At 39.1% G+C, this 72,089-nt stretch overlaps 1 protein-coding gene across 1 annotated transcript; it reads right to left on the reverse strand.

Moving 5' to 3' along the window:
- Positions 1–20,617: 20,617 nt before the first annotated feature.
- Positions 20,618–45,799, reverse strand: LOC125921222 (vomeronasal type-2 receptor 1-like). The gene is given in 11 exon segments (XM_049628659.1): positions 20,618–22,484; positions 24,574–24,697; positions 31,721–31,866; positions 31,869–31,944; positions 36,394–36,982; positions 36,984–37,055; positions 37,087–37,267; positions 37,270–37,297; positions 39,811–40,102; positions 45,066–45,223; positions 45,225–45,799. Coding segments are annotated over 11 exon segments (2,769 nt in total). The 5' UTR covers positions 45,309–45,799; the 3' UTR covers positions 20,618–21,465.
- Positions 45,800–72,089: the final 26,290 nt, after the last annotated feature.

Raw genomic sequence — 72,089 nt, forward strand, 5'->3', positions numbered from 1 at the left:
ATAAAAGCAATATATGATCATTATGAAAGATTTAAAAAAGTAAGGAAGACAGTAACAACCATCATAATGCCACTCTCCTAAAATAACCCCCCAATGTCACATTTCATCCAATCTTGTCTTTGTTATAGAAAATATTATATAGTGTTGAGATTATACCATAGACCCATCTCTTGCTTCTTCTTTCCTATATTATACAACAAAGTCATTAAAAACCCTAGAAATATTTTAATGGCTACATAAGATTCCTGCAAATGAATGTTTCATAATTTATGAACTATTATCCCACCAACAATTTTCATTTTTCTTTTGCATCCACCCTTTTTTTTTTTTTTTTTTCTAAATTCCTAGAAGTGGAACCAAAGGGTCTGAATTTCAATTTGCTACCAAAAAGGTCCTGGTCTCAGTTTGGTACCAGATTAAAAAAAAAAAAAAAGCCATATGAATTTTCACACCTTTTAGCAATATGAGGATGCACTGATTGGAATACACTAACCAGAACTAAGTATGCTTGGTTTTAATGTGTATCCTTTTAATTTCCATATATTTGATATGTGATTTTATTAGTCACTAATACCTCCTCTTACTTCTATGCTCTGCTCATTTATTTTTATGGTGTCTCAGTGTTTTAATTGATATGTATGAATTCTTTATATATAAAGGTTATTCATCACTTATCTCTAACATTTGGGTAAAGAACATTCCAGACTATTTTTTTTTTCCTTTAGTATTGCATGCTTTTTTTGATGTCGTACTTTTAATCTTGATGTGATCCAAACCACTAGCATTTTTCTTGTAATTTCTTCTGTTACTTTTAAGTTTAGGAAAAAATTTATTTTTATCCTGAGACCAAACATTTATATTTATCTATATGATCTTTAGTGTCATTCTTTTTATAATTACCTAAAATTCACATTGGCTTATTGCACCAGAGAGGGAGGGGGGAACTCCAAAACAAACAAGCAAAATGATAAATACATACATACATATACACACACACGTATTTACATAAAATATTTTTAATATATTTGAATACATATATATACATATATGTGTGTGTGTATATGTATATATATATACATATATATATGTGTGTATATATATGTGTGTGTGTATATATATATACATATATATATATATACATATACATATACATATACATATACATATATATATATATATACACACACACATATATATGTACATATATTCAAATTCTTGGCTTTGAGTATAAAAATAGGCTTTTCAAATCCAAAGTAGAAAAAGCATTCTTGAAGACAAAGTCCTTTTGATCTTTCAAGAGCTTCTCATTTCAAGAGGTAAAAAAAAAAAAAACCCTGGAAGATCAGAAGCACAGATTTTAAACTAGTAAGCAGAGGGTACAGAAGCACGAGTGAGACCTATAAGAACGGAAGTAAGAATCCCTTCTGGACTGGGAGGAGCTAGGAGCCAAACACAAGAGCCCCAGGATGGAAACCCAGATGAGTTTGTGAAGGACAAACACTCCAAGGATTCAGCATTCAGGTGCCCAGAGCCACTTGGAGCAGCCACATTAGAGTAAAAATGGCAGCACCGTGGGTTTAAGAACAGAGCTCCCCACGAGGGCCCGAGAGAGTGATAGATCTGGGTGCTTTCCGTAGCTGCCCCCCCCACCCCCCCCAAAAAAAAAGACCTGCGGAAAGTAACAGAAAATGGAAGGTGGGCCTGGCCGGGGCAAGGGCAGATTGGGGCAGGGATGTGGCGTGAGCAGCGGAGCCCGAGAGGCGGCAGTGAGGCTGCCCCGAGTCAGGAGGGAGAGAGCTCCTCAGCCAGGGACATTCGGAGTAGACACAGTGGACAGAGAAGCCAACCACCTGACAAGCCTCGCCTTGGTAGGGCTAGCAGAAGGATTCACTTCTGAGACTGAATTCCCACGCTAAGGCCATGCCTGACCCCGTGGAGGAACTAGGTGGGCCCGGTGTGCAGGGAAGACAGAGGAAAGAAAAGCCCTGAGAGACTGAGTTCTTGGAGAAGTGACTGAGTTACCGAGAATTAGCCAGATTAAGTTTAACACTCTCAGAGAAAACAGGGGCTCATAGGCCATATTAATATTATAATGTGAATATTATAATCCTAGAAACATAGAGAATATAAATATACATATAAATATATAATAAATATTAATATATTTTAAGTATATATAATATGTAACTCATATATATATATACCTCCTTTCCCACTGATTGGGATACCACCTTCATCATGTTAAATACATATACATGTATTACATATACTGACATATGTTTGTGGACAGTTTGGCTCCATTTAGCTGCCCACTATTCTAAGGTGGTATTTAACAGATTTAGGCACAGCAACTCATGCTTGCTTAGTCTTCAGCTTTCGTTTCAACTGTATTCAGGTCCTGTATTTTCCTGCAGCCCTCTCTTAAAAGCTGCTTACTGGGGCGCCTGGGTGGCGCAGTCGGTTAAGCGTCCGACTTCAGCCAGGTCACGATCTCGCGGTCTGTGAGTTCGAGCCCCGCGTCAGGCTCTGGGCTGATGGCTCGGAGCCTGGAGCCTGTTTCCGATTCTGTGTCTCCCTCTCTCTCTGCCCCTCCCCCGTTCATGCTCTGTCTCTCTCTGTCCCAAAAATAAATAAAAAATGTTAAAAAAAAAAAAAAAAGCTGCTTACTGCTTAAATCGAATCAGTCCCTTAGATGTCCCCCATTAATAAATCACATCATCTCCACATTCCTCAGCATACCTATCAATTGAGAATATTCAGGAATGTCTCTAAAGGCCCCTTAGGCTCAGGACTCTTCAATATCACTAACTATAATACAACAAATAGATTGAAAGTCTAGAATGAATGAAACCATTATCTGGACACTGGTTTTACTGCATCAACACCTCAATAAACATGTGATTTGAAAATGTGTAACCTAAGGCATTTTTTCTATAGCCCTTTTTTTTCTCTTTCTGTCCTTGTTGGATAGGATTCTTGGAGGTTACTAAGATAGAAATTATCTGCGTTCAAATCAGGTGGAAAAGAAAGACACAACTTTGACCTAGAAGAATGTGACACTTTGGATTGTGAAAGGAGAATAAATAACATTTTCTCATATCAGCCTCTGTCCCAAGAGGTCTTAGGTTATTAAATATAACTGCTCGAACAAATAGTATTTCTCCTCCTGGGAGAACTGGCTCTTGTTCTGCTACTCCCAGGACAAGCTGTGCAAAGCCAATTAGTCAAACAGCCTGTACCAGATTAAAACCCTCTCCTGACTCCTCTGGAAAAGCCTAGTTAGGCCTCCGTTAAAATCACCCGGGACAGCCTTACCTATCTGGAACGTGATGCCAGCCAAAGGAAGCCGTGTGCCATGGCCTATCTGCTGGAAGCACATGGCTGTAGGGGGCTGTCTATTCAGTTTCAAGTGTTCCTTATTCATAAGAGCCCTCTGTTGAATCAAGTTCTTCAACTAGCCTCCCTTCGTCCAGTCTCCTTTGGACTACAACTGTTTCCAAAATTCAGTTCTAAAGTCATATATTAGTAGACCCAGAAAGGGTCTCAGGCATAGTTTTCGTCCAATCTTCCTTTCACAGGCGAGGTCCTGAGAAACATGGTCACTTGCCCGAAGTAACAACAAAGCCCTGACCAAGGTGGAACTAGAACTCAGGTCTGCCGAGTCCCAGTCCAGGGCTCTTTGTACTGACATTCTGCCCTCCTCTCTTTCACTGTTTCCCCTGTAGGTGGGAGAGAGAAATGGCACCTTTGGGGGAAAGGAGACAGCATCTTTATTTACCCATACACTACCGTGCTCACAGTTTCCAGAGATCCCTAAATCCATGAGAATGTCAAGGGCCCCCCGCCCCACATACTCAACTAATGGACAGAGATTTCACTGATTTTAATTTGTGATGCAACTATTCTTTTTAATTGATTGAGTCATTTTTTTAATGTTTTATTTATTTTCAAGAGAGTGCAAGCGGGAGTGCCTGGGTGGATCAGTCAGTTGGGCATCCGACTTCGGCTCTGGTCATGATCTCATGGCTCATGAGTTCGGGCCCCACGTGGGGCTCTGTGCTGACAGCTCAGAGCCTGGAGCCTGTTTCAGATTCTGTCTCCCTCTCTCTCTGCTCCTCCCCTGCTTGTGCTCTGTCTCTGTCTCTCAAAAATAAATAAACATTAAAAAGAGAGAGAGAGGAGACAAACCTGACGTGGGGGCCTGAACCTACGAACCATGAGATCATGACCTGAGCCGAAGTTGAACGCTCAACGGACTGAGCCACCCAGGTGCCTCAGATTGAGTCATTTTTAAAAACCTTTTGATGGATCCCCCAAATAATAACTGAGTTACAAAGCCACAAAGAGGAGGGAATTTATTCAAAATATTTGAGTGCCTCCTTTTAGAAATAATTCAAGGACAAATAAACAAAAAGCCTTACTTCATTCACCTAACTGAATAAACTTCTCAGTAGATCCTTCCATGATGCCAGTAACAGAAAACAGAATCTTCCATTCAATTTTTCAATGTGAAAAATAGACAGTTTCTAAGCAATACAGACCTTAAGAAATCATTTTAGCCTCAATCTAGCTTTTAAAAAAATGTTACATTACTTAATGTTTTTGCGAATTCCTTTTAGAGCAGAGTCAGAAATTTTAAGAATAGATTTTCTGAGTGGCAACACAAACATTTTAAAGGAAGAACAGTGGGTCTAAGTTTTTATTTATTTATAACCTGACGTGCAGTTGGAGGGTTCCCATTGCCTACACGGGATAAGCTCCTTCATTTGTATATCACGGAGAGAATTACCAAGTTAGAAGGGTAAGCAGTATATGCATCAGAAGTCCTAGAGACCGGCTCCCTCACCTTGCAGATGAGAGAAGTGAGACACAAGGAGGTCCTCAGACACACCCAAGGTCAAAGAGCTAATCAGCCTCAGAGCCAGAAATAGAACCCACATCTCCTGACTCCCCAGAATGTATGCTGTGACTCATTCTCACACTTTATAAAGCCTCTTTTATTACCAATTTCCATGAGTTTTCATTAGATACATGAAAATTATAATAGTGTTATTCCTAACAAATGTTTCTCCCCATTGTTACATATACAATGTGTATATGTGTAACAGCAGAATATATATAATTTGTCAATGATTCTCCCCATGGGTCCTTAAAATATCACAATTATTATAGCGGATGGGGGAAGAGCCCAGGTTTAGGACTCAGATGGGATGCAGTGTTTGAGCCCCAATTCTGTTGTGTATAAGATAGTAGAGCTGGTTATTTGATCTACTTAAGCCTTTGAACCTCAATTTCCTCATCTAAAAATGGAGCAATGAATGCCTACTCTAGTAAGATTAATGCAAAGCCCCTATGACAGTGTCTGGATTTAGAGGAGCTGAGGAGAGAATTTTTTTGACATTTGAAATCTACCATATTTCTGGTCTGTCTAAATTTATTCATTCATTCATAAAATATTTATTAGGCACTTTCTGTAACTGAGCATTGTTCTAGAGGCTGGAGATACAATAGCGAACAGGATGGACAATACCCTGGGGGCATCAGCCAGGATCTCTGAGGGGACACACGATGAAGATGGTTTTACACGTGTTAGAGTAAGTACAAAATGGACTCAGCTGCCACTAAGGGAATAACTGCCGCTGCCAGTGTAAAGAAACTGCTGGGATGGTGCTCTCAGAATCAGAAGGCAAGCCTAAAGTCCTTCTCCCGCCTGCACCGTCCAGGCTCCCTCTAGTGCCCCCTACCGACAGAATCTAGCGGAGAGCGACTAGCAAAGCGGAAACGCGGTTTGCGGTCCCAGCCCCAACATCACAAAGCAAAGTATCAAGGGTAGGTTTGGATCGTAAGGACAATATTTTAATAACTGACACAGATACATCCTGAAGAATCTAATCCTGAGGAATCTAAAGGTCTTTGCAAATTTGAAAAGAACGCTTGCCAACTACTGCAAAGAATTCTAAACCTCATGCTGTGAAATCAGTTACTCAAAACAGTGCACACCTGTGTGATTTCTTTTCTTTCTTTCAAGGAAACATCTCACTGTGAGTTTGTTTATCCTGAAGTATGTTAATATTGCAGTAAACTTAACCAAATGACACGTGGGAATGAAGGATTCAGAAGGCAAGAGAGACTTATAGGGGAAGAACTGGAAAAAATTTTGTAAAATAACAACTGAGATGAACTTTGGTAGGAAAACTGAGGTCTCTATGCAGAATTTTTCCTAAGTTTTACCAAGAGGTATGCAAACACTAGTCTGATCCACCTCCCTACAAAATCTACAATACAATTTGCATCCCTCACAAGGTTTGTGAACTTGGATTTTAGCAGTGGTAGGAATGCATACATTGGTACAAAAGGCAAAAACGACAAAGAACATTATTATAATTAGGTCTTCCTTGCACCCTACCTCCCAAATGATAAAAGAATAAATGTGATGGCAGTTGTATTGTGTCAGGACTCATTTCAGAAAACAAAATCCATCCAATTAGCACAAGGAGAATCATTCTAGATCTTAAGTGCCGTACCAGATCCACTGGGAAGGTGAACAAAACAGAACCTAGGCTGAATTTCCAGGGACACCTCCCAAGGGCTCAATACAGAATTAGGCCACCAATGGAGCAGCTGCCTCACAGAGTCATAAAGTTGCTAACTGCGTAATGCCCCCCATTCGACACAATCTACACCAGACCGTGGGAGCTAGAGAATGGCACCACTGTTATAATCACTGTAGAAAAACCAAATGTGTCTCCCTCTGTGCTCACCAGCACAGATGGTAAAGAACAGCCTCCAAAATACTGTATTCCGCTTTTGCCTTCTAAATAGTAAACTTCAGGGGTGCTTGGTGGCTCGATCAGTTAAGCATCCGACTCTTGATTTCGGCTCAGGTCATGATCTCACAGTTCATGGGTTCTAGCCCCATGATGGGCTCTGTACCGACAGTGTGGAGCCTGCTTGGGATTCTGTGTCTCCCTCTGTCTCTCTGCCCCTCCCCTACTCACTCTCTGTGTCTCTCAAAAGTAAACAAACACTTTTAAAAAATAAAGTAAAAACTAAATTTCAAACAGAACTGCAACTGCAAGAAAACCTAGGCAATGTGACCTTTAGCCAATACTTTTGGAAAAGATCGGAATGGAAGTTGAGTCAAGCCTCTCCACAGGACTGCCACAGAATTCCTCTATGAGATGGCAAAACATAGGAAATTCTCTAGAAGTAAAAATCATATGGTACTAGGGGCACCTGGGTGGAGCAGCTGGTTAAGCATCCAACTTCCGCGCACGTCATGATCTCACGGTTGGTGGGCTCGAGCCCCACTTCAGGCTCCAGAGACTCTCTTTCCCTCTCTCCATCCCTCTCTCTCTCTGCCCCTTGCTCACTTATGCTCTCTCTCAAAAATCAACCAAACAATAAATCATATGGTACTAGCAAAAATGTAGAAAAATAGGGCAAAGGGACAAAAATCCAAATCCAGAAAGACACTCATTAATATATGAACTTCGTTGATATGAACATACTTAGTAAAAGATAAATATGGAGGAGTGCCTCAGTGGCTCAGTCGGTAAAGCGTCCAAATTTGGCTCAGGTCATGATCTAATGGTTCATAGGTTCAGGCCCCACGTCAGGCTCTGTGCTGACGGCTCAGAGCCAGGAGCCTGCTTCAGATTCTATGTCTCCCTCTTTCTCTGCCCCTCTCCCGCTCCTGCTCTCTCTCTCTCAAAAATTATTAAACATTGAGGCCCCTGGGTGGCTCAGTCGGTTAAGCATCTGACTTCGGCTCAGGTCATGATCTCATGGTTGGTGAATTTGAGCCCCACGTCAGGCCCTGTGCTGACAGTTCAGAGCCTGGAGTCTGCTTTGGACTCTGTGTCTCCCTCTCTCTGCTTCTCTCTCTCTCTCTCTCTCAAAATTAAATAAACATTAAAGATTTTTTTAATAAATAAATAAATATTTAAAAAAATTTTTAAGATAAATGTGGCATTTCAAGGTGGTGGAGAAAATATAAGATATTCAATTGAATGAGAGTTGAGACAACTGGTTAATCATTTACACAACTATAAAGCTACATCCTTCTGACACCACACAGAAAGAAAAAAATCCAGATGGACTATAAAGAGCTAAATGTTAAAAAGTAAAACTATATTGCACTACTAGGCCTTTATCAAAGGGATATAGGTGTGCTGTTTCGAAGGGAGACATGCACCCCCATGTTTATAGCAGCTCTATCAACAATAGCCGAAGTATGGAAAGAGCCCAAATGTCCATCGATGGATGAATGGATAAAGAAGATGTGGTAAATATAGACAATGGAATACTACTCAGCAATGAAAAAGAATGAAATCTTGCCATTTGCAACTACGTGGATGGAACTGGAGGGTATTATGATAAGTGAAATTAGTCAGAGAAAGACAAAAATCATATGACTTCACTTATATGAGGACTTGAAGAGACAAAACAGATGAACATAATGGAAGGGAAACAAAAATAATATAAAAACAGGGAGGGGGACAAAACAGAAGAGACTCATAAATATGGAGAACAAACTGAGGGTTACTGGAGGGGTTGTGGGAGGGGGGATGGGCTAAATGGGTAAGGGGCACTAAGGAATCCACTCCTGAAATCATTGTTGCACTATATGCTAACTAATTAGGATGTAAATTTTTTAAAAATTAAAAATTAAATTAAAAAAAAAGAAAAAACATAAAACTATAAAAGTGTCAGAATAAATTATAAAATAATATTTGTATTGTCTTGGAATGGAAAAGCCCTTGTGAGCAAGCTACAAACTCAGAAATCATAAAAGGATAAGAAGCCTGACACTTCTGACTCCATACCATTTAAAACTTCTACATCCCAAAGCTGACCATATTAAATTGAGCAACATCTTAATAGTTGCAATGTGCACAAGACTAATAACCAGAATGCATCAGAAGTATGTACAAATCAAATAAGAGAAGCTAAACAAGTGAAGGGAAATTTTACAAAGGATATATGGAGGCAATTCTAAAAAAAAAAAAAATTGAAGTCAATAAATATATTAAAAGACATTCAACTTCACTAGTAGTAAGGAAATGAAAATTTTAAAAATGACACACCATATCCATCTGTAAACTGACAATAATTCAAAAGATTGAAAATATTCATATCAAGGATGTCTACTTTTACTACTCTATTAAATATTTTACTGGAGGGGCGCCTGGGTGGCTCAGTCGGTTAAGCGGCCAACTTCAGCTCAGGTCACGATCTCGCAGTCCGTGAGTTCGAGCCCCGCGTCGGGCTCTGGGCTGATGGCTCAGAGCCTGGAGCCTGCTTCCGATTCTGTGTCTCCCTCTCTCTCTGCCCCTCCCCCGTTCATGCTCTGTCTCTCTCTGTCTCAAAAATAAATAAAACGGGGGCGCCTGGGTGGCGCAGTCGGTTAAGCGTCCAACTTCAGCCAGGTCACGATCTCGCGGTCCGTGAGTTCGAGCCCCGCGTCGGGCTCTGGGCTGATGGCTCGGAGCCTGGAGCCTGTTTCTGATTCTGTGTCTCCCTCTCTCTCTGCCCCTCCCCCGTTCATGCTCTGTCTCTCTCTGTCCCAAAAATAAATAAAAAACGTTGAAAAAAAAAATTTAAAAAAAAAAAATAAATAAATAAATAAAACGTTAAAAAAATTTTTTTAAAAAAATATTTTACTGGAGGGTTTGGCCTGTGTGAAACAGCAAAAACAATGTAACATAAGAAAACTGGAAATAAAGAAATAAAACTCTCTACAAGGCAAGTCTCAAAAATTTACAAAAATGCTAATAGAATATAAGCGGGTTTACCAAAGCTTCAAAATACAAGGCCAATATAAAGAAGTCAATTTCATCTCTATAAATTAGCAGTGAAAAAATTGAAAACTGAAATCTTAAATAAAAAGTTTCCATTTAAAATAGCATCAAAAATCATAAAATATTTACGGATAGATCTAACAACACATGTGCCCAATCTGTATGCTAAAACTATAAAACGATGAGATAGATCAAAAAAAGACCTAAATGAATAAACATATGTACGGTTTTCATAGATGGGAAGACTCCATTTTGCTAAACTATTAATTCTTCCCAATATGATCTATCAATTAAATGCAATCCCAATAAAAATTCCAGCCTACTTCTTTTTGTAGAAATTGACTAGCCGGATATTTATCTTTACACAGAAAAGCAAAGGACTTAGAATAGCCAAAATAATTTTGGAGAAACAAAGCTGGAGAATTTACACTACTTTATTTCAAGACATCCTATAAAACTACAAATCAAGAGAGTATGGTGTTGGCATAATGAAAGACATATAGATTAACAGAACAGAATAAAGTCCAGAAGTAAGCTTATACGTATATGGTCAAATGATTTCTGACAAAGGTATCAAGGTAATACAATGAAGAAAGGATAGTCTTTTCAATTAATGGTGCTGGAACGTTTGGTTCTCCATATGTAAAAGTATAAACCTTAACATACACCATGTACAAGAAATTTACTCAAAATGTATCATACACCTAAACGTAAAACCTAAAACCATAAAACTTCTATAAGAAAACACAGAAAAAATTATTTGCAATCTTGGGTTACACAAAGATTTCTTAGGTATTACACAAAAAACACGAGCTGTATAAGGGAAAAATCAATAAACTGGACCTCAACAAAATTAAGAACTAGTGTTCGTTGAAAGACATTACTAAGTAAATGAAAACACAAACCACAAACTGGAAGAAAATATTCACAAAACACATATGTGATAAAAGTCTTGTACTCAAAATATATAAAGAACGCTTTCAATTCAATAATGAAAAAAAAAAACAATTTTTTTAAAGTGGGCAAATTGTTTAAATAGGTGCTTCACCAAAGAAGAGATACCAGTGTTAGATAAATACCCAAAATAATGCTAAACATCATTAAAAATTAGGGAACCACAAACTGAGGCCACAGTGAGATTCTACTACATACCTACTAGAAAAGCTAAGATTTAAAAAAAAGAAAAAGAAAGAAAAACACCTGACAATACCAAGTATTATTACAGATGTGGAGTAATTGGAACTCTCAAACTTTGCTGGTGATAATGCAAAATGGCATAGTCACTTTGGAAAACATTCTCACATTTCTTTTAAAGTTAACCATATATGCATACTACCCAGCAACCCCACTTCTAGTTATTTAATGAAGGGAAACGAAAATATATGTCCACAGAAAGAACTTTTTGTGAATGTTTATATAGTAGCTTTGTCCATAATTGTCAAAAAACTAGAAACAACTTAAATGATCAGTTGATAAATGGATAAACAAATTATTCTATATCCATACAATGTAATGCTACCTTGCAATAAAAGATTGAACTACTCATGTACAACACTGATGAATCTCAAAAGCATTATGCTAAGTGAAAGAAGCCATTACCTACTGTAATTTATATCACATTATAGAAAAGGCAAAACTATAAATCACATCAATGGCTGCCAGAGGCTGAGGTTGGGGGAAGAAGTTGACTACAAAGGGACATGAAGAAACTGTTGGGAGTGATGAAAACGTTCCACATCTTGGTTGTGGTCTTGGTTACACTATTTTGTATGACTTTGACAAAGACCATTGATTGCACACCTAAAAAGGGTGAATTTACTACCTGTAAATCTGACCTAAAAAAATCTATCTGTACAATACAACCTTTTTTAATTCTATGCTTTAGAAGGAAAAATTTTTTAAATATGTTTCTGTGCTCTTTTTCCCCCCTTCCTTGTATGTGAATTTCTTCCAATTCAACAAGAGACTGAGGATTGTTTCAGCAAAAATACAAAATGAAAAAAATGATTCAGTGTTAGGCAGGGGATTTATAAATGAGAAAGTTTTTGTCCATAGCAGAAAGAGAGGAAAGAAGGGAGTGAGGGAAGAGAAGGAAAGGACAAAGTCTTGAAAGCCAAAATATATTGAGAATGAATATCATTCCAAAGATTCCCTTATAAACCAAGGCTTGGCCAGCTGAGCCTAAAAATTTCAAAATCCAAACATACAGAAAATTCAACAGTTAATACCCACCTAAGGAGGAAGTGAGAACATTTTTGATTGAGAGAAGAGGAGGAGGAAGAAAGAAGAAAAGGACACAATATCAGATGCCCTTGGGGTCAGAAGAGTGGAAGGGAGGGTCATAAGGAATTCCCAGGGAGATCTTATTTCCTTGGCTCAGCCAGGGGACTGCAAAAGCCTCAGAGGAGCCTCACATTCATCCGAACACTGCATCCAGAAGAGCCCAGAAAAAAATGGCTGAAAGCAGCCACTCCGGCTTGCAATCTGTAGAAGGGTGTAGAGAATGCAGTGTGGTGTTCCTGAACCCCCCAGAAAGGGTTATGAAGAGATTCCCCAAAAATGTAACTAGTAAGCGTCAATCGGTATTTGTGGCACTTGGAGGTAACACAATGAAAAACAAACTTCCCACTTTTTACTCTATACTTCTACATTGTTTGAATGCTTTATTACAGAGAATATATGTGTGTTATCACTTGTATAATTAAAACTAAATTTTAATTTTTCTTAATTTTACATTTTAAAAGAAAATCAGTAAATACGGGAAAACATAAATGATGAGATTAAAATCATACATGATCTGGGGCGCCTGGGTGGCTCAGTCGGTTGAGTGGCCGACTTCGGCTCAGGTCATGATTTCGCGGTCCGTGAGTTCGAGCCCCACGTCGGGCTCTGTGCTGACAGCTCAGAGCCTGGAGCCTGTTTCAGATTCTGTGTCTCCCTCTCTCTGACCCTCCCCCATTCATGCTCTGTCTCTCTCTGTCTCAAAAATAAATAAACGTTAAAAAAAAAAATCATACATGATCTCAGCTTCCAGAAATAATCATTGTTCACATCTGATTTTTAGTGTTCCAATGTCATCTAGAAATAAACATTTAAAAAAATTTTTTTATGTTTATTTTTATTTTTGAGAGAGAGAGACACACACAGAGTGCAAGTGGGGGAGTGGCAGAGAGAAAGAGGGAGACACAGAATCTGAAGCAGGCTCCAGGCTCTGAGCTGTCAGCACAGAGCCCAACACGGGGCTCAAACTCAGGGACTGTGAGATCGTGACCTGAGCCAGTGTTGGAGGTTTAACTGACTGAGCAACCCAGACGCCCCTAGAAATATATTTTTATATAAAATTAGAATTGTACCATAATATTGTTTTGTAACCTATTTTCCTTAACTACATAATATATCATGAACCACATAACTGGAATCATGATAATTATGAATGTCATTTTTTAGTACAAACTTTCAATAAAATCTTGAACACCCTGTACTTTTTTCATACAATGCTACAATATGAAAGCGTTTCCCCATTAAATAGCCCTTGAAATAGCTGTATTTCATATTTCACTGTATTTCTATATCATAATTTATTTAACTAACTTCCTGTTATTGTAGTTTAAGGATGTTTTTTGGGAGAATACAGCAAATAAGAGCAATGCTGAAGATAAATCCTCTCATATACCCATAACTATTTCCTATGGATAAATTTCTGTAAGTGGAATTATTCAGTTAGAATAGAACCAGGAAAAATCTTAAGACGATTTGATACATGTCCTCGAGTTCCTTTCCAGAAAGTTGGAACCAATTTCCACCTACATTAGTATGAAAAACCTCACTTTGCATTTTACACTGAGAATATGAACTCAATAAACTTCTCCTGCAGGAACCCGAGAAAACACGATCCAGGCACAATGCTTTACAATATTTTAATGGATATTAGACAGGTGGCCACCTAGCCACCAGTCTAGCATGTAGTGTTTTAAAGCTGACATCGCAAGCACCTGATAAGCATCATCTCATATAATCTTCTCAATTCTAAGAGATAGGTACTATTAGGACACCCTTACGACAGATGAAGGAATTTAGACACAGAAAGGATAAAAGTCTCAGGGATAGCAAGTGATGTGACCAAAGTATTTTACGGGCCCTTAAATTGTCTCTTTCAAATGACCAAACTTCTGGCACTCTTCAAATGACTGTGTACACCTGCTTGTTTCCCTGGCTGGAATGTAAGTCCCGAAGGCAATGCTCGCGTGTTCATTCTTCCACAGCTCATCTCTCCACCTTCCTTTCCCTTCACTGGCCAATGGACTTCCCTGCTGGGACCACCACAAGAAATGAGCAAAACCTTGGTGAGTTTTCAAGGTGACCAACGGAATCCTAACTCTTGTCATTAACTACTATAAAAAAAAAAAAATTAGAAGTCACCTACTGCAACCCAGATCCTATAGCCCACTCTACCAGCAAAATGGCGGCTGACCATCAATGGGCAATTAGAGGCATACCACTTCTTTTTCACCACCCCTTTCTGTGGGCATCCTGGGTGGAGAAACCTGCCAGTTGGCACAGTTTTATATCATAGGTCCTAAGACTTTCTAAAGGGTCAGCTAGCCTCACCAGTTCCCTCTGTATCTTGGTTACACTCACCCCAAACACCAGCCTCCAGGTCAGCAGGCACTTGATACTGCCCAGTGATAGGGACAATGATATTATTAAGTGATCGGACTTCTAAATCTGAGAAACATCACCTGGCCCTATATTACCCTGCTTTTAAAATGCAACATTAATGTGTTAAGGTCAATGCTAGGTATCCATTTACTGGCCTTTAAATTGGAAGTCTGAAAGGAAGTTACAGTTTGAAAATAAATTGAGTTGTTTTTATGGATATTTTACTCCCTTTGAGTAGAAAACAATGCAAAAAGATCATTAAAAAAAGGCCATTATTTTTTTTCTCAAGCTTTAAGGTTTAGAAACATTTTCAGTCTGAGCTTAATTACTAGGATTAAAATACAGGCACGATATATGGCATACATTTTATGTGAGCACCATTTGAGTTCATGGTAGGCCACCTATAAATGCTTTATCCCATCATCTCTGCAAAATTACTATGTATTGATCCATACATCATCCAGTACAGCAGGCAAACACAGAACTAAAAGGAAAAAATACTGAGGTGGAGTAATAGCACCTAATATATGTTTTTACTGATTAAACCACAAAAGTTATTTGAGCCCCTATCTCCGCTGGTGTTGAATGGGAACACTTCTTCCCTACTCCTGACTCCTGCTGCATTGAGGAAGTTCAACTAGTTTATCACCCTTGGCATCTCTCCACAGCTCACTCACCCTTGAGGGGAAGTGGAGTGACACAGCTGAGCTCAAACACCTTATCTATCATTTTCTTTGGGAATGAAATGCCCACAGGGTGTGGGAATATATCCTTGTTTTCTACGACCCAAGTCTTCCCTAGAAAGTTTCTCATGGCGGGGGGGGGGGGGGGGGGGGGGCTCAGTCCTGCATTGCCAGTGACTAGAGGGGTCAGTCACCTTAATTCTTTTTTTTTCTATTTTTTTTAGTGTTTATTGATTTTTTGAGAGAAAGACAGAGCGTGAGTGGGGGAAGAGCAGAGAAAGAGGGAGACACAGAATCCAAAGCAGGCTCCAGGCTCCGAGCTGTCAGCACAGAGCCCAATACGGGGCTTGAACTCATGGACCATGAGATCATAACCTGAGCTGAATTCAGACACTTAACTGACTGAGCCAACCAGACACCCCCAGTCACCTTATTTCTTGGGATCAAATTTAGGAAATCCATTTGACTCTTAAGAAAGTCATCCTCAACCCAGTGTTTATCCTAAAAAAAGATGGCATTTGACCTCTCATTTGCTACTGTTTAACTTTTATCTTAATTTGTTATAAACCCAGAAAGGAGGCTATACTTTGGTGCATTGTCAATGACCGCAACATTTCATGGGCTGGGAAATGAAAATTCCCACACTAAAAATTAAGCAAAAGTATGGAGTTGGGGAAGACAAATACTCATGCAGAGAGGCTTTTGGTAGGGCCAGGAAATATAGTTGTGAGCCTTGAACTTCAGTGGGTAGGCAAGGCATTTTTATCTTCGTGGTTTAATGCAGTTTATATTAAACCAGCTTTAGCTGCTGTGGCCCAGGCCAGTGGATGGAAGGCTCTAAGCTGGAAGCATGCTTTGTTGACCTTGATGGGTGACTATTGCTTGTAGTGGCTTTGTCCACAGGCTAAAGACTGTTTCTCCAGAGGCAAATCATCTCAGATTCTGTAATGGTGTTTTAAGTACCCTTTAGCATGGCATTTCTTACAGAGCAGGGCCACGTTTGAGAAAGGTTTCATGCAGCCACAACCATGAACTAACATAAAATACGACTTGATGCCAGTAATGCCTAGGGACTTTAAAAATGAACAAAAACATATGTATAGTTCCATTTGTATCTTGATTACACTGATGCAAAATGCCAGTCTCCCAGTATAGCAGCCGCCAAGGATATTCAGAATGCATTCATTAAGCACCTATCATGAATCAGGCCCTCTACAAGGACCAAGGAATAAAGAGATGAGCAGTACAGAGCTCCCTGAGCTCATGGTGCAAGGTCTCTTCCAAAAGTCATTACAACACAAGATGCTAAGTGCCATGATCAAAGCAGGTGTGGAATGTTACAAAGCATGAGAAGTTCCCCCATGCCAACTTAGCGGAGAGAGCCTGCTCAGAAAGCTTCCACAGAGAAGTGACGTGATACCTGAGTCTTCATGGATTGGAGAAAGATGTTTGGCAAAAGAACGACAGAGAAGGAAGGAATATTCAGAAAGGAGTTACCTTTTCTCAGAGAAGATGAATTCAGGGTATTATAAATAATCTAGCTAGAGGGAAGGGAAGCCCCAAAAGGTCAAGGAAGAAGGAATTTCAAGTAGGAGAAATAAACAGAGAACAAGAATATAATGGTGAAGGATTTTAGCCAAAAAGTGACAAAATTAAACACACATTTTAGAGGACTCTTGCTGCAGAGAGAGGCAAAGTAAGAGTGCCAAAAAGTACCTAGGCCAAGAGTGTCTAATGGCTTGGGTAAACAAAGAGGAAAGGACTGATCTGAGAACCATATTGATTTTGGAGTTGACAGAAATTGGTAGACAATTGTGGCATACATGGGGCTTAGAAGGGGTATGGAGGAGGCAGCTGAAAGAAAAGAAAATGTTGATAATGATCCCCAAGTTTCTGATTTCAGAAACTGTGGCCTGAAAGTGCCACTATCACAGGAGCTAGAGCAGGGCCCACTGCGCCCCCTGGATTTTAAAATACTCAGTGCACGGGGCTGGGACTAAAGAGACATTGGAGCCAACCAGCTAATAATAATATTACCAGTAGTTCATGAAATAACTTGTATAACTAGCTGCTACAGTCTGAATGTTTGTTCCCCCTTCAAAATTCATAAGTTGAAATACCAACCCCCAAGGTGATGATATTAGGATGTGGAGCCTTTGGGACGTTAGCTCGTTAGGAATTAGCGACCACATAGAAGAGGCCCCAGAGAGATCCCTTCCACCATGTGGAAGCAAACCTTCACCAGACACTGACTCTGCCAGTGCCATAATCTCCAGACTTTCCAGGCTCCAGCACTATGAGAAAGAAATGGTTTTTGCTTATAAGCCACCCATTCGGTGGCATTTTGTTACAGCAGCCTGAACAGACAAAGACACTAACAGTTACTGAGTGTTTACTATATGCCAGGCTTTGTGCTTAGAGAAGTAAAAGAACGTGCCTAGGATTAAACAGCAAGAAATTGTAACATTGGTCCCAAACCATGTTATTCTAAACTCTTTGCTTTTAGTCATTTTGCTCTATCACGCCCAACCAGTTCTGAGGCTAGGGCACCAAAGTAAATCATTGTGCTTTGTCTTCCCTGATCAAGGCCCTCACTGAGGATGCTGGCCACTCCATCAGTCTGATTAACACTGTGGGAAGATTTACTATGAAACTGCAGCTGATAGAGAAAAAAACAAAAATATAAAAACAACCTGAGAAGGAAGTAGTAATTTGCACTATGCCTGAGAAACCCTTATGCTTGACCTATAAATCAACATACTCCAGCTCCAAAAAATGGGACACCGTGGAGAAAAGCTTCAAAGAGAAAGGCAGAAATGAAGTTTAGTGTCTTTAGGAGGAAGGAGAAAGGTGTTTGCTGGTTAGGCTGTCACTCTGAATCCTTACAGAAAGGAGAAAAAGTGTTTACTCAGTGAGATTTTAACTTTAAAATGGGAAAAAGGAAACAGGAAACTTTTCATTCATGTTTTTCAATTACTGGTGAGCTCTGGCAGCCACTCTGAGAAAATCATTTTCCACCCAGGTGGCTTTATCAGCTTAAATGATCCCCTTATTAATCAGAATTTCAAAAGGCAGTAAAAGCCAGTTCAAAATAATGGGATTATCTTTGGAGTTGGTGCTAAGTGCTTAAACTGTAGCCTTCTGACGCGTCCCCCTTTTCTTTTGAATATTTACTTTGAGATGCAACTGCCAAATGTCTAAATTACGTCAGGAAATCTGATGTGACAATGTCCAGCTAGCCACAAATTGTTGAGAGCTCTGCTCTTGGTCCAAAATGGTCTCTTGATCTCTTGCCCAGATGACAGTAATCACTTCTAAATTGGTCTCCCAGCTCTCAACCATAAAGCCCTACAGTCTTTTCCCCCACAAAGCAGCCTGTTCGTTCTCACTGCTGCCCGGTATCCCACTGTGTGGGTTTATCTTGATTTATTTATTTCTTCTCCTGCTGATGGGCATTTGGGTGGTTGACTCATCACAACTACCCAATTCATCTTTTTGATAAGCATACAGACATAGTTTAGTTAGTGTATTCCTGGGAATGGATTTGCTGGGTCATGGGTATATATATGTTCCTTTTCAGTAGATGCTGAAAATAGTTTTCTAACATGCTAATCAACATTGTGGTTTTGTTTTGCTTTACCTTTCTCCGTATTCTATTCAGCCTTTTACAGATCTTGTTTTCCCCTTACATTTTCTTTCAATGTTTAGCAATAAATAAGAATTTTAAAAATTCTATTCTGAAAAAGTAAAGATTCTTCATAATTGAGGATATTCAAAAGAGTATGTTCCAAACTCCTAAGGCATTTCCATGAGGCAAATTGTTCTGAGTGATGGTGCATTGCTGGCAAAATGGGCAGCCACATACCACATCATTTTGTAGCAAACACATGAAACAGTCCTGGAATGTTTATTGATACAATCAGTCATATGACAGTAATAGCTTATGAGTAATTTGAGATTATCTTTGCCATTGCTTCACCCCGTTAGCAAAAATAACTGACCATGATCATTATCCTAAAGCATCTAAAACCTCTGTTCTCATTCATGTCCGGGTCTATTTATGTTTCAAAATGACACGGATTTAAGTAAGATTTACTTTGATTATATGGATTTGAACCCTTTCTCTCTTTGCCCCTGCTGTCTTTGTCCTGATCAGTTTGGATCTTCCTCCTACTCTTTCCTCTTCAGTGGAGGCTTTGTCTTTGAGAGGTATTCTTATTTAATGGTTTCAAGATTTCCTAAGTCCCAGACCCCAGACTAGCCACCATCAGACCTTCCCACAGTCTATTTACACTCATCCATGAATTAGAGCCTATGAAGTATACTTCCAGCTTGCCCTGGCAAACACTGGCATCATGAAGCAAAAGGAACTTGGGTCACTGGATGAGTCAGGGTACCAACAGGAAATGCTGGTACGCTCAGAAGAGAAGAGAGTTAAAGTACAAAACAAATGAACATAGGGTGGGAAAAAAAGAGAGAAGAAAACCAAGAAACAGACCCTTAACTATAGAGAACAAACTGATGGTTACCAGAGGGGAGGTGGGGGGGTGGGTGTTAAACAGGTGATGGGTACTACGGAGGGCCCTTGTTGTGATAAGCACCGAGTATTGTATCGAAATGTTGAATCACTAAATTGTACACCTGAAACAAATATTACACTGTATGTTAACTAAGTGGAATTTAAATAAAAATTAGAAAAAAAACAAAGGACTATAGACATGAGCAGACAAAGTTAAGGGATCTAACAAAGGATAGTGAACCCCCTGGGACTAGGAACAATGAAAAGTTGTTTTTACACTCAGGTCTGAAAGGATAGGTCAGCAAATGTGGCACTTGGTGAGAGCTGTAGTCACAGGAGAGGAGGGGGAGGGGCCACAGGAAAGGAATGAGCCATGGCTGAAAAATAAATAAATAAAATAAAATTCCAAAATGGATCACTGAGAAGACTCAAGCTGCATGCATTATTGAGCAAGAAATTGACTCGGATTCTCATTTTCGTATTATTTGATACCTTGACAAACAACCCTCTCTTTTCCAAAGTCCATTCCTGGATCAAGTATAGGGACAAAGAAAGCAATCTCCCATGCGTCATGCCGTGATATAGGCTCTTCTCTCAGAGTCCTAGGGCCATGATGCAAAGCACTGTACAAGTTTTGGGAGATGGGTGGGTGAATAGATGCCGGCCCAGAAAGCACTGGGATACCATTAGCCCTCCAAGAAATGAGCTCACTTTGGGGCTTTGCTGAACTGTGGTGTAAACTTCCTATTTAAATTACAGGAAGCTTATCCTCTTCATCTGGTCTGGAATTATCTTTCTTTAAAAATTAATAAATTCCTGACAGACCTGTCCTGCTAAACTAGTCATCATGGTTTCACTTTCTGCTCCAAAGCCTGTATGAACCTCTCTGCCTAGTTTGGCTAATTGATATTCACAAGACTTCATAACTTCTCTTGAAAAGAGAGTTTCTGATCCTACTGGTTTCCTAGAGTCAAGTATGCACACAGCTATTTGGTTTATCAGCATTTCTACAAATTCTGTTTTTCCACACATTTAATTCATATGCACATAAATATATGTAGATCACTTTTAAGTTTCATAACTGGAAGAAGATTCAAAATATTTTTATAGCATTTTAGTTAACTCTGGATGACCAGAGAGTAAATATCTATCATTTAATTTATTCTAAAAAATCTTGCATTCTATAGGAACTCAAATATTTTACTACTATTATCTAGGAAAATCTGGAGGAAGTAGGCCTTGCTTTCCCTCTGGAAGAAACTTGTCTATTCCCATTATGAATTCAAGAAGGACCTGAGCTTTGTTCACATCTCAGTTCCTCCAATATCATCTGTATGCTGCAGAGTCCTTTGAAACATAAATTCTCTTACCAAATGCCCTGCTCCAAGGGAGAGTTTATGAGCTATAGTTCTGACCTCAGTTAGAGAAAAGCTATCAATAGATGCATTAACAAGATGTCTTTGTTGGTCCCCACAAGGTGACTTTGTTTAATGTAAATTTCTAGATCAGACACCCATGATATAAAAAAGAATATATTCATGAGCCAATTTTTTACCCATTATTTTAGAATACTTGTACCCTTTGCTATACACTCCTTATACGCAAGTATTGAGATGTTTGAATGTAGTGGTTTACAGTTTCAGGAGTAACAGGTATTCTAATTCATGCTGAATGGTATCTTACAGTATGAGATTTCATATCTCATGCTAGGACCATACTACCAGAGCCCAAGTCCTCAATATTTCCCCAGAGCATCAGGCAGCTGCTGCAGGAGCAACGTGAGAGGGAACATTGAACCATGTCACCATTGCAGCTTTGAAAGACACATGTAACTCACAACCCTAGTCATCCAGAACACTTGACACTGTGTTCTACTTCTACTGCTCACAGAAGCTAAAGTCAGTTGGATGCTTTTATTTATAGTGGGAACTCTTCCACCGACAATTTCATCAGTATTCCTCACTGGCCTCAGCAGAATAATGAAACACTCGGGAGCAAATATACAACCCAACAAACCATAGCTGGATGCCAAGATTGCAAACATTTCCACAGCTACTTTGAACTTGCCTTTGGTGCTCAAGTAAGCAGGGACAAAAAAGATCCAGATGATGAAAAAGACCAGCATCACAAAGGTGAGGCATTTTCCTTCATAGTAATTATCTGGCAACTGGAAAGCAACCAAGGTTGTAAGAAAACATAGCAAGGCCAGATAGACATCAATCCCAAACATAGAGCATAAAAATTCTATAGAACCTTCAACACATTCCAAAATGATCTTTATGTTTCGAGATTCCATGTTCTTGCACACTCTTGGAGGCTCCAATTCTAAGTAGGTTGTGCATATGCCAATCTCAACTAGAACAGAGATTAGCACAATGATTTTTCGATAAAGGGAGTGGATGGATAGGAGTCGGGCTCTGGATTTAGAACTTCTGTAGGCTAAACACAGTGAAATAGTCTTTCCAAGAATACAAGACAGGCAAAGAGAAAAACCCACTGCCAAAGTGACATGGGGGGTCATACAGGACCAGTTGTATGGCTTGCCAATGAAAAGCCTGGAAGACAGCCGTATGATGACAAGAGAAACCTGAATAAGAAAGCCCAGATCCCTGTCATTGGCATTCACAAGTGGAGTATGCCTGCATAACACATACACAATTGTGACTGCCACGACCACAAGCACCCCAAAGATGGAGAGAATGACAAGCAGGAATCCCAGGGCCTCATTGTAAGCAAGGAATTCCACCTCTCTCAGTATGCACTCGCTCTTTTGTGCATTTGACCAATAGTCTTCACCACATTGTTCACACTCCCTTTGACCTAATGAACAAACAGAGGATTAACTGCAAGAAAATTAATTGTCCCCTTTAGCTGTGAATAGCTCGGAGCAGCCAAAGACCCAGGGCAGGACTCACTGAAATCCCTTTATACAGAATATACAAAATCTAAAAAAAAAAAAAAAAATAAAAAAAGAAAAAAAAAAGAAAGAAGAAAAAAGCAGCAATACAATGGTCTTAGAGTCTGCAACCAATATTACAAATTGAGAATTATTTTTAGTTGTGGAAATTTGGACTGCCTTCATGGTTTCAGCCTTTCCTATATGGGCCTTTTCCAGTAAGATGCCTCTTTCCTTCTCTTCCCATTATCCCGTTGAGAAGAGAGGTGTGTATCCTCATAAACCTAAGAACAACCCACAAATGGTTTGCCAGGGATGGGAAAATTAAAGCTACTCAGGTGAAACAATCAAGAGAATTACTGTGAGAAATTTGATTAAAATACAAGTGTTTTCAGTCTTCCATTCAACATTACTGCCACCTACTGAGGGGAATCTTGTCTTTGCTCCTTCAGCTTTCTCCTCCCCACCCTCCAGATGCAGATTCCAGAGAACAGGCAGAGAAGGACTGAGAATAAGAAGGGAAACAAGGGTCCCTGGGTGTCTCAGTTGGCTAAGCTTCTGACTTTGACTCAGGTCATGTTCCCGTGATTTGTGGGTTTGAGTCCCATGTTGGGCTCTGTGCTGACAGCTCAGAGCCTGGAGCCTGCTTCAGATTCTGTGTCTCCCTCTCTCTCTGCCCCTCTCCCTCCCCCACCCTCTCTTTCTCTTTCTCTTTCTCACACACACACACACACACACACACACACACACACACACCACACAAGTAAATAAGCATTAAAAAAAGTTTTTTTAAAAACAAGGGAAACGGGGGCGCCTGGGTGGCTCAGTCGGTTAGGCATCTGACTTCGGCTCAGGTCATGATCTCACGGTCTGTGGGTTTGAGCCCCGCGTCGGGCTCTGTGCTGACAGCTAGGAGCCTGGAGCCTGCTTCAGATTCTGTGTCTCCCTCTCTCTCTGACCCTACCCCATTCATGCTCTGTCTCTCTCTGTCTCAAAAATAAATAAACATTTAAAAAAAAAAAAAAAAAAAAACAAGGGAAACAAAAACAACAGTGTTGACAAAGCTCCATGGGAGTGTGTTACAACATAGGAAAAAGGTATTTGAGATGAATTTATGGTAAATTATCAAATGGATCACTTTAATGTTCTTTGAAATGTACAGGTAATGATTGGAAATCCCTTTTAACCACTTCTCACTGTTGGATTGGACTTCTCTTGATAAAACTCTTCAGAGAATGAGTCACGTGGGGCTCAGGGAGTTGTTCATTGTGCTTATTTTCTATTTGGGGAACTTTTACATTTTTTAAAATTCTTCTTGAAATAAATTGTTATGGAGGGACTTTGGGCAAAGGACAAGTACAGCTTTTGAGTTATCTTTAAAGATAGAGATAAGCAGAGATAAAAGTATACCTGCTCCAACATGATTCATAAGGCTACGCACACCAAACCCAGGTAAATTCCTGGTCATGAAGAGCAGAAATTCATCAGGTTGTAGAGAAGAATTCATAGAGCAATAAAGAATTCATCTGTAAAATTCATCCTACAAACCTTGAGCAATTATGGCCTTAAGTCCACTGTCTTTAGGGATGGAATTCTATATCTTACAGTTCCAAACTAGAGATAATTCAGTAGAATACAGAACAGTAATTCACCTGTTTCTCCAATTATTCACTATTTCTTACATAACTGATGTTTAATGTACTTTATAAACTGAAATAATTTTAAGTACTTTTTATGATTCCATTTATTCACATTTCACATTTCATTTTTAAAATTTTTCTTCTCTTAAATTCTTTCTCTTAAATTCCCAACTGTAGCAGCTTTAGAACTGAAATCCAATATTATGGGTTTTTTTCAAACTACACAGAATATCCAACAGTTTGAAGGATTGTAATGATTTTTGTTATAAGTTGTTTACACCTATTTATAAAGATCACTCCTAAAGCCCTGTTTACCAAAGAATGCTTACTCTAATTGCATTTCAGTATCAATGAAAAATATGATCATCTCTACCTGGTTCCCATGACACGTGTCCATCAGCACATGCGATGAGGTCAAAACAGCATATTGGTTCCCCTTGATGAATCCCCTTCCGGGTCCCAGGACGACATAGATCAGTACACACCAAATGGAAAAGCTAGCAAAGACAAACACAATCAATGCATGTAACAAAGCCTTTTGTCTCCACTGGGGGACCAGGGGAGGACAGAAAGAGTTTACATCTGGATTTCTAGGGGGTTTGTGATATCTCAGGAAACCCAAGATAGCTAGGCATGGATGACAGACAAAGAGAATGAATGACACCTGGAGAGCCTAGAGAGGAATTTTGCTAAAAGTCATCTTATGGTTGATTCTAGAAATCCAGAGCTCATCTTAAAGCTAGCTCTTTCCAACTTTAGGGCCTCAGACCAACCTCCATGCCCATGATACTCTGGGGAAGGGACAATTTGCCAACTCTGTTTCTGCTTGTGGGGGTCCTGTGATCCCAAGAATTATCTTGAGAGCCTGAAAAAGATTTCTTCTCACAAGGTCATCCCAACATAGTCTGAAAGTTAAAGAGCGTCAGTAGAAAAGAAAAACAAAAGATCTTTTCCATGGGAAAAATTGGCAGGGCAAAAAAGGAAACATGGACAAGGCATAACACTGGAATATTTTCTCACAAAAAGGAATTTTAAAAGCTCAATAGTAAATGCAGGTCTCCCTTTATATTCTACATGGATGTACACTTTCAAACCTAGTACAAATGCAATGTTTGTAAATCAGTTTATATCTTAATGTAAATAAAGAGCTTCCTATTTAAAAGGGAGATAAAATGTGGTTTCCATTAAGGAAAGAGTTATTTTGGAAAATGAACAATCATATTTATATTTATTTTGGAAATCAGAATTTTCCTATGTTGAGTTTTGCAGGTGAAATCTGAATTAGATAACAATAAAAAACATTAGATATCTGGGAGATCAGTTATGGTATGTAACATTACTGAAGTATGTATTGCTATACACAATAGATAGCCTTCTTAAAAGGTGTGTGTGTGTGTGTGTGTGTGTGTGTGTGATATCACAGAATGAACTGGATTTCCTCTCTCTAGACCTAGTCTTTTGAAAAGAGCTCTTTATATACCTTTCTTTGAAAATTATCATGAATCAGGCGCCTGGGTGGCTCAGTCGGTTAAGCATCTGACTTTGGCTCAGGTCATGATCTCAGGGTTCGTGAGTTGGAGCCCCGTGTAGGGCTCTGCGCTGAACATCTCAGGGCCTGGAGGCTTCTTCAGATTCTGTGTTTCCCTCTCTCTTCTCCTCCCCTGTTCACACTCTGTCTCTCTCTCAAAAATAAATAAAAATATTAAAAAAATAAAATAAAATCATCATGAACAATGAACTGATGCCTTTTTGCTCCATTTCTAAGTATCCCTTTCTGTCTTAACCCCTGTAACCTAGCTTCTAACCCACTCATCTCACTAAAATGTTTCTTGCCGTGTCTGCTAGCTTTTCCTCTAGCTAAATTCTCTGGTGTTTTTCTTCAATATTTGGCACTCTTGATCAATCCTTCCTTGAGATTCAGGCGCCCTTGGCTTCCATTGGGCCTTTTATTTACTTTGTCAGCTCTACCTCCTCCACCTTCCTCATCACTGTGGGCATTTTCTTAGGTTTGCTCCTTAATCCTCTGCTTTAATCTCTTCACATAAAGCAGCTCATTCACTCTTTTTTTTTCACCCAGCAGCTCTATATAAGGACTCCCAAATCTTGATCTCTGCCAACCTATCCCACCTGACCTCTAATTCCATATCCTAAACTTCCAACGTGTCCCTACTTTTAGTTTCTACCATCACCTCCAAGTCAACATGTCAAAACTATTCCCATTAAGCCTATTCCTCCTCCCAAATTCCCCATTTCTGTCACCAACACCACCATTCTCATCCATATCTTTATCTTGCATTACTTGCATGCATATATACACCCTCTCCTTCACTCAGGCCCGTCTGCTCCCCAACCTCCAGATTCAGCTTGCCATGATGAGTTAAATCATACCTGGTACCGTCCACTAATTATTTGGGGCAGAACACTTGCAAGTCCAGGGGCTTCTAACTGTAAGACATCCAGAATGTGACTATTATGTGTCACTTCCATCACATCTATCTTAGTTCAAGCACCCGCATTATTTTGGATTATTTTATTGGTCTTCTAATTGGTTTATCTTTTTCTACTCTTGTTCCCCACCCCAGCCCACTCCTTAGGGCTATTTGCAACATGGCAGACAGATGATCCTTTAAACCCTAAGTCAGACCATTACTCTCCTCTCTCAAGACTCTTCTGTGGCTCCCCTTTTCACTCAGTGTTAAAGTCAAAGTCCTGAAATACCCAATAAGGTCCTATGTGATCTACTCTCTCACCTCTCTTCCTTCCTTCTCCCTCCCTCCTAGTAGCCACACTGACCTCTTTGCTGTTTCTCCAAAATGCCAACCACACCCCTGCCTCAGAGCTTAGAAGTTGCCATTCCCTCTGTCCAAAATGCTCCTCCCCTAGATAATGCATGGATTCACTTCCCTCTAAGTTTTGTTCAAATGTCACCCCGGTGAGGCCTTCCCTGACTACATTATGTAAAATTACAACCTTGACTCCATCATTCCCTATCTTAATCCTTATAACTTTTTCTCTACAGCACTATCACCCTTTAAGATAACATAATTTACTTATTTGTCTTCTTTATTGCCTATTTCCTCCCACCGAAATGTTCCATTAGTCAAAGATTTGTTCTGTTTTGTACACTGATGTATTCCCGGTTCGTAAGATAGTGTCTAGCATCTATAATATTGTGCTCAACAAATATTGGCTCAATTAATTAATTGATTTCACTGTAAGTGCTGTGAAGGCAGTATTTTGGGGTGTGTGTGTGTGTGTGTGTGTGTGTGTGTGTTTGCTTGCTTTTGTTTTTTACTTCTTTTCCTTTATTTAGTAGTCTGTGAAATAACAGGTTGGTTCCAAAGAATCTTCCAAAGCTGATCAATTTTGGAAGGAGGAGAGAGACTATCATTATGAACTTATGGATTTTAAAATGTGTTTTATTTTACTGCATTTATTTTCCTTCTTGATGCTCAAGTTGTCCAATTTTTGACCAGGGAGAACTCCTGCTTTTCTCCCGCATTCTTTTTTTCTTTTTTAAAGTATAATTGACAATGTTATGTTAGTTTCACATGTACAACATAGTGATTCCATAAGTCTATACGTTACCCTGTGCTCACCATAAGTATATGTACCATCTGTCACCATACATTATTACAGTACCGTTGACTATATTCCCTATGCTCTACCTTTCATTCCCCACGACTTATTTATTCCATAACTGGAAACCTGTACCTCCCACTCCCCTTCTCTCATTTTGTCCATCCCCCTCACCCCCTTTCTCTCTGGCAATCATCAATTTGTTTGCCTCTCTCTCTTATTTCACCTAGCTTAACACTTTCTAGTTCCATCTGTGTTATCACAAATGACAAGATCTCGTGTTTTTTATGTCTGAGTAATATCCCATTATATACATATACACACCACTTCTTCATCTATGGATGGACACTTGTGTTGCTTCCATATCTTGGCTATTGTAAATAATTCTGCAATAAACAGAGGAGCATACATCTTTTTGAATTAGTGGGGTTTTTTAAATTTTCTTTGGATAAATACCCAATAGCAGAATTATTGAGTCATTTGATATTTCTATTTAATTTTTTTAGGAAAATCAGTACTATTCTCCACAGTGGCCGCACCAATTTACGTTCCCACCAAGAGTACACAACAGTACACAAGTGTTCCCTTTTCTCCACATACTTGCCAACACTTATTATTTTTTATCTTTTTGATTCTAACCATTCTGACAGATATGAGGCAATATCTCACTACAGTTTTCATTTGCATTTCCCTGATGATTAGTAATTTTGAGAATCTTTTCATGTGTCTGTTTGCCACCTGTATGTCTTTTTTTTTTTTTTTTTTTGCAAGATGTCTATTTAAGTCCTTTGCCCATTTTTTTAGTTGGATTACTTGTTTTTTGGTGCTTAAGTTGTATAAATTATTTATATATTTTGGATCCTAGCCCCTTATCAGATATGTCATTTGCAGTATCTTCTCCCATTCAGTATGTTGCCTTTTCATTTTGTTGATGGGTTCCTTTGTTGTGCAAAAGCTTTTTTTTTTTTTTTTTTTTTGGTTTCTTTTTTTTTTGAAAAGGCATATTTTTTTTTTTTTTTTTGATTGCTTCTCTTGTCTGAGGAGACATATCTAGTAAAGTGTTGCTAAGGTTGATGTCAAAGAAATTACTGCCAAAGTTTTCTTCTAGGAGTTTTATGGTTTCAGGTCTCACATTTAGGTCTTTAATCCATTTTGAGTTTATTTTTGTATATAGTGTAAGAAAGTGGTCCAGTTTCATTCTTTTGCATGTCCAGTTTTCATAGTACCATTTATTGAAGAGACTATATTTTCTCCATTGTATATTCTTGCCTGCTTTGTCGTAGATTGACCATATAATCATGGGTTTATTTCTGGGCTTTATATTCTGTTCTATTGATTCTGTGTATCTATTTTTGTGCTAATACCACATTCTTTTGATTCCTATAGCTTTGTAGTATATCTTGAAATCTGGAATTGTGATACCTCCAACTTTGTTCTTCTTTCTCACAATTGCTTTGACTATTCAGGATATTTTGTGGTTCCATACAAATTTTAGTATTATTTGTTTTAGTTCTAAGAAAAATGTGGCTGATATTTAATAGGGATTGCATTGTATCTGTAGATTGCTTTGGCTATTATGGACATTTTAATAATATTATTTCTTCCCAATCCATGAATATGGAATATCTTTCCATTTGTTAAGCTGTCTTCAATTTTTTTATGAGCGTTTTATAGTTTTCAGAGTATAGGTCTTTCATGTCCTTGATCAAGTTTATTCCTGGGTATTTAATTCTTTTTGGTTCAATTATAAATGGGACTATTTTCTACATTCCTCTTTCTGCTACTTTGTTACTAGTGTATAAAAACACAACCAATTTCTGTGTATTAATTTTGTATCCTGTAATTTCAGCAAATTCATTGATTACTTCTAATAGTTTTTTTTTTTTTTTTTTGGTGGAGTCTTCAGAGCTTTCTGTGATTAGTATCATATAATCTGCAAATCATGACAGTTGAACTTCTTTCTTACCAATTTGGATGCTTTTATTTCTTTTTCTTTTCTGATTGTTGTGGCTAGAATTTTCACTATGTTGAATAAAAGTAGTAAGCATGGACGTCCTTGTCTTGCTCCTGATCTTAGAGGAAAAGCTCTCAGTTTTTCACCATTGAGTGTGTTAGCTGAGGTTTTTTCATATATGGTCTTTATTATATTAAGGTATGCTCCCTCTAAACCAACTTTGTTGAGAGTTTTTATCATGATGAATGTTGCACTTTGACAAATGCTATTTCTGCATCTATTGAGGTGATCATGATTTTTATCCTTCATTTTGTTTATATGGTGTTTCATGTTGACTGATTTGTGAATATTGACTATCCTTGCATTCCCAGAATAAATCCCACTTGATTGTGGTGAATGATGCTTTTAATGCATTGTTGACTATGGTTTGCTAATATTTTGTTGAAGATTTTTACAAGAGTTCTCCTCACCTATCTTCCTTTTTTTAAATACTTTTTTTTCTGGGGTGACAGGGTTGCTCAGTTGGTTAAGCGTCCAACTTCAGCTCAGGTCATGATCTCACGGTTCATGGGTTCAAGCCCAGCGTCAGACTCTGTGCTGACAGCTTGGAGCCTGGAGTGTGCTTCAGATTCTGGGTCTCTCTCTCTCTCTCTCTCTCTCCCCCACTCACACTCTATCTCTGTCTGTCTAAAATACATAAACATTTTTTTTTAATTTTAATACTTTTTTTCTTTTCGCTATTTTGCTGGGGTGCTTTCCCTTACCTTATTTTCTAGATGTCTGATTCATTCTTCGGCATCTTCCAATCTACTCTTGATTCCCTTTAGTGTATTTTTCATTTCAGTTATTATATTCTTCAACTCTGGTTCTTTTTTTTTACATTTTCTATCTCTTTGTTGAAGCTCTTACTGAGTTCTTCTACTTTTCTCTCGGTCCCATGAACACCTTTATGGCCATTACTTTAAACTCTTCATCAGGCATATTGCTTAATTTCATTTAGTTCTTCTTCTGAGGTTTTCTCTTGATCTTTCATTTGGGGCATATTCTTGTCTCCCCATTTTTCTTGACTTTATGTGTTTGTTTCTATAAATTAGGCAAAACAGCTACTTCTCTTACACTTGAAGGAATAGTCTTATGCATGGTTGGCCCCTGTGTGGACTGTGCCTTGTGACTTTGGCTGGCTGGCTAGAGCTGTGTCTGGTGTGGCCAGAGTATTCTGCAATGGAGCTACCCTAGTAACATGGCCAGAGCTGAAGTGGGTTCTGGGGCTGGGGTGGTCCCGGGACTCTCCTCAGAGAGGGTGCTTGGCAGGACAGCTGAAGCTGAAGTGAGTATAATCCAGGGTGTCCCAGGGTGCTGAGCACAGGGGTTGCCCTGGTGGGGCAGCTGGAACCAAGGTGGATGTGGGCTGGGAGGTCCCAGGGTGCCCTGGTTGGGTGGCTAGAATTGAGGCAGGCATGGGCCAGGCATTCCCAAGCCACTCTGCACAAGGGGCACTTTGGCAGGATAGCTGGAGCTAAAGCAGGCATAGCCAGGAGGTCTCAAACAGCTCTGTATCAGGGGTGCCCTAGCAAGCCATATACCTTGTATATACCATATACAAAACAAATATACCTGAGTGTAAATTTAATAAGGGACATCGAAAAGGCAGGAAAATAACCAAAAGAATAAGGAGGAAATAAAGAAAAAAAGCAAAAATGAGAGAAAATAGATAAAACAGAAGACAGACCAAGGAAGTCAAACTCTTTGACTGGAGTGCTTGAAGAAGAAAAACCAAATGATAGGACTAATATTTAAAACTACAGTCCAAGAGAATGTTCCAAAAACAAAAGACTGGAATCTGTACATAGAAAAGATATGTACTATATTTGAAAAAATTGACTTGGAATAGCTAACTCTAGATGTCTGATATTCCACAGTGCCTGAAACAATATAGGCATATAATTCTCTGTGTATATAAACAAAATAAGATGTCAGAGTAACTAACCTTTGATGATTCATTGTTCCAAAATATGGTTGCATTGTTCTTTTTCATCACGAGCTCAAACTTAGAGTTTGTGAATATATATTCTCCAACCTTCACAAAAGCAACCTCTCCATTATCACCTAATCGCCAGTTTAGAATGTCATAGTCACATCTCCATTTTCATCAATTTCTATTCTCTCTCCATTATGGGTGGTAAACTTAAGTCCCTTCAAATAGTACATTAACTAGAAAAAGAGGAGGAAAAAAAGCAATTTGTAAATATTTGGTTGCCTAGAGAACAGGGTTTATAAAGAAAAGAATCTCAGAACTCATATTTAATTCATGTGATTGGACTTTTTCCTTTTCCCTGATACCTCTGCTGTCCAATACAACAACTTCTGGCCACATGAGACAATTGAAAAGTTGAAAGTGGCTGGCCAAATTGAGATGAGCTTTAAGTATACAATACACACTGGTTTGCAAAGACTTAGTTTAAAAATATGTAAACCATCATTAATAATTTTATATTACTTTTATTTATTTCTTTATATGTATAATATTTATAATAATAAATAAATATTATTTATTACTTTATATTTATAATATTATTATTATATTATCATGATTATGACTTCATGTTAAAATACTATTCCAGATCAAATAAAACTTACTAAATTTAATTCTATCTGTTTCTTTTTATTTTTTAATTTAGTTACTAGAAAATTTTAAATTACCTGTGTGGCTCATACAGACTCATACAGATTAGGCGTAGGGGTGCCTAATAATATCTCCATATCTAGGGAATCTTCCTTCCCTCCCAGATTTCTTCCACTTATGGATACCAGTCTACCTCCCCAACCATTCCCTTTCCTACATGTCGGGTGGTAGAGACATGAAGATCAACCAGATCCACTCCCTACCTTGAAAACCTCACAATCCAGTAGAGAGGTTAAACAAATAAACAGGTACAAATAGTAACATTCAATGTGCCTCTATGTTGCTGTTGTGGAAAGTGTTGAAAAGGCATGGGAAAGGGGGTGGCTAACTGTCTTAGGAAAATTTAGGAGGTTTCCCCAGGAAGTGGCTATCTGAGCTGGGTTTTAAAAAATTAGTAAGAATTCACCTGACAAACATTGGTGCAAGGAGATTCTAAGCCAAGAGAATAACATGTGGACAAAGGTCCCTCCACAAACCAAAGAGGCCAAACAACTTGGTGGAAACAGCCTGAATTATGATGTCTGATGAGCTGACATCATATTTTGGTTCTTTCAAATGTCATGACCTTGGGCAAGTCATATATCTTGTAAGCACTAGCTTCCTGGTCTGTTAAAAGAAGGAAATTATTCCTGCCCTATCTCTGTCATAGAAATTAATATAACTTTCAGCCTTTAGTAAGTCAATATACCAAGTTAAGTATTATAAATAATCACCATCCACTCTGGAGTAGGGCCACTCCAGGTCCCCTGCCCTTTTATCTCTCCTTCCTTTTACCACATGCTGTTCTCAAACAACATAAAATCTACATCAGAGTTCACAACATGGTGACTTTCCCTGGCAAGTCCATTGGGAAGAGGCATTTTTTTTCCCTTTCCAATGTTCAGAAGAGTTAAGAAAGGAAATGTTCAAAGAATACCAGTCCCTGACCATTCTCTAGAACAATGTTGCCATAATTCCATCTGTTTGTCACCATTGGATGGTAGGATACAGTTCCCTATCACCCAGCTATACAAAAGAATTTAGAGATATGTCCAAATAAACCACAAGAGTAAAAGGGTTTTACCAAATATACATATTCTGATCAAGTCTGCTAACAGGATAAGCTGAGAAGAATGAGTATGGAGTACATTGTCATTTTATTTTTAAATAAATTTAAAATTTTTACTTCAATACATTTATGAAGCATTCTCAATAAGCCTCTTAACCATCTCTCGGGTAAGGTCCTGCTTTTCAGGTTTAACTTACTGACATCATATGGGGTATGTGTCAAGGAGCATGAATCCCGTCATGGACTATCCCACCAACATTCACCCTGACACTATGTTGACCTTTGATCTTCACTAAAGTCTCTTCTCTGCAATTCTAATACATGTTTGTTGTTCTCTGAGCAAATTTAAATTGTAATATTGAAATATTCAAATAATGAATTAGAGGGTTGTTATTTACCATATAGTATCCTTTCTATTACAAAACAAGTACCCAAAGGATTTCTTTTAAAATAAAGGAACTGCCCTAAGCCTTTAAAATATAACTTAATTTCTTATTCTGAATTTACCACAATTTCCCCAGTACCAAGGAATACACCTTGCACTCAGATCTTGCTTTACAAATTCCATTCTCCAATAAATGGAAATAGGAGTCTTTACAGAAATGGCTGACTTGTCTACTGACCTGACGCAGAGAAAGTACAAGATGAGCCCAAAACATCTTGGGGTTCCAGAAAACAAGGAAGTACTTAGAGATGATAAAGATGTGTCAAAGAAAAAAGAGCTAGCTCAAAGTGGCTCCCAACAGCCAAATCTGGGAAATTTTGAGCAGCAGAATAAATAATGATAGTTGTGGATTATTCCACTCATAGGATGGAAATATTCTTGCATCCATATTGATATAATTAAATCAGAGGGGGAAGAGTAGAATTCTGGTTAATAAGTGTAGAAGAAATGAAGGAAACAGAAAATGACCATTTTTTAAACAAGACAGTAATGGTTGTTTCAGGCAAAACCCATCATCAATGGATGTTAAAATTTGTGGGCAAAGGCATGATGAGAAACATTATTTTCAGATCCTCAGAATACTGTCCCCACAAGATAATTACAAAGGGAAACACACTTTACAGTAGAAAAGGTGACATCACTATTACTTAGTGATGAAAATTAATGTCAACAATAATAATAAGACATAATGACATCATGTACCTCCTGATATGAGACATAAAAAGGATACATCAAGGTGCCTGGGTGGTTCAGTCAGTCAAATGTCTGACTCCTGGTTTCTGGTCTGGTCAAGATCTCATGGTTGGAGAGATCGAGCCCTGCATCCAGTTCTGCACTGACAGCATGGAGCCTGCTTAGGATTCTCTCTCCCTCTCTCCACCCCTCCCTACTCACACTCCCTCCCTCCCTCTCTCTCTCAAAATAAATAAACTTTAAAAAAGAAATTTTTAAAAGGATAAATCATATCAAAAACATATGATATTTTTGCCAAAATGCATACCCTCAATGTATCCATGAGAAAAAAAATAGAAAAACCAAAATTGTAAAACATTCTTTTTTTTTAGTTTATTTATTTATTTTGAGAGAGAAGAGAGTATGAGCAGGGGAGGGGCAGACAGAGAGGGAGAGAGAATCCCTAGCAGGCACTGTCAGTGCAGAGCTTCACGTGGGGCTTGATCCTACAAACCATAAGGTTCATGACCTGAGCCAAACCAAGAGTGGGAAGCTTAACCGACTGAGCCACCCAGGTGCCCCTAAATTTAAGACATTTTAAAAATAACTGGCCAGTACTTATAAAAAATATCAAAGTCATGAAAAACAAGGAGGAATGGAGAACTACCACATACTGGAGGAGACTAAGTAGACACAGATCAAAATGCATTGTGGGATCAATTTGAAAATAAAAATAAAGATGTGGTGGTTCAGACTACTGTGGACTCTGTTGGCAGTGACAGGCAATTTGGTGTTGCTAGAGAATAAAGTGCTGAGAGTCATGGAAAGAATGATAAAATCAAAGATTCTGATAGCGCCAGACCACAGATGTCATGCTTTATCCTTTACATGTAAGAGGGGAGGGACTGAAGGCTGTAAGCGAAGGAGCACTCTGATTAGGCGTGCATCCTGCTGAGATCATTCGGGCTACTGTGTCCCAACACGAATTTCTTGGACATCAGAGTTGAGACAGGAAAGAGGAGAATCATATCCTCAAGATGACCCCCATTAGTCTTCTTCTAGTGTTCATGCCTTTGCATGGCCCCTCCCACACTGCATAAAGGCTAAAGTTTCCCTCCCAGCTAGCTATGACCATGTTAACTAAATTCTGGCTAATGGCATGTAAGGACAATTGTATGTAATTTCCAGGAAATATCCTTAAATGGAGGGATGTACACATCATTGCCCTTTCTCCTTCCTGCTGGTTACAGTATGGACATGATGGTTGAAGTCCAAGTAGACATTTGAGATTATGAAGTGAACCCACATATTGAGAACAGTGAAACAAGGTAGAAGGAATCTGGATCCCTAAGTCAGTCTTTCAGTCCCAGAATGTTAATCTCTAAACTTCACTTACATGAAGAAAAAGAAAAACAAAACCTATTTTGCATAAGGTACTGTTTAGGGAGGATTTTCTACCATTCAAAACAAACCTAATAAGAATTCTGTTAACAAACTAGGTGTTGTATGTAAGTGATAAATCACTGAATTCTACTCCTGAAACCAATATTGCACTGCATGTTAACTAACTAGAATTTAAATAAAAATTTGAAAGGAAAAAAAATTTTAATTAAAAAATAGAAAAAATTTAAAGGCTTCAAAAATCCCACCAAATAGGAACTTAAAAATGCTCATTTAGGTCACACAAGCAAGCTCTTCTCTTAGGTAGACATGTGATACAATTGTATCTATTAAATACAAAAGCAAGTAAAAGGTTTTATTTGTATGAATTCTTTTAATGTCAAACTCTGTCATGAAGTAAAAGAAACAAACCAATAACTTACCAGGCTCAAAGTCAGGTATATATGCACAGGTGTTTCCTGGCATATATGGCCCATGTCCTTCTTCACATCTACTTAGACCATCCAAGGCATAAGTCAGAGAATATACAGCTTGTTTGACATTGTTTGTGATTCTTAGCTGAGACACATCCAGATAGGTATTTTTAAGATCTTCCAACTTCTCCTCTCCAATACAGAATTCATCAGACATGGCATGAAATCTGTCCTCCTTACCAGTCAAATTCACTCTATGGTCAATGTTGTAAGGAACACTGCTATCCAGCTAAGTACAGTTAAAAGCCATTTGCCAGAATTCAACAGTCAGGACATCATTTGGATCCTTGCCAGGATGTACATCATAAAGAAATTCTTTGAGTCCTGGTATATCAGCTCTTGGAATTGCAAATCCAATACTTCCACCAAAATATGGGAAATATTCAGGCTTTGCAATGAGGGCAGAGGTAATCCAGGCTTCACTGGCTATCCATGTTCTGTCAGTTATGTTATGGTGAACCATTTCCAGCACAAAAGGACTGAGGTCAGTATCAGATGCTTAAAGCACAACTCTGGCAGTGGAACTCAACCGCATCAACAGTTTTCTGCATTTTCTCATTGGAAGAGGCTTTGGGAATAATTTCAGAGAATGCAATACAGGTTGTACTGTTGGCACTCAATGTTGCAATACAGGTTGGCATTCTCCATTCTTTCCTTAAAATTTTTCACTCCATATTTTCCATAATCATCATCAGTTGCTATTGTGCCTATCCAGATCCAATCAAAGTGGTGGATAAGTCATACCATGGCTTCTGACTGGATCTTATCACTGCCTACCGTGTGAAGGTAAGACGGAAACTGGTGTTTGTCATAAGAATCAAGCAGGTAGAGGTGTAACTCACCTACAATTGAAAATGTGCGTGCAGTTATTAGAAAGCAATAGAAAAAATTCAAATTACACAACCTCTGAATATTTTTATTGGAGAAAGAAGGGACTGATCAGTTCTCCCTTCATTCTCACATCCTTCCACAATAAAACCTTGTACTCCGCTCCCTATCTCATGGGTGGGGACCATGCAAGGGAACACTAGCCTCCCTGTGCACCCTTTCCTCACTCCACCCCAGGGGAGTCAGAAAAGCCAATTATCAAGATAATGACATTCAATGCACCACTTTTCAGAGCTGGGGTCACAACACTGAAAAACAGGTCACCTGACATTTCATCTATGTTCTCATGACACTGGGTGTGAGGGTCAAGGTCCTTCCTCAGCTCTGCTTTCTCATCCACACAGATGATGGAGTGAGTGGACTCACAGTCTATTTGGAAGGCTCAGTTCTCTCTTGTTCTCCCTCCTTCCCTCTGCCCCTCGTGTGTGTGTGTGTGTGTGTGTGTGTGTGTGTGTGTGTGTGTCTTTCTACCACCACTCCTTTCCCTCTTTCTCTTCTCTTACCTTGTTTCTCTCTGCCAGGACTTGTGAGCATTTAGGTTCTGAGACTTACTGGAGGAAGGTTGTAGGAAGCTCCACAGCACCTGCACAAAGTTCTAGAAGGCCTCATTTTATAGGTACTTGTCCAGATAAATTAAACAGTACTTTTTTTTTTCATTTTGCCAGTGATCCTCATGTATATTTCCATCAGTACCATGAATTCCTGACAATCTTACATGCATTTCTGCTCTACCTTACCCCCAGCCTCACTGACTCTGCAATGAGGAACATACGCTACATTCTTGCCCAACCCATCTCTTGTTATTAATATGTCACCTTCAGTAGGACCTCCTATATTATAATTCCATAGCTCCATGACTGTCAATGCCTTTGTGAGTGACAAAATATTCCTATTTTCTCTTTTCTATACCATTTGTCCTATTCTTATACTCTTAGCTAAAGTTTACATTCTTCTTTGGAAACTCATTAGCAGCAGCATCATGGAAGTCATATGCAGGAAAGAATCTCATTTAAGAAGCAGAGACACCTGATTTTTAATTCTGGCTACATAATTAGTGTAAGACTGTGGACAATTTACTTAAACCCTCTGAACCTCGGTTTCCTCATGAACAAAATCAGGGTAATGGTATCTACATCTTAAGTACATTAAGTACACCTAATATATACTCAGTATAATATAATGAATAACATACATATCATACATGTTAATATATAACATAAAAATTTTAATATGATCAGTATATTAAATGAAACAGCCAATGTGAAAGTGTCATATAGAAGATTACTTTTACCTTCTTTGCATATTTACTGCAAAGATTTAAACAAGAAAATCAATCTAGAGGTTTCTAGCCAGTGCCTGGACTGCAGCTGGGTTTTGGTAGAAAATAGAGTTCACAGTAACCGTTCAACTGAGCTACATGAAGCCCACGGCTAAGGTGTTAGCTGTGTCATCCACCCACCCCCCACCCACTTGGCCTGTTTCTCAGTATTTTTCTGTTCCTCCTTCATTTTTATTTGTAACTTTATAAGAAATACCATGTAAATGTTATTTTTTATGATTATTTCAAATTTCCCATTACTTTAGTAACACAAATAGGCTTAATCATCATTCACATTAATAAATCCTGACTATACTTCAATCACCCATCCTTAGAAATCATTAGAGTTTTATTTATATTTTCTTAATAATCCATTCTCCCTTATGTCATCTTATTCTTAAGTAGAAACATATCATCTGTCTCTGAAGTTAAAATAATCTAATGGTTACCAGAGGGGAGGTGGGTGGGGGGATATATAAAATAGGTGATGGGGATTAAGGATCACACTCTGTGATCAGGACAGAGTGAGGCGTGGAACTGTTAAATTACTCTGTTGTACACCTGGAACTAAAGGAACACTATTACATTAACTAACTGGAATTAAAATAAAAACTTAAAGTAAAAAAAGTTTTTTAAGTCAAAAATAAAATAATCCATAAAATTAGCATCCCAAAACTCTAGCTATCTTATGAAATTCCCAGGCTCATTTCACTATGTTAGTGTATGGAACAAAAAGAGTCATGAATATTTAATATAGGCAAGAAACAAAATGAATTCGTTATACCATCTAGCAAACAACCAACCAATTAGTATTTCTCCATCACCTACTCTGTACCTCTGTGTTGTGCCTAGTGAGATGTTAACTTAGAAATCAATAACTCACAGCCTCAAGCCAAAAATTAAAGTAGTATCCTGAAGGGTATAGAAGAGTCTGAAATCACCTCTACATGGTCACCAAGTCATACCTGCTGAGGCTAGACTGGACAGAGTAATTAGGGGCAGTAACTTCACCATCATCCCTGTTTGTCTCTGCAATTTGCCTCGGCCTCATCTGAGTACCTTACTATTTACTGCAGTTTCCACAAACACAGCTTGTGTTTGCTTATAAATTAGTACCCAGCACAGTATTCTGAGCTACCTGAGTATTACCTGTGGTAAATAATACAACCCTAGAATTCTTGACACAGCAGATGATAAGGACGATCCGCATACTCCAACAATTCCTGCCAGAAATGCTCCGGTACTGTTTCTAAAATTGGGCTTGTTTTCTTCCCGCCCTGTAAGGAATCCCAACACTTCTTCTACAGATTTGGAGGTGGTGAGACAGGTATCAAAAATCTGATAGCCCAAAGTGATGTTGGGCAAAATATCTTTCTTCTTGTTAATCTCCTTGATTGTGTGGATCATGGTTTTCATCCAGCGGAACCCCCAAAAGTTAAACCTGAAAAAGAAACAGCTTTTGTAAGGCTTTAGTCAGTGGGTGGAACTTCGGGGTCCGGGAGAGCAACCTTTAGCTGAGGGTGGTACCAAGAGCATTTTGCCAGAATATCAGCAGGCACCTCACTTGCGTGAGCATGTGAATATTGCATGAATGATAGAGCAAAGTTCAAGGGTTCACATATGAATTGTATTCACTGTTGATTGGTTTGGGCTGAGAAGTACCTTTTTGGGACATTTTCTAGCTCTATATATCTTTCATATGATATAATCTCCCCAAACTGCTGATTATGTCTTTTCACAAAATTATCTTCATATTCTCAATTCTCTCCACCACACAGGGCACTAAATAACCCCTCAATACATTTTCGCCATTCATTGGAAGTCCTTGATGCCATATGACTCTCCTTTCCCTCCTCTTTACTTTCCTATTAATTATAATAAAAATGATGTAAATATATGAAAATGTGATAAAAGTATATCAAAGAGGAATATAAAGTTTATGTACACCATATATCCTATGACTCCAATTTAATCATTTTTTTCTGCCATGATTTGATGGTTAATGCTGAAAATTTTTTTAATTGAAAACTGTCTCCTTCCCACCATTCTCACATAAAACCATGATTCAGATATTTCCCCCTTCATCCCCCAGCCACTAAAGGGAAAAATATTTCTCTTATAATCCATCACCACATTTTTTTTCAGGGTCTTCTCCACTGAAAAATATCTATTCTATTCCCAACTCTTGTTCTCCCCAGTTTTAGCTACACTTTAACCTATTTAAAAGTATCTCAAGAATTTTTGTCTTAATATCTTCTCACCTATGTAGTACCTAACTCTGTATCTTCTACTCAATAAATGTTTTTGATTAAACGTCTAATAGCAAATAGCCCTGCTAGCAGATTAGTATTTCTTTAGTTGGGTTTTTTTAGTTAAGGCTAACTTTGTTTTTTATTTGTTTAATAAATAGTTACTGGGTGTTCCACCGGTGCTAGACCTTATAGGTTATAACACAGAACCAGATAGGAACTGCAGTGCACAGGTGAAGACACAGAAAAATAGCCAACTCATGCACCAAATTATAAAAATAGTGACAGAGATACACATAGGGGCCCTGAAGATGGACACCTCACCCTGGAGGACGTAATGGCCAAAATGAGGCTTGAAGAATGACATAAAAACAGGGATGAAAGCTGCAGATGGAGGGAATGGTGTGTGTGAACGCATGTTCTCAAGAAGAGAACCTAATACATTCTAGGGATGGAAAGATCAGTACATTCGAAGGATAAAAGTGGGAGTGGGTATGGCACAGGGAAATGGAAACTGGACAACCAGAGGTGCCAGAACATGAAAGTCTTCATCATCCTAAGATAGTTGGCTTCTACATGGGGGCAATATAAATTGGCATACATGTTTTTGAAATAAATATAGCAATATCTTTCTTTAATATTTAGTTATTCAATTTGAGAGACAGAGAACAAGAGAATGGGGGAGGGGCAGAAAAACAGGGAGAGAGAGAATCCCAAGCAGGCTCCATACTGTCATCGCGGAGCCTGATGCGGGGCTCAATCCCATGAACCACAAGATCGTGACCTGAGCCAAAATCAAGAGTCAGACACTTAACTGACTGAGCCACCCAGTATCTGTAGCAATATCTTCTTTAAGGGAACAGAGCAATTTATTTCAAGAGCTAGGAAAACGTTTACCTAGTTTGAATCAATAATTCTACCCCTGAGAAGTTTTCTGAACAAATTGTTCTTCCTGAAGGAAAAAGGTACGTATACCCCCAAAGTATTCATTACTGAATTATCTATAATATTGAAACACCAGAACTTACATGTTCACTGATAAGAAATTATGGTATAGTGACTTGATGGGAATATTTTCCATCATTAAAAAACTATAATTAGATTACACAGTAGCATGTATATAATATTAAGTGAAACAGGCCATATGCAATGTTATTTCCATACTATAATTAAAACGTACATACAAATTATGTGAACATTTGGTTAAGTATCAACAGAGAAATTTTTAAATTTTTTTAATGCTTATTTATTTTTGAGAGAGAGAGAGAGAGATACAGAGTGTGAACAAGGGAGGGGCAGGGAGAGGGAGACACAGAATCCGAAGCAGGCTCCAGGCTCTGAGCTGTCAGCACAGAGCCTGACACAGGGCTCAAATTCACAGTGAGATCATGACCTGAGCTGAAATCAGACGCTTAACCAACTGAGCCGCCCAGATGCTCCTCAACAGGGAAATATTTTAAATGAGCACAGAATAATTACTGGAAGGGTGAGATTTGGGATGATTTTTCTTTCATTCTCTGATTTCCATTATGATATTCAAGTACTGTTGTGCAACATATACATTTCCCCCCCCCAGAAAATTTCTCTAAATCCTAACCTCATTTAGATCAACAAAAACAAGAATTAAAAGACACTTTCACCTCCCATTTCACTGCCTTTCTCTTCCCTGAACATTTTCAAAGTAACAGAAAAGTCTTCCTCTTCTGTATGCCTAAGCTGATGGCCAAGCAAAACTAGTATCTTGGTAACATTAGAGCATGAGACTTCTCCAAAGCCCAACTTGAATTTCTAGATCAGGTATAGGTGGGTTGATGATGCTAAAATCAAAGTACTACCAGATTAGGCCTGGCTTGGCCCCTGAGCACGTCCCAGGCCAGGCCAGTCTCAATGCGACTGTCCCACTGAAAGGGAAAGTCGCATCACAAGAAGGAGTGTTAAGAGTCTTGGAGAACACTGGTGTTGGACGGAGATTGGAAGAAACTGCTGGTGGTGTGGGTGAAAATGAATTATAATCTTGAAGAACATATGTCAATTTTAAAAATATGGAATTTTGATATCCAAAATATATAGGTATTTTCAAGATGGACTAAGGTGCTAAGGAAAGTTTTAGCTTTGTATAGCATAAAGATGAGCAATATGGGCTTCAGTCAAATGAGACGGGGAGACCAGCTGAACACTCATAACGATGCCTTGTATTGCTGAGTCACATTCAGGATGAGAAACTGTCTTTTTAGAGGCCCTGCATCACATGAAAGAAGCTTCACACACAATGTCGTGAATCAAAGTGCCACAGACTTCTCAGCAGCAACACTGAGAGCCAGAAAATGACTGAAGAAATCCTTTCAGAGACTCCTCAGGTTTGAGTTAAAGAGGGAATAAATACACACCTTATCTCTCCCACTGATTACAATTAAAACTGCTGGACAGAATATATAAAGCAACTATTAGACTACTCTGAAACTTACATAAGAAGAGGAAGGGGGAGTGCCTGGGTGGCTCAGTCAGTTAAGCATCCGACTTCAGCTCAGATCATGATCTCACAGTTTGTGCCCCACATTGGGCTTTCTGCTGTCATCGCAGAGCCCACTTTGGATCCTCTGTCCTCCCTCTCGGCCCCACGCCCCCCCCAAAAAATAAACACTTAAAAAAATAAGAACACGTGCACTACATAGGAAAATCAAAATATCCCTGACATAGTGAATTACTTTGTAAATGGGACATACTTCTCACCACTGTTTCAACCACATTGGACATGCCAAATTATTTTTTTAATGAAAGGGGTAGATTTTTACTAAAAACTTCTATATTGGCTTTTTTTCTAGTTAGCCTTGCTAGGAAGATAACCTTCAAAAATTCTGATGAAAGGTGAGGAACAAATTAAGTGATTCCATTTACAAAATATTAGTGTACAAACTCTAGTTTTCATTTTATATTTTAGGGATTGAACGTGTAAACTTCCGTGATAAATAATGAACTGACTCTACAACAATGTAGCTGCCAGCAAAAGCCCTTCTCATCCCTCTTTCCTTTGCTTAGCTGTAAGACTGGAAAAGAATTAGAAGGTCCAGGAAACAGATAAGAAGGGATGGATTTCAATCCTTTCCTTTGCCAACAACATTACTGTTTATCTACTCCTCTAATGATATTTCAAATATGTAGCATGAAATAAGATCAAAGGAAAAGAGTTGTGATCATTAAAGATTTAATTGTATAAGAAGTTGCTAAAATTTTTGTAGCATTCATTTATAATTGAAATTACCATCCAGCCTCATAGAAATGCTTACTATATAATGAATTGTGGTCATGCTATGGTCACAACTATGCAAAAATTATAGTTGCATTTGTATAAAAGGGCTGAGAAAGAATATAGGGAAAGGACTGCTTTGTTATGGTAGTAATATAGTGGATAGTTGTTTTCCTTTGTTTCAATTTCTGGCACTTTTCATAACTAAAGTGTGTGTATGTGTGTGCGTGCTCACATGCATGCATGCAAATCTAAGCCCTGTTTGCCTTTCTTACAAAGCATTATTAGTAAATTCAGATTATCCGTCATGGGTCCCATTTCCTAACATGGCAATTTCGGCATGAGGAGAGTAGAGCAGAAACCTTCCAGGGGAAGGAATCTTATTATGAATTTTAGCTCCGATATAAAATCGGCATCCCCACACTGTGTATTTTCACTTGAGGAGAATTTAGTCTAATTAACAATTCACATTAAAGCTATAACACTGCATAACTCTGCATCAGTGCTTCCTTAGCAAAACGCTGATTCTGATTCAGCAGATGTGGGATGCAGCCTGAGATCCACATTTTTAACAAGCTTTTAGGGGCTGCTGCTGGTCCACAGACCACCCTCTGAAAAGCAACGTTTTACATTACACAAAACCTGTTATTGTCCTTTCTGCGGTACGGAAGTGGGAAAGGACCCACTTGAGACCAAGCTTTTCTTGTTTCTAAGCAATCCTAGAGTGTCCACCCTGGAGAAACTGAGGCACAGAAACAGATAGTACCTCTCCTGTATCAAATAAATAGTGTCGGAGTCAGGGCTGGTTTCATGGTGCCAGCTCCAGACCCTGACTTCCACCCCCCCTCCCCACATTCCTTCATCCCTACCACTGTGCTTGATGTAAAAAGAAGACAAGAAAAGCAGCTTACCCTTCACATTTTGCTGATACTGGCTCCAAAACAGACTCATTTGATAGGATGGCCCTGTAGTGAATAGGAAACAGTCCTCTAATGACAGGTGAATGGTTTTTGGCATCTACATACCCATTCAGATCAAACTTGCCCAGCAAACGATAGGTGTGTTCTTCCTTTCTCTTCTTTGCCTTCAATGCCTAATTCAGCCCATAAAAAAGCAAGAAATCCTAGAACCAAGCATTTCTTTCTGCTGTCCATTTTAATAAAGAGAGTTTGGGAGAAATGACCAGTGTTAGAAGCCTTAAGGAGGCACCTTAATAGAGTGTTTCAGTGAGTGTGTGCATACTATGTCCCAGTGGGCTCGGCTTACCACTACTTGCTACATAATCGTCAGGCCTCAATCAATCACCGGGCCTTATACTCACCTGCAATTTATCAATCTGGACTAGACACTGAGTAATCCCTTTGGAATGAGCCTCATAAAAATCTCTTCTATGCTTAGCAATAATATATAATGACAAAATAGTGGGTTTTGAGTTTGAAAGAGTGATTTCATTTTGTAAAAATTGTCCCTTTCTTGTTTGTCATGTGTCAGCCTCATTCACTCTCACTTCAGCCACCCCTGTGGGAGCAGCTCTTGCCCCAAAGATGAGGAAGGGCATTCTGCTTCATCACCAAGTATTTTAAAAAAAGGTGACATCAGGGGGCCTGGGTGGCTCAGTCGGTTGGGCTTCCGACTTCGGCTTAGGTCATGATCCCTCGGTCTGTGAGGTCGAGCCCCGCGTCGGGCTCTGTGCTGACAGCTCGGAGCCTGGAGCCTGTTTCGGATTCTGTGTCTCCCTCTCTCTCTGACCTTCCCCCATTCATGCTCTGTCTCTCTCTGTCTCAAAAATGAATAAGCGTTAAAAAAGAAAGAAAAAAGTTGACATCAGGCCAACCTCTTTACTTAGAGGTGTAGAAAAAACCAAGTGGAAAACCATGGTGGGTTTGGAAGGCATTGTTTTGAATCTGCATTCTGCCACTTGCGTTAGTGTGATGTGGGAGAGTCGCCTAACTTCTGGGCCTCGGGTCCTCCTCAGTGACTCCTGGTAAGCTACCCTAGAACAATTTTGTAAAGCCCACAAGAGTTCAAGGAAGAGGTCATTTTTCACATACATCATTTTCTTGAACCCCCTCTTAAAGGTGAAGTAAGGCCCTCAGTGCACTTTGCTGACTCTGTCACTGGTTCAGACACAAATGCCTGAGAATACCAGGGTTCTTTCATAAGAAACTCCTCTCCTACTTTCTTGCTAGGCCCCTCTGAGAGATGTCTCCCAATTTCTTCTTTCTTCAGCTCAACTCATCATAGATCCCCAGCCTCCACCTTTGATGCTTCTCAAACATCTCCTTTTGGAGTGTAAATTCATAGAATATTTTCAGAGAAAAACCCAATAAAATGTATCAGGAGCATAAAAAATGTGTATTCCCTTTGATAATGTGATTTTACGTTGAAACAGTTATCTCAGGGAAGTAGTAGAGATCCACACGAACATTGTGTATAAGGATATTAAGTAAAGTTTTATTTATAAAAGATGAAACTATATATATACAATAGAGAATTCCTAAGATCAATTATAATCTATATTTGCATAATGAAATACAAAGGAGCTATTTAAATCATATTTAAAAAAAATATTTACTCACAAGGGAAAAGCTCACAATATGCTAAAAGTGAAGAGAACAGAGAACAAAGCAGTTCTATACAGTATAGAGTATACAGTTCTGTATAGAAATATACAGTTACGTCCTAAATTTATAATTTTTTTAAATATTTATTTGTTTCTGAGAGAGAGAGACAGAGTGCGAGCTGGGAAAGTGCAGAGAGAGAGGGAAACACAGAATCTGAAGCAGGCTCCAGGCTCTGAGCTGTCGGCACAGAGCCTGATGTGGGGCTCGAACCCACAAACTGTGAGATCATGACCTGACCCAAAGTCAAATGTTTAACCGACTGAGCCACCCAGGAGCCCACGTTCTAAATTTGTAAAATTTACCAATATATTATAGTTCTTTTTCACCCATATATTCCCATTAAAAACACTAGGAAAAAAAAAAAAACTGCAAACTGAAATCAAAAAAAGGAAAAAGGACAAAAAAAATCCCTTTCCTCATTATTTTAACCAACCAATAGTTGCCATATTTTCGTGTTCATTTCCAGTCCATATCGACATCCGTATAGAACTTTTAATTACTTTTTGGTGGCAGATTGTGGGTGATTTTAATTTTCTTCTTTATATTTTTCTATATTTTCCCATATGTCCAACAATACTCTTATATTTCTTTTATAAACAAAGAAATAATACCGAAAAAAACCCACATCTTTTTAAAAGATTTTTTTATGTTTGTTTATTTTCGAGAGAGAGAGACAAAGCACAGTCACAGGAGGGGCAGAGAGAGGGAGACACAGAATCCCAAGCAGGCTCCAGGATCTGAGCTGTCAGCACGGAGCCGGACGTGGGGCTCAAACCCACGAATTGTGATATCATGGCCTGAGACGAAGTCAGACGCTTAACCGACTGAACCACCCAAACGCCCCTCCCACATCTTTTTTGTAACTCCTCCACACATGCACATTCAACTCTAACACCGTCCCTGCCACACCCACCCACCCACCCCACCCTCATATCATTAGCATTATCAGTCACGTGGGTCCCACCAACTTCCACACAGAAGTCATTTCCTTCACCTCAACCCACTGAAGGATTTTCAGCACATATTTGTTGGTTAAGTGTAATCTCTACCCTACCCAAGGAATCCCAAAAGAGAGTTTCTCCTATTATTACTTCCCATGCCTCAGTCTCCCCACAGCCTCACAAGTGAGCATACCACTGGCCTTTGAGTGACATCTGCTGAATGTCTGACTAGTCTCAGCTTTCTAAAATGTGGATGGTCCACGGGTTCTACCCTCTTTCAAAAGGGTACTGAAAAGACTTAAGGAAAAAGACACATTTCCAGAGGACCCTGATAGGCTTCAGAGTCTGGCTTCGTCCAAACAAACTGGCCCCCTGGGTGACAGACCACTCCTCACCAATAGTCTGAGAATACCCCTCTTGAGCCGTAAAGGTTTAGTCCATGGCCTTTCTGGGAACTATTTGGAAGTATTCCTCACTCCTTTTTGCTCTTTCTCTCTCTTACCAGATAGAAGGCAGCTGTTTCTAAGCAATTACCCCTCTTGTTGCCAAGGGCTACCCCTTGCACAAAGATATGTTTATCACCAAAGCTGATTTGTCTTAATCCTCTGGGCAAAAGCTGTGCTAGGGACCACTAAAAAAAAAAAAAAAATCACTAAAATAGATTAATTTACATTAATAACAAAAACTAGCATTTTTATAGCATGTTACATTTTGCAGATTGTTTCCACATACATTATTCTTCCTCTAGGTCAGGAACAAGATTTAATGTTGATGAGGCTTCTGATTTGTGCAGCAGCATCTGGTCTCCAATGTTTTTATAATTCCCAGGGTGATAGTATATTTTACCAGGGCCACAATGACTACATTCTCCAAATGCAGAATTCATCAAAGATGAGGCAAAGACTAGGAAAACAACATCAGTGCTCTGGCACAGAGGCTTTTTATTAAAATGCAGTGATGGATGCTCAACACCTCATTTTTTCCTTATAACATCCTACTTGACTGGCTTTCTTTTGTTCATTTTACACATGGAGAAACGTGAGTTCTCACAGCTAGTACATGATGGCATGCAGATAGCAAAGCCCTTGTGGTAGAGAGGACACAGACCAAGTCCAAAAGGGTGGGTCCTAGATCCAGCTTCTTCACTACCCAGCCCTCCCTTCATCTCTTTGGACTACCAGCCTCATCCTGAAACAGGGGGGCTTTAGACTCAATGGCATTTTTCAGAGTCCATGAGTTGTAAGGAGTCAGTGATGTTCTAGTTCTGGGTGAGTCTTTCCAAGGCTCATATTCAATGAGAGCTTAACAATATGCTGCCAGAGCAAGAAGTAGCAAGTTGTTTTGTTAACTGTCAAGATGAGATTGTTCCTTCAATAATACTTTGAACCTAAGTACCACTTCCGTAGGACTCTGATTTCAAGAACTCTCCATCAAAGCAAAAGACACCAGGTGAATGTTTGTGCAAATGGCCATGTGTCCACACCCAGAGACTCCTAAATCTAAGTCTGTATGTTTTTACCACCCACCCCTGGACTTGTTTGATTCTAGCTGTTCTCCAAGGGCACTGGTGAAGGTCAGGCTCCCTACCAGGAATAATAACACATTCTGTCCAGACTTGTCTCTGGCTTCAAGCAAAGGAAAACACCTGAGCCTCTAAAGTTTATGAGAACCATCTTATTAAAAAGGCTAAAAGAGTATTTAAAGGCTGTTATGAGATTTACAGGAAAAGCTCAAATCCCAAACCAACTGCAGATGACACTTCTGCGTGCCTCTGAAAAGCCCAAGCATCATAACAATCAGTGAACTCACAGCTGGATTACAGGCACTTGGTCACATACAGTTTGTCAGATAATATCTGGCTTTTATATTCCTCTCTGCCTTTCCCTTAGCATTATAATCATTTAGAATCCTAGATAATATCCATGCCGTACCTTCAGATGAATGGATATTCATGATGAATGAATCCTACTTCACTTTCTTATATCTCATCCAGAGTTGTCCTTCTGAACAGTCAAGAAATGAACACTATTTGTTTAAATTGCTGTTTTTGCTTTGTGAAATATATACTAGTGTTTTTTAATGTAAAAAAATACAGTTAAAAAATTACTACTTGTATTGAATTTTGCGACATTAGGAAATTATGGTTTGCCTGTATTTTTATCATGAGAAGAAAGGAAGACTAAAAATAAATTAGTTTTCATAAGTGTATTATTATGTGAAGTGCTAGTTATCGATGAGTGTCCTTGGGGTACATAAAAAGCAGGCTTCGGGATTTCTTTTTAAATATGCCAATACTAAGTACTTGTTACAGAGAGCCTCCTGTACACCTAAATAGAGAAAGCCCTCAATTATAGTCAAGGAGAGAGACACTCAGATACTGCAGGCATAAAAAATTTTAAACAGCTGCCTTGCTGAATTGAGAAAGCCACAGGTTACTATCTCTTCTGCTGCATCTATTTCCAGGGAAACAATTTGACAGCCTGATTAATCCCCTGCCTCTAAATCAGCTGACTCGCTAAGCAGCAAACTCTTACCATATAAAACCTAAAGCATCCTTTCTCCTTGGATGCATCACATGTGACATAGCTACGGTGTGCTGTGGCTATAACAAAGATTGTGATGATGGTAAGCAATTGACTAGAGCTGGGAAACTTATAATCACAGTCTTCTAGAGAATAAGCATCTATTTTTAATAAAATGTGAAATTAAAACAGCATGGCCAGCTGTAACTCGCACCTGAAAATTTTAACATGCCTGCCTGCCTCCAATCCTGTCCTCCTTCTAATCCATTCCCACACTGATGGAAAGTGACTATGTCAATCCCCAGGACGTTCTTAAAAAGTATATATATCTTTATTGAGATATAATTTACATACCATAAAATTCACCTACTTAGAGCGTGCAATTCAAGTTTTTAGCATATTTACAGACTTGTGCAACCATCACCACAATCTAATTTTAGAACATTTTCATCGCCCCAAAAAGAAGCCCATAACCATTAGCAATTATTCCCCACTTTCCCCAACCTCTACTCTCAAACCTAATATAATCAATCACTGATCTACGTTTCTACTGCTAAAGGTTTCCCTACTCTGGATATTTATATAAATGGAATCATGCACTATGTGATCATTCTTACTGGGTTCTTTCATATAGCATTGTTTTCAAGGTTCATCCATTTTTAGCATGCATCAGTACTTACTCTTTTTTATTATTTCCTTTTTATTACTCATAACATTCCATTGTATCGATACACCACATCTTATTTATCCATTCATCAATTGATAGACATTTGGGGTCTTTCCACTCTTTGGCTGCTATGGACAATGCTGCTGGAAACATTGCTGTACTAGGCTTTGTGTGGACATACGTTTTTAATTCTCTTGGGTAGATACCTAAGTGGAATTGCTGAGTCATATGGTTAAACTGTGTGTTTAACATTTTGAGAAAGTGCCACACTCTTTTCTAAAGTGGCTGAACCATGCCCGCAGCAACGTATGACAGTCCCAACATCACATCTTTGCCACTACTTGTTACTATTAGCCTTCTTTTATCATAGCCACTAGTGGGTGTTATAACGTGGATATGAAGTGGTATCTCATTGTGGTTTTGATTTGTGTGTCCCTAATAGCTAATGACTCAAAGAAAACTATACATTTTCTTCTAGATATTTTCAAATTTTAACTCTTAAATTTAGGTTTACGACACATTTTGGGTTGACTTTTATGTATGATATATAGTCAGGCCTAAGTTCATGCTGTCATTGTTCAAATTTTAAATAACCAACTATCCCAACACCATTAGGTTATTTACTTCCCCATTGAATTATCTTGGCTCCCTTGTCAAAACTCAATTGACTGTGAATGCAAGGATTTTTATTCCATTGGTCTCTATGTCTAGCTATCCTGATGCCACTGTTGTGCGATTTCATTACTCTAGTTTTGACATAAGTTCTAAAATCAGGAACTTTAAGTCCTCCAAACTTTTTGTTCTTTTTCAAGATTGTTTTAACAATTCTGAGCCCTTTCCATTTCATTTTAGAATCATCAGCTCGTTAATTTTTAGGAAAAAAAAAAAAAGGAGGAATCTTGATAGGGATTGTGTTAAGTCGATAGATCAACGTGGAAGGGTGCCTGGCTGGCTCAGTTGGTAGAGTATGTAACTCTTGACCTCAAGATCATGAGTTCAGGCCCCACGTTGGGCATAGAGCTAACTTAAAAAGACAGCGAGGCTAATATGGATCAGTGTGGGGAGTGTTGCCATATTAGCAATATTAAGTTCATGTATTAGAAGATCCAGGTCATTTTCAAGGGCTCTGCAGTTGCCTTAAGATAAAATCCATACACAACAGGCCCATCTTGATCCAGCTCCTAGTTAACTAACCAGCTTCCTCTTTTACAGCATCCTCCTCCCACTGCCAACTCAAAATATACTACTAGCCACATAATCCTGCCATCAATTCCTGAAACACAGGACCCTCTCCCATCTCCAGGTCTTCTCTCACTCACATATGCACCACATTCCCCATGTCAGGACCTTTCTTCCTTAGGCCACATCACCTGATCCACTTCTTTTCCTTCATATCTCTGCTTAGTTTTCACTTCCTCTGAGACTCATATGTGAGATGCACAACCCCCCACACTCTACCTTATTTTGTCTTCACATGATGGACTTTGGGGAATTTGTGGGAAACAGGCTGGTCAAGACCTCAAACTGGTTGAAATGTCTTGGTTAAAATGGACACCACTGATCCCTATTTTAGGCAGTATTAGAAATTTTGCAAGGCTTATGACCGCTCATATGTCTTTAAACATTGTTATCACTTTTCATAACATCTTCAGGGTGATTTTTCCTATAATTTTCCCCAGATTATTTTACCTGCTCACATTGTTTATAATGTTTGTCTTTGGTTGGCTGAATAATGGCCTCTCAAGATGTGCATATTTTAATTCCCCAAACCTAGGAATATATTATGTCATAAAAGGGACTTTGCAGATGTGATTAAGGATCTTGAGATGGGGAGAGTAGCCTGCATTATCCAGGTAGGCCCAAGGATGTAATCACAAGTGTCCTCATAAGAGAAAAATAGGGGGAGATACCATACCAAAGAGAAGGCAATGTGACAAAAGCAGAGATTAGAATGCTGGCAGCCTCTAGAAGCTGGAAAAGGCAAGGAAATGAATTGTCCACTCACAGCCTCCAGGGGGAACCAGGTCTGCTGGCATCTTGACTTTAGTCCAATGAAACTGATTCAGATTTCTGATCTCCAGAACTGTAAGAGAGTAAGTTTGTGTTGTGTTAAGCTACTAAATTTGTAGTGATATGTTACAGCAGCAATAGTAATACAAGAGAATACAATAGTAATGAGTTGGAAAAAAGATCTAATAGCCAACAAAAGGGACTACATGGAAACAATCTGGATATCCAATAAGAGAGTTAATTGGAAACAACCTAAATGTAAACAACCTAAATGTCCACAGGATGGAATTGGTTGTATAGCCTCTGATAATTTTTGAAAGAACAGGTGTGGTTTGATCGTTTTAAAAAACGAATTAACAATTATCTGGAAGGCTATCTATCAAGTTATTAAAGTGTATAGAATAATTATTATTCATTATGCTTATCCTTTTATTTGTTTTTGTTTTATCTGCAGTGAGCCTAAGGCTGCATCAGTTTTGTAAAGATAAGGGAGAAAAGGCAATAAAATAAACTTAAGAAATGAAAGAAATGAGAAAATAAAGAAAAAAGATTTGGAATTTTTAAAAGCTTGATTGGATTGGATTTCTTAATTTCTAATTTCTATGCATCCAGCTTTTCCTGTATTATTTGTTCGGCATTGCTCTCAAGAACTTTACTGTCTTATAAATTGGTTGAAAATGAGTATTTCTGATCTCCAGTTCACACTTTTTATAGCTTTTGTAAGTACTATACATATCATCTTAAAACCCCTACTATTTATGCACCATAAGACATAGTGCCTGCCTAGAAACGATCACTTAGATGGAGGGAATCAACAAAACTAAGTAAAATAGAAAATGAGGCAATAAGCGACAACATGTTAAGGTATACAGCTTGGATTTTAAAAGAATGATGTTGTGATGCTTCACAAAACCATACACGTAGCTTTGCATGTGCTTGTTTTATACATATAAGATCCTCCAATTGTTAGCTCAAAATATATCAATTAATAACAGTAATGGCAATAATAGTATTAATAATAATAGCGTTATATTCCATAGTATATTTGTCTCACTGTTCATCAACCCTTACAAAAACGATACACAGAAAATGTTTTTTTACTATCATTTCCACTTTATACATGCAGAATCTAAAGCTCAGAAAGGTTAAGCAATATTCTCAAGGTCACAAAAGTCCCGAGTGGCTTGGATGAATTTTCTAGCCAATGACCTGCCCATGAGAGTACACATATCCCGGCTGCCCATTTGTCTGTAAAGACAAAAAGTAGGAGGCATCACCAGTTGGTCTCCCACTCCACTGATTTCCAGTGAAGAGGAAAATGTAGCCAGAAACTGCCCACTGACATCTGCTCAAAGCTCAAGGAATTTCTTGTGCCGAAGGGGTCATGCTGGTCAGTTTGTTTTTAAAAGAAGTTACTGCTCACCTGGTCTCATCTTGCACCAGCTTGCTCTGGCTCTATTTCTGCTGATAGCCATTGAGCTATTTCTGCTGATAGCATAGAGGTCCATAAAAGCACCTCTCTCCGACATTACTTTTTTTTTAAGTTTATTTATTTATTGAGAGAGAGAGAGAGAGAGAGAGAGAGAGAGAGCATGCATGAGCAGGGGAGGGGCAGAGAGAGAGGAAAAGAGAGAGTCCCAAGCAGGTTCCACACTGTCGATGCAAAGACTGACATGGGGCTCAATCTCAACAACCCTGAGATCATGACCTGAGCTGAAATCAAGAGTCAGACACATACCCAACTGAGCTGCCTAGGGACTCCTCCCTGACATTACTTCTAAACTGAGCCCATGCCATGGCGTTGTGTTGAACAAGGTGCCATAACAAACTCAAGGCTTCCCTCAACAATATATAGTCTCCCCAGCCTGGATACCCTCTGACAGCCCCAAACCTGTTTAGATGCTTAACCACACCCACCCCTGTTCAGCCCTGAGGATATGGAGAGCCAAGAAACTTGTCTGGTTCTCCTCTCTTTCTCAGCTCCTTTCTTCTGACAGCACCAGAAGGATTTTCTACCTAACTTTCCCTTCTGGAAGGAATTCTATGTCATAGCCTCCTTCTTACTTATCCAATGAGCTTTTCCTTTTTTTCTCATTAATCAAAATTTTTTATTGAAGTATAATTAACATACAATGTTATATTAGTTTCAGGTGTACAACATATTTATTTGACAATTCTCTAATATATGACTCAACCCATGAGCTTCTTTTCTACAGACGGATGGATATTTTTTCCTTTCCTTAGCAGAAAAAGCTTTATGATCTGACCCTAATGGTGGAAGGACTACAGAAAAGAAAAATTTCATAACCAAAAGACAAGGACATGAAGAATTATTTCAAAGTATTCATTTCTTTACAACAGCAATGGTAAAGTATGAGGCTCTGTCTCCAGGATTTGGAGCCACAGCTATACTACTTACCAACTGCATGACCTTGGGCAAGTCATTTAACTATTTTATACTTCAGTTTTCTGATACATAAAAAATAGAGACAATACTAACCTTGTGATGAGGATCAAGAATGACTATGAAATAGCAAGTATAGCACTCAACATAGTCACTGACACACAATGAAGTACCTAGTTAACATTAGAAACTAAGTGTTTTCTTTGTCCCTTAACTACTAAAGTAGTCATTCACTCACCTTATTGAATTTCATACGCAGAAAAGGAACACTGAATGAAGGATATCCATTATTTTCTTTTCCTACAACGACAATAAAACTCTACCGTCAGTGTTTTAGATCTCCTCGCAGAGGGTCATTGCTGAGATGCCTGACTAACCGTGGATGGCAATGTTGCTTTGAGTAGAATTTATTAAGACCTCGGAAAATGTGTTCTGGATTTCAGAGTAAGGGCATAGTTCAAACCAACAAAAATCTTGACAAAAATCTTAGGTGAAAATGTAGGGTCTATCACACACATGCACATTAAAACCAGCCAGCAGATATATCTAGAAAGGGTACATGCACACTTCAAATGATCTATTTAATGCCATATGTTTTATTAGCATTGAAAACGTCTCTATACTATTTAGTAAGTGCTATTGTCAGTATACAGTTTTCCATGTACAATTATTAAGGAAGTATCAGGAAGATCTGATTACTGTGGCTTTATTGCCCAAGTCACTTCTCAGTGGATGAGAAGCACTTTGAAACCTGGCCGAAACAATTTGTCTCATTGTACAAATGCAGTTCAATGAAACAAGCTAATAAATTTACTTGGCTCACAGTCATGCACTCAATCAAAGTTGCTTGAATAGCAAAAGATTATCATACAACTGCCCTGAACCAAATGCAATTCTTTAGAAATCACCATGACGGAAATATTTGGGGCATAAAAGAAATTTTATTTAATTTATTGAGATACATATAATAACTCAAATCAGGCAATGATATTTCTTTGTTCATTGGTTCATTCACTCAACTGTGGTTGAGAGAGATCTTCAAAATGAGCCAGATTTGCAATTTCAATAACCCATACCAGAATGCACAATTTTTCCATTTTCCTCTTAGAACCTAGCAGTCTAAATAATAAATTAGTGTTTAATTTAACTAAATATCTTAATGATACTTCTTAGATGCCTGGGATATAGTTGTGTTATAAATCACACACACCCCAGACACTACCAGAATCTTATTTATAGCATTAATTTTCACCATCTATGAAGAAAGGGTTTGCAAAGCAAACCTCAGACTCGTCCCTCCGGAATTTAAACTATGTGCAGCTTGAACTAAGGAGACTTTATAGCATTTAGAACCAGAGGCAAGCTGTTCCCCTAGAGGATATCTGTCTTCAGAAGTAATCCACTTCTTTGGCTTAGCAGAGTCTACATTTAACAAAGTGTGAAGAGTATTCTAATAAACAAAAGTTTTCTCAAATTTTTCAGAAATGTGGTCTTTCAAGCAAAAGAGAGGACTTAGAAAAGACTTTACTGCCCCACCCTGAGAGGCAGTACCTCCTCCCTCTACCAGGACATGTGGATACTGTCCCTGGGAAGCAAACAGGGAAATACTCTGACTGATGCCACCTCCAATATGTCCTTCTTACGCTAAGTTTCCAAAAGCAAATGGCTCTTGTCTACAGACTGCAAATGAATTTTGTCAGGTAGAGGTGCAAATCGATGTCCTTCTCTCGCCAAGAAGCCAGTTTTACATTTATTAAGCAAATTCATTTCAGCATTCCTGGTTGTCTATATACATGCCTGCTCTTTGAATTCTCTTGAACTGGTTCCACATCTCACTGGTTCTACCTTAGCTAGTGAATCAAGTAAAAACACTGCCATTCTTCATTTTACATTTGTATGAGAATCATGATTTTTAGCATTTTATTAAAATAATCCTTTAAGGGGCGCCTGGGTGGCTCGGTCGGTTAAGCGTCCGACTTCGGCTCAGATCATGATCTCACGGTCTGCGAGTTCGAGCCCCACGTCGGGCTCTGTGCTGACAGCTCAGAGCCTGGAGCCTGCTTCAGATTCTGTGTCTCCCTCTCTCTCTGCCCCTCCCCTATTCACGCTCTGTCTCTCTCTGTCTCAAAAATAAATAAACGTTAAAAAAAAATTTTTTTAAATAAAATAATAATAATAATAATAATAATCCCTTAAACAGATCCAAGACATCCACACCGTGCTCTTCCCAAAGGGAATTTCAAATTTCCCTTCCAAAAAAAAAGGAAATATTAATTCTAAAATTATACCTCAGAGAGCATCACCAGCGACAAATCACACATTCCACCATCACTGCCATTTTAACATTGTTTCATTTTTGTTTTTAACAACTTAATTAAAAAATAAATTAACCCATAAAATTTAAATAATAAGTGTATAGAGCAAAGTTTGATGACTTCGTCTGAAACCCTTACGGATCAGTTCCCAGAAGTAACCAGTGTTAATAGTTTACCTCTCCCGTTTTTATCTAGATAAAATAAAGTTTAAAATGAAGACTATGTATTTAGATGCAGACTATATAGAGAAGAATCATAGGAAGGTAATAGGGAGGAAGAAGGGATAATTTGGCCTTGGGGTTGGAGAGAAAATCTGGTCACTGGATTTAAAGTCAGGAAATAGGAATCCTGCCTGGCTTTTGTGGACTCTCACACGTACCCATGTACAGACCCGTGCCCAATGAGAAGCTGCACTCTGTCTCTGGAAGTGCTTCAGGCCCACACCCCGTTCATTCACCCTCCCTGACAGGCTCCGCTCCTTGGTGTCTATCAGGTCGTTCCCCCTTTTGTTTGTGAACTTTAATTCTTATTCTTTATACAACCTCCAAAACCCAGTTAGGGACAGTCTGCCCTAGTGCTCAGCCCTGGCACGCCCTAGAATATGACTTCCTTCTTTGCCTTCTGGGAAAGGGGGGTGAATAAATATACCCCAAACCAGGTGAGAAAACAGCTCTGCTGGCAGCTAGGCTGTGATGCTCCCAGTTGAATATAAGCCACACTCACAGAGTAGGAACAATGTCTAACCAAGGCTACTCCTTTACCATATTTGGAAGGGGACAAAGATAAGGCCACTCCTGAACCACAAAAATGATGAAATATCCCCCTCTTCTGTCTAACAGAGTGATTGCTGCTCCTCTGCTTTACCAAGAACACCCACCCCACTGCGGTTCTCCTGTGTGATCAATAAACAATGTTAAGATACACAATCATAAAATTGTTCCTGCTTCCGGAAACATCCAATCCAGAATTGGCCTTCACTCTCTTCAACCCGCCTTGAATCATCCAACACACATCCACAGCCTCTAAGAAGCTTCCCTCGGGGCACCTGGGTGGCTCGGTCGGTTAAGTGGCCAACTCTTAATTTTGGCTCAGGTCATCATCTCAAGGTTCATGAGTTCAACCCCCTCCTCGGGCTCTGTACTGACAGCATGGAGCCTGCTTGGGATTCTCTCTCTCTCCCTCTCTCTCTCTGCCCTCCCCTCCTTACTCTCCAAATAAATAAATAAACTTGAAAGAAAGAAAGAAAGAAAGAAAGAAAGAAAGAAAGAAAGAAAGGAAGGAAGGAAGTTAGAAAGTTAACTCATTCCATTTAAGCTATCTTCTCAGAGGCACTTTCTCTGGTGATTGCACACAGGGGCTATGTCTCATCTCCCTAACTAGATTTTTAGTTCCTGAAGACTAGGACTGTGCTTTCTATCCATTGTACTTTCTCTTAGAATGCCATAGGAGAGGCTGGCATTTAATGAGCATCTATTATGTGCTGAGCACAAACAGACCTCACTTAATTTGTTTCAGTAACTCCAATGATCAAATTTCATATAATTTTAAGTAAACTGAGCCCCAGAAACTGAGGACACTTACCCAAGATCACAAGGGAAGTTAATGGAAAACTTAATGCTTAAGCTATTATGTGAATCTGGGGTCCACCTGCTATACAGTACTGTCCTATCCACCATACCATACCATACTTACCACACCTCACGATATAGTACCGCACCACACCATGCCACATCATACAATAAATACCATATCACATTATACTATGCCTCACTCAAGCACAGCATGAAGGCAGGTGATATTTACTAAAACCTAGCAGTGAAGCTTACGGCTGACTGAAAATTTAAGTCAGTGATAAGACACCCATATTTCTTCTTCCTATTTCCAAGAAGATCAACTCTCTACTAGTTTGAAAGGCACGCAGCAAATTGACAAGAGAATGGCAACTTGATTTCCAGCATTTATTTGCCTGACAGAACTATGATCAGATCAGTCCAATACCCACAGTACAAATCTCATCACCAGAGGAAGAGGACAATTAGCAATTACCTGGTTAGAGTTAGAGCCACGTACTGACCCCTACGTTCAGAAAACACTCAGTGAATGAATGAATGAACGAATGAATGACTCAGAACTAAGGGAAAAAATCTTGCTATGTTAAACATTGTGAAGTCACTTCATTTACTCCTAAACTAGAAACATTAACACTAAGCATAAGATATTGAAAGGAGAGAGGCACAAGATATACTAATTCAACTGTTCACAAAAATCGCACCACCCTGTAAGTGTGGTGTCCCTGAGGCTGGGGAGGTGAGGCACGACATTTAAGCACATGCTGCTTTGCAGCCAAGTTGGAAAAGTTCAGCGATTGTTCTTGGACCCTGGGGTTCTAAGCCTGCAGTGTTTTACTACAATCTGGCTGAATTTCTCAGCTTTAAAACCCAAACTAGTAAAAAGTATTTGGAAATCCAAATGGTAAAGGAGAGTGAAAAAGCCAATAAATCCAGCCTGCCGGGAGGCTCTCTGCCGAGAAGACAGACAAGCCCTACCTTCCGATCCTGCATGTGTGTTCTCTCTAAATACCACAGTTGCGGCAAAACCTTAATATGGGAAAGGCCAGTAGGGGCTCCCCAGACTCTGTGAATGAAAGGTGACTCTTTAGAGACCCAGATTTGGGCTTATCATTAATGCAGCTCCTTGGAGGGTGATTCACACACGTTGCCAGATCTGCACAGAGAAGATTAATGTAAAAACAGGCAGAAAATGAAGGAAGAGGGCAAAGGGGCCTTGTAAAATCCAACCAACATCTGCTACTTCAAACCCAGCAGCATTGAGGTAGTTTAACGTGCAGGAATTTTCCCTCTGGTTCCTATAAAGGCGCTGCTTGGGCAAAAGTGGTATAGGTCATCTGGCAGTTTTGCTTGGGCAAAAGTGGTATAGGTCATCTGGCAGTTACGTGCCGGAGGACTTTACTGGGTGGAAATAAATGAACACACCGGGAAGACCACAGATGTATGCCTGGGTAACAGGAAAGAGCAGCAACAGCAGAGTTGCTACTGTTGCTACTGAGTCTACTGTGCATGGCCCCAGTAGAGTTTGGCCATGGAGCTGCTCAAGTCAGACAAAACCATGCAATTCAATCCATACCCACAAGTTAAAAAAAAAAAAAAAAAAAAAAAAAAAAAGATTAAGAGGTTATCTTAGAACAAAATTTAAAAAATGGAAAATTTTTCTTGACTTTTTTTACATCTTTAGGTTTACAGAACTGAATGGATCATATTCCTCAGTTCATAGTATGCTACCATTGGTGGCACCTGCAAAGCTATTCTATTCTATTTCAATTTGTCTTATTTTGATTCTCTTTATGTCCAATCCCAATCTCTCCCCAGGTATAGACACCCACTCTAGTATATTTAGAATCTGACATAGACACCCACTCTAGTATATTTAGAGTCTGATCTTTCACACCATCTTTCATATATATTCACTTACAAATATGTGTATCTGTATTGTGACATGTGAATCTTATTTACATCAAGCTTCTGCCAGCTGCATAGTCTTCCATTAAAATGCATTACCACATTCTACTTCTACATTTCCCTGAAGATGGACACCTATGTTATTTCCGACCTTCTGTCTGTTAGAACATGTAACATTGCCATGAACATTCTCATATGTCTTTCGGAGGTCTTTTTTTGTTTTTTATTTTTCCAAAACTCTATGCAAGTGATTCTCTGGATGTTGAAATTTCTCCAGGCAAGGAATTTCTAGGCGTAGTATATGTGTATTCTTAATTTCACCCCTACTGCCAAGACAGCTCACTGGAATAGCAGTTTATAGTTCCACCAGCAACATATGAGGAATCTCACGTCCCCCGATCTTTGGCCATTATTCGGTGTTACATGACTTCATAATTTTTGCCAACTGGATTGTTGTGAGATGGAGTCATTTTATTATAAATTGCATTTTTCTGGTTATATTCAGAAATTGAAGAAGAATCCTTAATTTTGATTAAAAATAAAATTTTAATGTATAGTGTTGACTATCTGGACTCTTGTTTAAGAATGTATCCTCGGGGGGTGCCTGGGTGGCTCAGTCGGTTGAGCGTCTGACTTCGGCTCAAGTCATGATCTCACGGCTCGTGAGTTCAAGCCCCACGTCAGGCTCTGTGCTGACTGCTCGGAGCCTGGAGCCTGCTTCATATTCTGGGTCTCCCTCTCTCTCTCTCTCTGCCCTCTCCTGCTCACGCTTTCTCTCTCTGTCTCTCAAAAATAAATAAAATAAACATTAAAAAAAATAAAAAACAAAAAAAGAATCTATCCTCGGGGTGCCTGGGTGGCTCAGTCGTTTAAGCATCCAACTTCAGCTCAGGTGATGATCTCACAGTGCATGGGTAGAGCTCAGGTCATGATCTCACAATGCATGGGTTCGAGCACTATGCCAGGCTCTGTACAGCCCAGAGCCTAGAGCCTGCTTTGGATTCTGTGTCTCCCTCTTTCTCTGCTCTTCCCCCACTCACACTCTGTCTCTGTCTCTGTCTCTGTCTCTCTCTCGCTCTCTCTCAAAAAATAAAAATTTTTTGAAAAAACAAAAAAGAATCTATCCTCAAACAGCATGACAAAGAGGGTATCCTATATTTTCTTCCACAGACTTCAAAGTTTTATTTTTCATATTAACGTGTTTAATCCATCCAGATTCCAAATAGAAAGCTGGAGATTCATGTTGCTTCCCAAGGGGGCAACAGCAATGCTGCAGCCAATTTTGCCAAACAGGGATGTTGGCAAAAGTTAACAAACCTTACTATTTTTCATGAGAAGCCAGAAACCTGGATTCTTTCAATGTAACATCTCCTTTTTTTTTTTTTTTTTTTTAATTTTAGATGGGAGGCAGGGGCAGAGGGAGAGAGAGAATCTTAAGCAGGCTCTATGCTCAGCGTGGAGCCCGATTGAGGCTCGATCTCGTGACCATTAGATTATGACTGGAGCCAAAATCAAGAGTTGGACGCTTAACTGACTGAGCCACCCAGGCTCCCCAACATCTCCTGATATTTAAAACATTGTGTTGCCCAAACAAAAGGTATATATGGCCCAGATTTATCCTGCGAGCTGCCAGCTTATGGTCTTTGAATCACAAAGTATCTCTTTAATATTTTCACCTGACTTTTGAAGCTTTGTACTCTAGCTATTGCTAGAACAAGTACTTCCTGCATTTTTTTCTGCCCATTTATTAGTTTACCTATCCTTAACGTGTTCCTAATGCTGCCCATTTACTAATTTAATCCCCATCCCTGAACAGATGGAATAGCTGACCATCACTCCATCAGCATATTTCCTTATTATTACACAGATGTATCTTGGCAATGGGGTAGCCACATGCTTCTCAAGAACCAAAATCTGATGTGGCATAAAAGAGGAGTCATTTTTCTACCATCTGTCTCCCAATGCAGATTCCAGGAACAAGGTTTACACCAAGGACTTGCTGGAGAGCACTGTTTTGTAAGTACCTCAAATGCAAGTGCCTGTTTTCAGCCCCACCTGGTGCCCAAGAGCGCCTCACAAAAGTATTTACCTGATGAATTCCTTTGTTCCCTCATCCTCTAGCAAAGGAATGTAAAAGAATTCAGCCTCAAAGTAAGCATGGAGGTGGCCGGTAACAACTGCCCAGTCCTGCAACATAGATAAGAGAATTCTACACAGGGGCGCCTGGGTGGCTCAGTGGGTTAAGCGTCCAGCTTCAGCTCAGGTCATGATCTCATGGTGCATGAGTTCTAGCCCCGCGTCAGACTCTGTGCTGACAGTTCAGAGACAGGAGCCTGCTTCGGATTCAGTGTCTCCCTCTCTCTCTGCCCCTCTCCTGCTCATGCTCGCTCACTCTCTCTCAAAAAATAAACATTAAAAAAATTTTTTTTTCATGGAAATATACCCCCAAAACCAAGAGCACACTGTATACACCATATGTTAGCCAACAAGACAATAAATTATGTTTTAAAAATTTTTTTTAAAAAAGAGAGAATTCTACACCAACAATTCCCTTACTCCTGGGGCAAAGTTGGTAGAAGCTATATAGTAAATTGTATTAACATTCAAAACATCTATACCCCTCTCTGTAGAAAGGTTATACCTCCCATCACACTGATGTCATGCTTGGCCATGTGACTTATAGCACCCTTTCCTGGAACCCACCTTACTGAACACAAGAGCACCCAGATGAGTTTCTTTGAGCAAAGAAAGGTGAACAGAGGGGCTGTGTGGCTCTCTTGAGCAAAATCTTCTCTCTTCCTTTGACTGGCATGTCCCAGAGAGCACCCTCTCCTTCAAACTGCGTTGAAGAACATGGCATGGTGCAAAGGCTCAGCTGACCTTCAGTGGATTTGTAGCACAAGTGAAAATAGGCCTGTGTTGTCATAAGCCAATGAGATCCTGGGTATATTTGCTACCACAGCACAAGTTAGCCTAAGCTGACAGATAAAATTTACCACAATAAATTCAGGTTACTTGCATCTTGGACACTTTCCTTCCAAACTATTCATGGAGCGTTATGTTCTCTTGTGAATTCTCTTCGAAGTACTGGGTGATTTTATTTTGTTTTGTTTTGAAACGATCTGTTAATAAATACAATTACCGTCATGGCATCTGTCCCCTAACACCGAGTACTCTTTTCACCAGACTACTAAGCACACTGCTTACTTAATGTCCTTGAAAAGTGCTTTGAGAACTTAGGAGTGAGTTCAACTTAAAAGGTTTTTTTTTGTTTGTTTTTAATTTTAAGAGTTCTTTGATGTACCAACTTCCAGTTTCCAGTCTCATATGTAAGGTGCTTAGAAGTTGCCATTTTGGGGGCGCCTGGGTGGCGCAGTCGGTTAAGCGTCCGACTTCAGCCAGGTCACGATCTCGTGGTCCGTGGGTTCGAGCCCCGCGTCAGGCTCTGGGCTGATGGCTCGGAGCCTGGAGCCTATTTCCGATTCTGTGTCTCCCTCTCTCTCTGCCCCTCCCCCGTTCATGCTCTGTCTCTCTCTGTCCCAAAAATAAATAAAAAACGTTGAAAAAAAAAATTAAAAAAAAAAAAAAAAAAAAAAAGAACTTGCCATTTTGTCCGAACCAGCAAGTAAAAAACTGGGCCAACAGAAAAAATCAACAACTCTTTTTAGGTATGTCAGAAAAGAGAGGTCACAGGGCAAACTGCTACCCTCAAAATTGTAGATAGGCAGATACAAGGAATCACAACTTACCAGAGCAGAAGCCTCCATGGAAACCAGTACAGGGGTAGAAAACCCTAAACTGTAACTGCTGAATTGTTGGGAGGCTCAGGGTGGACAAATATGAGAGTTAAAAATCCCAGGAAAGAGGGACATAGTTTTATGCTTCACCTCCTGGAGCTGAGCCTACTTCTCACAGTGAATATCAGAGAAAAAGCCCCTCAGGCTTCCAGCAGTGGGAGTAGAAAAGGAACCATTTTGAAATACACCAGAACATTCTTTCTTAACAAGACCTGCCCTCAAGAGAAACTATTTTATGAGGGCCTAACCTACTAGGGAAAGGGAAATAGCCAACCTTGGCCACGCTAGACATCCTGTCCCAGCTAAGCCAGCCATCCTGTCCCAGCAGTAGATCTGAAACTAAGAAGCACTTGAGACATTCACAGCCCAGGGCCAGAGACTCACTACACGTCCAATCACAGGACTGTAGGACACTTCCCTTACCCCCACACCTCATATCTCCTCACCATCATATCACTAAAGGCTTATTTGTTGGCATTCCTTTCATTCAGTTCATCATGTCTGGCTTTCAACAAAATTACGAGGTATGCCCAAAGGCAAACAACACAATTTGAAAACACAGACCGTCAGAACCAGACTCGGATATGGCAAGGATGTTCAAATTATCAGACCATGAATTTAAAACAAATGTGACTAATATGCTGAGGGCTCTAATGGAAAAAGTAGACAACATGCAAGAACAGATGGGTAAAGTAAGCACAGAGATGGAAATTCCAAAAAAAGAATCAAAAAGAAATGCTGAAGACCAAACATAGTAACAAAATGAAGAAGAAGTCTTTGATAGGCTTGTTAGTAGACCAGACACGCCTGAGGAAAAAACTGCTGAGCTTCAAGATATGGCAAGGGTCCTATTATTTAGGGCTTTAAATATAAAAATGTAAATTTTAAAAAACATAGAAACATCTCTATTTGGAATCTTTGAGTTTCAAAGCGTTAGCTTTAAAGGACAGCTTCCCTTTGGGCATCATTCAAAATGATGAGATGGAAGAATATGAAAAAAAAAATAACCAATTACAGCTGTGAACACTCCAACATCTTTACCTGCCAGAAGAGAGGTGAGGTTTCCCTTTGCTATTGGATTTGTCACCTTCTAGGGTAAAGTAGGGGAGCCAGCAGCCCAGTGAAAGTGAAACAGTGAAACACCAGTAAAGTATCTTACAATACTATCCCCAACATCCATTTAGTCCTGAAGCTCTGAGGACAGCCCTGCCAATTAAAGAAGGTTGGGTTTCTCTTAGACAGTAGAGAAATTCAGGGCATACACAAGGGAAGTTCATGTAAATATCTAGAGGTTTCTTCTATTTTTATTTCTGAAAACTCTTCCTTACTTTCCATCTGGCTTCCTAGGGAGAAAGGAAATCCTATGTGCATCCAGTTGTTATAATAAGTATTTTAGCATTCCCTAGCTATTTTATCAGGATACCGGGTCATGTCCACATTTTGACGCGGCCATTTCTAAGGTATATAATATTCTACATTTGTGCTGAAAGTGGACCAAGACTTTGGGATCACAGCCTATAATATCATTCAACAGTAAATAGCACCTGGTTATTTAAAAACTTGTAAGCAAATTTTTTCTAACTCTTAAAAGATCTTATCATCTGAATATTTCTAAAAAGGATTTGAGTTTGGGTAATACTGGCCCATTGGCTGCATCACCAAGCCATCTTCATAGTACCTAAGAATTATAGCTATGTGACCTATCAACACATAGATATTAGCAACACAGATATCTAACCAAGAATCAATAGCAAGAATTAGTAAAGAACTCCTACAAACCAATAAAAAAGGATGCAGCAAAAAAAATGTGCAAAAGACATAAGCAGGCATTCAAGGAAGAGGAAGAATCGTGAATATAAATACAGAAAGATGTTCAATCTTCTCAAGAAAACAAAGCAAAATCACATCAAGACACCATTGTATACCCCCTGCTTTGACTGACAATAGCAAGTATTGAGAAGGAAGTAGAAAAATGGAAAATTCTATACCCCTATATGCATATGGGTAAATATACTACATATGCCCCTATACACTATGTGAAATTATAAATTGATACCAAAAACTATAGAAGGTAACTTGACATTATCTTGTAAAGGTAAACGTGTGTATCTTACAAACCAGCAATTACACCCCTTGGTATATATACCCAGAGAAATTCTTACACATGTGTACTAGGAGACTTGTACTTTTCATATAACTAGTGTTAATAATAGAAAAAACTAGAAACACCCAAAGAACCACTGACAAAAGAATGGATAAGTAAACTGTGTATTCATATAATGGTATACTATACAGCAATGAAAGTGAATTATGATTCAAGCAACACGGATGAATCTTAAACATAAAGTTGACTGAAAAAAGCATGTTTTAAAAGAATAAATGTAGTACAAAAACAATATGTGATCTAGTGATACATATACAATAAAACTACTTTTTTAAAAAAGCAAGAGAGTAATAAATCTAAAATATAGGATAATGTCTCCCTCTGAAGGGAAAGGCAGAGGGCTAGAATAGAGGAGGTTAAATGGCATGTTAAAGCTCTAGCTCTCACACTAGCTTGTGGATTCATCAGTGTTCTTTTTATTATTATGCCTTACAACTTGCATCTATGTTGTACATGTTTGTATATAAATAAAGTGTTAAATAGTTTTTTAAATACAATTTTAGACTATGAAACTGATTTCTGATTGGCAGTAGCCTTAAGTTCTAGAAGATCTGAATGAAGCATGGCAGCTCCTTAGTCTTTCATCATATAAGACTCTCTAACAGTCTTAACATGTCCTGAGAGTCTTAACTCTTAAATGTCTTATACAAGAAATGCTATATACTACCTATAATCTAAATTTTGATTGCTGAGGCTAAGTTCTTCTGCTAGAGCAAGAAGTTCTAATTTTTTTCTTTGAAAATTCTATTTCGATTAATCAGATTTTCATGGATACAGGGTGACTTTTGTCAACATTTTCCCTTTTCTGTCTTCAGAGGATTTTGATATGTCTACTTTATATAGCACTGTAGCCTATCACACGTGTGCTATTGGTTTGAGGATATATTGCTTGATTAGCAGCTCAGTCTGGTTTTTGCTTTTTCCACTAGAAGAACAGTTCTTAAAATATGGTTTAAATATTCCTGGGAGGACCAAGACCCTTTCAAGAATTTCATGAGGTTGAGGAGCCTGGGTGGCTCAGACGGTTAATCTTCCGACTTCGACTCAGGTCATGATCTCACGGTTCATGGGTTCGAGCCCATGGTTTGTGGGTTCAAGCCCCGCACCTGGCTCTGTGCTGACAGCTCAGAGCCTGGAGCCTGCTTTGGATTCTCTCCCTCTCTGCCCCTCCCCGACTTGCATCCTCTCTCTCAAAAATAAACATTTAAAGAAATTTAAAAAAAAAAGAATTTCATGAGGTCGAAACTAGTTTCATGATAACATTAAAACACTGTTGGCACTTTTTTGAAGTGGGTTAACATTTGCAGTGCTGATGCAAAAACCACGGTGAATAAAACTGTTGGGTCTTTAGCATGAATCAGGATAGTGGCACCAAACTACACTAGTAGTCATTGCAATCCTCACTAGCAGCAGGTGAAGGCTTGCAGGGAGGAACCAGTTCCAACTACAAATGTCCTCGGGGAAGGAGTTAGATACCATTACATTTTATAGTATCTCATTTCTTGAGTAATAGTCTCTTACCTATCCTTTGGCATAGAGGTCTTCTGTGTCATACCCAAGTTTGATAGTTGTCTCAAGGGAAATCACTTATGCATCAGTTTGATTTGCAAGGTGAACTGCTTTTCACATGGAATACCATTTTTTCTTTGAAAGAATAGCTGATAGATAAAGTAGGTTTTTCTGATTTGGGATTGGTAGACATTTTCTCAAAAATGAACAGTGAGCCTGTCACTTCAAGACAAACAACTGGCAATATGTGTTGCTAATAATAAAAGTCAAGCTTCAAAGATGAAATTTGGACTTTTGAAAACTTGTGATCACCACCATGAACTTGACAGTTTCTTAATCCCAAAGACTTTTCTGATGAGATCAGTGGTGATATTAACAAACGTGACTTTCTTTTATGATATAATGAAATATGCCACATTTGGAAGATCTACATAAGAACATCCAATAGTTTCCAAATGACCCATGCAGGAGCTTATAAAATTATGCATGGAGAAAAGCTCAATTAAAATTGCAAAACAGATGAATTAACTGTTTAAACAGATTAGGAGAATTAATAATCTTGAGAATATTATCAAATTAACTCTTACCAAATCAGATTATTTTAATAACTTTAACAAAAAGTTATTTCTCCCTCTTAACTGCAAGAGAGAAAAACATTTGCTGCTTCTCTTTTTTTAAACTGGAAAAGTTATTTGGTTAACAATAAAGGCTATTTTTTTGTTTTCTGCTTTTTTAGGATCTTAGCACTTATAAACTAAAACAAGGCCTGTATAAAACTATAATGACAAAAAGCACATCAGAGGTTGCCTGGCCCTGGGGTTGGAAGATAGGGATCGATTGTGAAGGGTCAGGAGGAAACTTCTTAGATTAAGGATCTGTTCTGTATCTAGATTGTGCTGATGGTTACATGATTTCATAAAATTACTAAAATTCATCAAAATAATACCTTAAACAATAAGAGGGGGGAACCTGGCCTATAGATTTCAGTTTTACTGGCAGAAATGGAGAAAGTGATAAACATATTTCACTTAATAAAAACGAAATGAGCAGCAGGGAGCATTTTTCTTTCCTGGGCCCAGTGGTCCATCCTGGAAGTACTATACACATAACGGCTACAAGTTCAGATGCTGGGGATGCAGTCCTAAGCCTGAAACCTGGCACTGCCACACACCATCTGTGTGACCTTGGGCAGGTCACTTATTCTTAGCTTCACTTTCTTCATCTGTGAAATGAGGATCAACATAGCACCTATCTCATTATTTTAAGAAGGTAACATGCATAATGTGCCCAGCCCATACGAATGCTCAATAACATTAGTAATTACTTTATTGAACCATTTAGACACCTGATTGCTTCACACATATTCCCTTAGATACCGTTTTGGGTTGAAATATGTCCCTCTCAAAAAGATGTTGAAGTCCTAACTCTCAGAATGTGACCTAATTTGGAAAAAGAGTCTTTACAGAGGTAATCAAGTTAATAGGAGGTCATCCTAGAGGTAGGCATTATGACTGATATCTTTATAAAAAGGGTAAATTTAGACACAGATATGGACACAGACACAAGGAGAATGCCATGTGAACAGAAAGGCAGAGATCAGGATGATGTATCTACAAGTTAAGGAACACAAAGATGGCCAGCAAAACACCAGAAGCTGGGGGAGAGGCCTAGAACAGCTTCTTCCTCACAGCCTCAAAAGGAACCCACCCTGTTGACACCTTGATCTTAGACTTCGAGGCTCCATAACGGTGAGACCACAAATATCTCTCATTTAAGCCACTCAGTTTGTGGCACTTTGTTACAGGAGCCCTAACAAAGTAATGAAGATGCTAACTGTGTAAAGACCAACCTTTATTAACTCAGGTCACCAAATAACTGAAAGAAACTATACAACATGAACAAAAATGAGTCACTGCAAGCAAAGAAGGAACAAAAGAAGAGGCACGGAGAGGAGGAAGAGGAAAGGAAAGGGTAAGGGTAAAGAAAACAGAAACAATGATTGGGACTCCAAAGGTGAAAGAGAAATGCTGAGAAGAACGGTTTGCATTAACAAGAGGAAAAAGCACAGGGGCATCTGGCTGGCTCAGCAGTAGAGCTTCTGACTCTTGATATTGGGGTCCTGAGTTCAAGCCCCACACTGGGCATAGACCTCACTAAAAAACAAGCAAACAGGGACACCTGCGTGGCTCAGTCAGTTAAGCGTCCAACTTCAGCTCAGATCATGATCTCATGGTTTTTGAGTTGGAGCTCTGCGTCAGGCTCTGTGCTGACAACACAAAGCCTGCTTGGGATTCTCTTTCTCTCTCTCCCTCCCTCTAAACAAACAAACAAACAAAAAATTTATTGAAAAAAAGTAGCAAACGAACAAAATTTTAAAAAGAGAAAAAAGCACAGAATCCTGCAAGCATGTCTCTCAACACTCAGAGGCCCATCCACCATTTATCACTACATAATAATTTCAAATCTGCACAACACATAGCCTGCATAATAATGACTGTCATCTAAAGATTTCTTATAAGAAATATTTCTTATTTATTTTTGCTTTAAATTGCCCAGCACCTTGAATTCAAAGTCGGTTGAGCATCTGACTTTGGCTCTGGTTCATCATCTCATGGTTTGTTAGTTTGAGTCCCACATCAGGCTCTCTGCTGTCAGTGTGGAGCCTGCTTTGGAACCTGTTGTCCCCCTCTCTGTGCCCCTCTCCCGGCTTGCATGCACAAACTCTCTCTCTCTCTCAAAAATAAATAAACATTTAAAAAATGAGTAGTCTGGGAGTGCCTGGGTGGCTCAGTCAGTTAAACATCCGACTTCGGCTCAGGTCATGATCTCGTGGTTCATGGGTTTGACCCCCCATGTCGGGCTCTGTGCTGACAGCTCAGAGCCTACAGCCTGCTTCGGATTCTGTGTCTCCCTCTCTCTCTGCCCCTCCCCTGCTTGCACTCTGTCTCTCTCTCAAAAAATAACCATTAAAAATTTTTTTAATTAAAAAAATAAATAAGTTATGTGGAGTGTGAGAAACTTAACAGAAGACCATGGAGGAAGGGAAGGGGAAAAATAGTTTCAAACACAGAGGGAGGCAAACCATAAGGGATTTGTAAATACAGAAAACAAACTGGGGGTTGATGGGGGTGAGGAGGGGAAAATGGGTCATGGGCATTGAGGAGGGCACTTGTTGGCATGAGCACTGAGTTACATGTAAGTGATGAATCACGGGAATCTACTCCTGAAGCCAAGAGCACACTGCATACACTGTATGTTAGCTAACTTGACAATAAATTATATTTTTAAAAAATGAGTAATTTGGGGCGCCTGGGTGGCTCAGTCGGTTAAGCGTCCGACTTCGGCTCAGGTCATGATCTCACGGTCTGTGAGTTTGAGCCCCGCGTCGGGCTCTGTGCTGACAGCTCAGAGCCCAGAGCCTGTTTCGGATTCTGTGTCTCCTCTCTCTCTCTGACCCTCCCCCATTCATGCTCTGTCTCTCTCTGTCTCAAAAATAAATAAAACGT

The sequence above is a fragment of the Panthera uncia genome, chromosome C2, assembly GCF_023721935.1.
Source record: "Panthera uncia isolate 11264 chromosome C2, Puncia_PCG_1.0, whole genome shotgun sequence".
NCBI lineage: Eukaryota > Metazoa > Chordata > Mammalia > Carnivora > Felidae > Panthera > Panthera uncia.